This window comes from Ranitomeya imitator, chromosome 3 (assembly GCF_032444005.1).
Source record: "Ranitomeya imitator isolate aRanImi1 chromosome 3, aRanImi1.pri, whole genome shotgun sequence".
Classification (NCBI taxonomy): domain Eukaryota; kingdom Metazoa; phylum Chordata; class Amphibia; order Anura; family Dendrobatidae; genus Ranitomeya; species Ranitomeya imitator.
This window is the reverse complement of record NC_091284.1, coordinates 27,569,626-27,641,714: the sequence shown is the minus strand read 5'-3', so window position 1 is coordinate 27,641,714 and position 72,089 is coordinate 27,569,626. Positions and strand designations below refer to the sequence as shown.

The 72,089-nt window shown below is 42.8% G+C and overlaps 1 protein-coding gene across 2 annotated transcripts; it reads right to left on the bottom strand.

The window, feature by feature from the left end:
• Nucleotides 1–13,282: 13,282 nt before the first annotated feature.
• On the bottom strand, nt 13,283–68,131 carry CD86 (CD86 molecule). 2 transcript variants are annotated; one of them, XM_069760629.1, is made up of 8 exons: nt 68,105–68,131; nt 67,886–67,993; nt 48,958–49,018; nt 30,459–30,818; nt 26,037–26,351; nt 22,139–22,282; nt 19,103–19,163; nt 13,283–14,448 (listed from the first exon to the last, which is right to left on the bottom strand). In XM_069760629.1, exons 2-8 carry the CDS (start codon nt 67,895–67,897, stop codon nt 14,403–14,405), a joined length of 999 nt encoding a protein of 332 aa, XP_069616730.1. In that variant the 5' UTR covers nt 67,898–67,993; nt 68,105–68,131; the 3' UTR covers nt 13,283–14,402. The 2 variants fall into 2 exon arrangements, with proteins under 2 accessions (XP_069616730.1, XP_069616728.1); XM_069760627.1 differs by having other exon boundaries at nt 67,886–68,107.
• Between the last annotated feature and the right edge of the window lie 3,958 nt (nt 68,132–72,089).

Here is a 72,089-nt window from a genome sequence, read left to right as displayed (position 1 = left end):
ACGTCCGTGGTCAGCCATTTTGCCATCCAGTTCCGGACTCTAGCTTCAGAGTTAGAGTGGCCAGACAAAGTTCTTATTCCGGTGTTCTGGAGGGGACTGGCAGACCATGTGAAGGACGCCTTGGCCACTAGGGAGATACCGGCCACACTGGAGGAACTTATTTCTGTGTCTACCCGCATCGACCTCCGTTTTCACGAGCGGAGGTTGGAGCGGACCCAGTGTAGGCAGAGGTTTCGGCTGGCTCCAACTTTCGCCAGACCTCTGGAAACCCCTGTCTTGGCGTCAGATTCCCATGAGGCCATGGAGGTTTCTCGAGCGGGACCTAAATCTCTAGCCGCTCGAGTACCCGTGGTTTGTAATAACTGTCAACAACATGGACATTACACCAATAAATGTCCGCGGCGGTCGGGAAACGATCGCGTCTTGTAACCATTGGGGGAGGTTCACTAGACACAGCAGCATTCTCCTCCAAACTGTCCTTTAAAGGGACAATCCTGTTAGGCTCCTCCACTCTAACAGTCGAGCTTTGTGTGGATTCAGGAGCAGAGGGAAACTTCATGTCCTCTGCTTTTGCTACACGTCATGCTATACCACTAGTCATGCTCGCCAAACCAATAACGGTTAGAGTTGTGAATGGGGCGACACTCCCACTGCAAATCACACACCAGACAGTTCCGTTCTCGCTGTCCATATCTCCTTCCCACCAGGAGATTATTTCCCTTCTTGTCCTTCCTGAGGGAATGGATGAGATTTTGCTGGGAATACCCTGGCTCCGTTTCCACTCCCCACATATTGAGTGGTCCTCAGGGAGAATATTGGGTTGGAGTAAGTCTTGTTTGGGCAGGTGTGTGAGTGAGTGTGTACAGGTCTCTACTACCGAGGTACCCGCAGATCTTTCATCACTTCCCAGGTATTATTGGTGTTATGCAGACGTGTTCTCTAAAAAGGCTGCTGAGACTCTACCGCCCCATCGCCCTTACGACTGTCCTATCGACCTCTTGCCTGGAGCCGAACCTCCTTGGGGAAGGGTATATCCCCTCTCTCTCCCTGAGACGGAGGCTATGTCTCAATACATTCAGGAGAATTTGGCAAGAGGGTTTATAAGGAAGTCAGTGTCTCCGGCAGGGGCGGGATTCTTCTTCGTGCAAAAGAAGAACGGGGAGTTACGTCCTTGCATTGATTACAGGGGTCTCAATGCTATCACTATTAAGAACAAATACCCGTTGCCCCTGATATCGGAGCTCTTTGACAGATTAAGGGGAGCTAAAATATTCAACAAATTAGATCTGCGGGGTGCCTACAATCTGATTCGCATCCGTGAGGGGGACGAATGGAAAACGGCTTTCTATACCAGGGATGGGCACTATGAGTACCTGGTGATGCCTTTCGGGCTCTGTAATGCCCCAGCCGTTTTTCAGGACTTTGTCAACGATATCTTCCGGGATATGCTTTCTACCTCGGTCGTAGTCTATCTGGATGATATTCTCATCTTCTCTCCAGATATTGACTCCCACCGGAGAGATGTTGGCAGAGTCTTCGAACTCTTACTGGCGAATTCCTTATATGCAAAGTTGGAGAAGTGTGTGTTTGAGCAGGAGTCCTTGCCTTTCCTGGGCTATATCATCTCGGCCCAGGGATTGGCTATGGATCCTGCCAAACTACAAGCAGTGATGGACTGGCAGGAACCCCATTCTCTTAAAGCGGTGCAGCGCTTTATGGGGTTCATAAATTACTATCGCCAGTTCATTCCCCACTTCTCAACTTTGGTAGCTCCCTTGGTATCCCTCACCAAGAAGGGAGTGAATCCCAAATCGTGGTCCGAAGGGGTCTCCAAGGCCTTCACTTCTATAACGTCCCATTTTGCTAGCGCTCCCCTCTTACATCGTCCCGATGTGGGTAAGCCATTCCTTTTGGAGGTGGATGCCTCATCCGTTGGTGCTGGAGCAGTCCTCTATCAAAAGGATGCTCAGGGTCGGAAGCACCCATGCTTCTTTTTCTCAAAGACCTTCACACCAGCGGAGAGAAATTACTCCATCGGGGATAGGGAGTTGCTGGCAATGAAGTTGGCCTTTTCGGAGTGGAGACATCTCTTGGAGGGTGCTCGGTTCCCATTCCAAGTTTTCACGGATCACAAGAATTTGGTCTATTTACAAACAGCCCAGCGGCTGAATTCTCGTCAGGCCAGATGGTCCTTGTTTTTCTCCCGGTTCCACTTTACCCTACATTATCTCGCCGGGGAGAAGAACATTCGTGCTGACGCTCTCTCTCGCTCCTTCATGTCAGCTGAGGAGGAGGAGGACGAGCCTCGGCTCATTGTCCCTTCGGAGAGTCTGAGAACTGTAGCTCCGGTTTCGCTAGAGTCTGTGCACCCGGGCAAGACTTTTGTTCCCATCAATTTGCGTCCGGAGGTTCTCTCTTGGGCTCATTCGTCCAGAGTGGGTGGACACTTTGGGGCAAAAAGGACATCTGAGTTACTGGCGAGAATGTACTGGTGGCCACATATGGTTCGTGACGTCGGAGACTACGTTCAGGCATGTGTCTCTTGTGCCAAGAATAAGTCTTCCCAACAACGGCCAGCTGGTTTGTTATACCCTCTGCCGGTGGCAGACAGGCCCTGGGAGATGGTCGGGATGGATTTTGTTGTGGGTCTGCCCAAGTCTCGTGGCTGTACCATTATTTGGGTAATCACCGACCATTTTTCTAAAATGGTGCATTTGGTGCCGCTTCCCCGGTTACCTTCTGCACGGGCCTTGGCAGCGTTGTTTGTCAAACACATCTTTCGTCTTCACGGTATGCCAGACAAAATTGTCAGTGACCGAGGTCCCCAGTTTGCGTCTCGGTTCTGGAGAGAGCTTTGTCGTCTTCTCATTATCGAGTTGAATCTCTCTTCGGCTTATCATCCCGAGACGAATGGGTTGGTAGAGAGAGCCAACCAGACCTTGGTGACATATCTGCGACATTTTGTTTCTGCTAAGCAGGATGACTGGGCATCTTTGCTACCGTGGGCGGAGTTTGCTCTTAACAATGCTGTCACTGATTCCACTGGACAGACTCCATTCCTCCTTAACTATGGTCAGCATCCGCGGGTACCTGTGCCCATGCCCGTGTCTTCCGCCGATTCCAGGGTGGCAGACTGGGCTGTGGAGGCACGGGACATTTGGGATCGCACTCAGGATGCCATTCAGGCTTCCAAGGAGAGAATGAGGTCCTCCGCCGACGCACATCGGCGCCCCGATCCAACCTTTGCTCCTGGCGACTTAGTGTGGCTCTCTGCCCGTAACATCAGGCTGCGAGTTGAGTCTACCAAGTTTGCACCTCGCTACTTAGGTCCTTTTAAGGTCCTCGAACAGGTTAATCCTGTGGTTTACCGTCTGGCCCTTCCTCCACGCCTAGGTATCACCGACACCTTTCATGTGTCCCTCCTTAAGCCCGTCTACATGTCCCGGTTTTCTGAGTCATCTACTGGGACGTCGGGTTCGTCTACGGACGATTACGAGGTGAACGCTATCTTGGGGTACAAGGTGGTTCGTGGCAAAACATTTTATTTGGTGGACTGGAGGGGTTACGGTCCTGAGGATAGATCCTGGGAGCCTGCTGAGCACATTCGGGCTCCGCAGCTCATTGCTGCCTTCGAACGTAGCGAGGCCCAAGGAGGGGAGGGCCCTAGGAGGGGGGGTAATGTTAGGGGTTGAGTTCCCGCTTCTGCACAGGGGGAATCTCGAGCCACCTCCGCTGCGGTCTCCCATTCTTGTCCAGCCGCAGTGGAGTCTGCTCAGCAAAGACGTCGGTCCCAGCGTCTTGCTCACTCTCACTCTGTTCTGAGAGTTATTGCTGCTTCTCCAGTCTCTGCCATTAAAGTCAGTGCTGGTCAGCAGCGAGCGGACTTCTCTGGGACTAAGTCCTTGTCTGCACGTACTGAGCATGCCCAGGGTAAGATCTCCCGTTGGAGATCGAGGGTCATGTGCTCAGGCTCTGCAGCACATTCCATTGGTCCTCTTGGCAGGTCTTGGAAGGGCAAAAGTGCTGTGGCCACTTCCTCTGCTGCAACTATATAAACTGCGCATGACCGCACGGCCATGCGCTAGTATTGTCTTACAATTGTTAATGTGTGTATGTTGTGAGTGCAAGTCGTCCTTGGATACCCCTACCCTATTGAATGTCTGTTCGCGGAAGGTGTATGGTTGCTATCTAGCGCCCGACTTATCCTACAGCACTAATCACACATTACAGCGTCCAGTTGCTGTGACCGCCAGTACGGCGCCATGCACTTCCTCTGTGCTTTCCTTACCCAAGCCTGGGTGGTTAGTGGCGTTCGTCAGTGCGGCACCGCATGCACTCTTGTGCCTTAATACTGTTATTCAGTTTCCTTACACACCCAGTTGTGGTGTTGTGCCAGCAAGGGTCTAATCGGACTTCAATCCTAGTTGGGGTTGAGTTCGCTGACTACTTGCTCGCGCTTTAGGTGCGGTACCGCGGTCCTGTGACTTAACAGGATTTCTTCTTTCACGCTGGGTGAGGTTAACCCACGCGTGTATACTTTAGTGTACCGCCATATAGTCTGCAATTGCTAGCAGCAGGTTTTCACCTGCACGGTGGACCCCGGACTGCGAACGCATCTATATCATCTGTCTTGGTGCGTTCCGCCAGTCCTAACACCGGCGATCGCAAAAAAAAAAAAAGTAAAGTGTAATTCTCTGTCCTCTGATGTGATCGCACATCAGAGGACAGAGAAATAGGGGGATTCGGGGACCCTGCCATACTCACCTGTGTCCCTGGATCCTCTTGCTGCTCCTCCTGGCCGCCGGCAGAAGAAAATGGTGGGCGCATGCGCAGAGCGCCCGCCATCTGTCTCCATCTGCCGGCCGGCAGGAGAAGAGCAGTTGGGGCTAAAATTAGGGTTAGGGTTAGGGGTAGGGTTAGGGGTAGGGTTAGGGCTAGGGTTAGGGTTAGGGGTAGGGTTAGGGGTAGGGGTAGGGTTAGGGGTAGGGTTAGGGTTAGGGGTAGGGGTAGGGGTAGGGTTAGGGGTAGGGCTAGGGGTAGGGTTAGGGTTAGGGGTAGGATTAGGGTTAGGGTTAGGGCTAGGGTTGGGGCTAAATTTAGGGTTAGGGTTGTGGCTAAATTTAGGGTTAGGGTTGGGGCTAAATTTAGGGTTAGGCTTCTTTCACACTTACGTCGGTACGGGGCCGTCGCAATGCGTCGGCCCGACATACCGACGCACGTTGTGAAAATTGTGCACAACGTGGGCAGCAGCTGTAGTTTTTCAACGCATCCGCTGCCCAATCTATGTCCTGGGGAGGAGGGGGCGGAGTTACGGCCACGCATGCGCGGTCAGAAATGGTGGATGCGACGTACAAAAAAACGTTTCATTGAACTTTTTTTGTGCCGACGGTCCGCCAAAACACAACTGATCCAGTGCACGACGGACGCGACGTGTGGCCATCCATCACGATCCGTCGGCAATACAAGTCTATGGGCAAAAAAAGCATCCTGCGGGCACATTTGCAGGATCCGTTTCTTGTCCAAAACGACGGATTGCGACGGATGCCAAACGACGCAAGTGTGAAAGTAGCCTTGGGGCTAGGGTTAGGGTTGGGGCTAAAGTTAGGGCTAGGGTTGGGGCTAAAGTTAGGGTTAGAGCTGGGATTAGGGTTAGGGTTTGGATTAGGGTTGGTATTAGGGTTAGGGTTGGCATTAGGGTTACGCTTGGGATTAGGGTTAAGGTTAGGGTTGTGATTAGGGGTGTATTGGGATTAGGGTTAGGTTTGAGGTTAGGGTTGAGATTAGGATTAGGGGTGTGTTGGATTTAGGGTTTTGATTAGGGTCATGGTTAGGGTTGTTTTGGGGTAAGGGTTGTGATTATGGTTAGGGTTAGTGATTAGGATTATGGATCAGGTTGGGATTAGGGTTAGGGGTGTGTTGGGGTTAGGGTTGGAGCTAGAATTGGGGGGTTTCCACTGTTTAGGTACATCAGGGGGTCTCCAAACACGACAGCCAATTTTGAGCTCAAAGTCAAATGGTGCTCCCTCCCTTCTGAGCTCTGCCGTGCGCCCAAACAGTGGGTTACCCCCACATATGGGGCATCAGCGTACTCGGGATAAATTGGACAACAACTTCTGTGGTCCAATTTCTCTTGTTACCCTTGTGAAAATAAAAACTTGGGGGCTACAATATCTTTTTTGTGAAAAAAAATATATATTTTTTATTTTCACGACTCTGCATTCTAAACTTCTGTGAAGCACTTGGGCATTCAAAGTTCTCACCACACATCTAGATAAGTTCCTTGGGGGGTCTAGTTTCCAAAATGGGGTCACTTGTGGAGGGTTTCTACTGGTTAGGTACATCAGGGGCTCTGCAAACGCAACATAATACCCGCAGACCATTCTATCAAAGTCTGCATTCCAAAACGGCGCTCCTTCCTTCCGAGCTCTGCCGTGCGTCCAAACAGTGGTTTACCCCCAAATATGGGGTACCAGCATACTCAGGACAAATTGGACAACAACTTTTGGGGTCCAATTTCTCTTGTTACCCTTGTGAAAATAAAAACTTGGGGGCTAAAAAATCTTTTTTGTGGAAAAAAAAATATTTTTTATTTTCACGGCTCTGCATTATAAACTTCTGTGAAGCACTTGGGCATTCAAGGTTCTCACCACACATCTAGATAAGTTCCATGGGGGGGTCTAGTTTCCAAAATGGGGTCACTTGTGGGGGTTTCCACTGTTTAGTCACATCAGGGGCTCTCCAAACATGGCGTCCAATCTCAATTCCAGCCAATTCTACATTGAAAAAGTAAAACGGCACTCCTTCTCTTCCAAGCTCTGCGGTGCGCCCTAACAGTGGTTTACCCCCACATATTGGGTATCAGCGTACTCAGGAGAAATTGCACAACAACTTTTGTTGTCTAATTTCTCCTGTTACCCTTGTGAAAATAAGAATTTGTGGGCGAAAAGATCATTTTTGTGTAAACAAAAGCGATTTTTTATTTTCACGGCTCTACGTTATAAACTTCTGTGAAGCACTTGGGGGTTCAAAGTGCTCACCACACATCTAGATAAGTTCCTTAAGGGGTCTAGTTTCCAAAATGGTGTCACTTGTGGGGGTTTCCACTGTTTAGGCACATCAGGGGCTCTCTAAACGTGACATGGCGTCCGATCTCAATTCCAGCCAATTCTGCATTGAAAAAGTCAAACGGCGCTCCTTCACTTCTAAGTTCTGCGGTGCGCCCAAAAAGTGGTTTACCCCCACATATGGGGTATTGGCGTATTCAGGAGAAATTGCATAACAAAATTTATGGTTACATTTCTGTTTTTACACTTGTGAAACTAAAAAAAATGGTTCTGAATTAAGATGTTTGCAAAAAAAAGTTAAATGTTCATTTTTTCCTTCCACATTGTTTCAGTTCCTGTGAAGCACGTAAAGGGTTAATAAACTTCTTGAATGTGGTTTTGAGCACCATGAGGGGTGTAGTTTTTAGAATGGTGTCACACTTCGTTATTTTCTATCATATAGACCCCTCAAAATGACTTCAAATGTGATGTGGTCCCTAAAAAAAAATGGTGTTGTAAAAATGAGAAATTGCTGGTCAAATTTTAACCCTTATAACTCCCTAACAAAAAAAAAATTTGTTTCCAAAATTGTGCTGATGTAAAGTAGACATGTGGGAAATGTTATTTATTAACTATTTTTTGTGACATATCTCTCTGATTTAAGGGCATAAAAATACAAAGTTTGAAAATTGCAAAATTTTAAAAATTTTCGCCATATTTCCGTTTTTTTCATAAATAATCGCAAGTAATATCGAAGAAATGTTACCACTAACATGAAGTACAATATGTCACGAAAAAACAGTCTCAGAATCAGCGGGATCCATTGAAGCGTTCCATAGTTATAACCTCATAAAGTGACAGTGGTCAGAATTGCAAAAATTGGCCTGGTCATTAAGTACCAAATTGGCTCTGTCACTAAGGGGTTAAACTTCTTGACGACACTGCGCACGATAGACACAGGAACATTGAGGTCTTTGGAGATGGACTTGTAGCCTTGAGATTGCTCATACTTCCTCACAATTTGGTTTCTCAAGTCCTCAGACAGTTCTTTGGTCTTCTTTCTTTTCTCCATGCTCAATGTGGTGCACACAAGGACACAGGACAGAGGTTGGACTGGCCCACCAGAGAACCAGAGAATCCTCCGGTGGGCCCTGGCTTCTCCTTCAGAAGAATTCATAGTGCAAGCCTTGCAGTTGCTATGGGGCTCTTCAGTAGGGGAGAAATGTGGGCCCTCAGAATCAAATCCTCCGCTGGGCCCAATGTTCTACAGTCTGACCCTGGACACAGGACAGAGGTTGAGTCAACTTTAATCCAGGTCAACTGGCGGCAAGTGTGATTTAGTTATTGCCAACACCTGTTAGGGGCCACAGGTAAGTTACAGGTGCTGTTATTTACACAAATTAGAGAAGCATCACATGATTTTTCCAACAGTGTCAATACTTTTGTCAACCCCCTTTTTTATGTTTGGTGTGGAATTATATCCAATTTGGCTTTAGGACAATTCTTTTTGTGTTTTTTCATTTAAGACAAATTAAATGAAGATAATAATACCAAATAATTTGTGTTTGCAATCATTTTCAGGAAGAAAATTAGTATTATCTGACAGAATTGGAGGGGTGTCAATACTTTTGGCCATGACTGTATATTATTCATTTTTTGGGGATAATAATTACTTTGTTTCCTTGCACCCTAAAATGATAAATCAACTTTGCACTAGCACAATGCTTGAATGAATTTTGTTTATATATATGCATATTTAAGGTGTGAATTTAATACATGAATATATATACGGTATATATATATATATATATATATATATATATATATATATACATGTTTTACGTTTTATTTCAAGCACTATATATATATATATATATATATATATATATATATATATATATATCACTTATGACTGTCATTGCACTTTATTTATCATGGAATATTATCATTATATATGTTTTTAAATTTACTCTTTGGCAGCCATTAATTGTAACTGATTAGGGAAATTTATAATATTATCTAATATATATTGCATTTTATTTTCTTATATATAATCTATTTTTACAAATTGATTTGACATACACTGCCTCCCATATACAGGTTCAATTAATTGTGTTTCTTTTATATCTAATTTTTATATTTTTAATAAAAATTCCTGATTTTATCATGTGCGGTGTATTGTGTAATTCGCTTTTTATATATTACTAAAGTAATATAATTGATTTAGTGTCTGTTTAGTGAATATTCTTTTGGGTTTATACTTATAATTAATATCAATTAATTGTTTATTTATCAGATATTTTATTTTTTTCTATATAGGATTTTGTTTAATTTATGTTATCTACGCATCAGTTTAAAGAAAAACAGGACAAAACTAAATTGCATATATAATTTTTATTGCAAAAAAATGGAGTAAAACAAGAACTTTATTAAATGAATATACAATATACATCAAAAGCTAAAACAAAACAGATTGTCAACAGTTACGCTGAAGCTTTGCATCTTCCAAACTGACTTCCATCCATGTACAATAACCTTGATGCGCCTGTTAGGATGGGACTACACTGGCATTTTATCAAACAATCCATCCTGACTAAATAGAAAGCTCATTGAAGTTGATGTACATTCTGTGGGCTGTATGATATAGGGCATGAGAACTGATTAGATCGATATATAGTTTTGAGGGTAAATATTCGTTAGAAACACTCTTTCATTCCTTAAACTGTTGGATTTAGGATGGCTAATAGCTGGAGTCCAGTGGGAATGTTTATACAGATTGCTACCAATCATTAGTCCCAATGGACTACTCAGCTCATAAGAAGTAGGGATTAGTGGTGAGTGAACGTGCTCGAATAAGGTGTTCTGCGACCATGGTCAGGTACAAACTGAGTGTCTTTAGCACAATCAAAAAATATGGTCGAGTCCCCGTGGTTGTTCGACAGCCTCAACGCATTCAGGGATTGTCTAGCAAACAGGCAATCCATGTGTCATGATCCAGACCGGGTTTTGAATCCTGTCTTCTCTTTTCCCAGTCTAATCACATCAGGGGTTAACTTTTTTCAGCCTCAGTCTGGTCTCAGGTTTGCTATTTATCTCCGCTGCATCCTGCAGGCGGTGTCAGTTATAGCTTCTGCCTACAGCGTGAGTAGCTGACTCTGGTTATATCCTGATTTGTCCTGCTGCGATTCCTGACTGTTCCTGTGTCTGTTCATTCCCCTTCCCCCATTATGAATCAGTGTTTTCCCTTCGTGTTTGGACTCTCTGGTACTTGACTCGGCTTTGTCTCTGACCTGACTCTGTCTTTTGCTCCTGGTACTTCTGCTTAAATCTGGTATTGACCCTCTGGCGTGTCTCTGACTCTGACTTGATTTTCCCCTTTGTACTATGTTACTCTCCTGGTTTTGACACGGCTTGTTTGACTACCTTGTTGCCACCCGGTGGTAGCAGCGCTGCAGGTCTGTTCTGGCAAGTGTTGCAGTCTTCCCTCCACTCTACTGCCATCTAGTGAAACGTGCATCTACCTGCATAGCTGCAATGTGACACTATGTATGTGTTGCCAATGTTGAACAACCACAAGAAATGCAGTCGCTAGGACTCAAACATATTTTTCGAGCATGCCGAGAACACTCGGTTAACACCCGAGCATGGCGGATAACACCTTATCCAAGCATGTAGGCTCATCACCAGTAGGGATTCAAATTAATTAATGATTGATACTAAATCCTTTCTTGGAAACCCATATATATAATCTTCTCAGCTCCTCCAGCTCTCTAACATACCGCAGATCTGTCTACATTCTTAATGTGTCGGGTTCCCATTAAATAAAATAAATAATTGTTTTTAGATTTCATTTTTTTCTGCAAAATGCATAAATAGTTAATAAAAAAGAAGAAAGTCTTATTCAATATGTTTTAAATAAACTTTTGTCAAAGGTTTTGTTTTCCATAAATACAAACAAAAGTGAAACACTGAGCAAAAACAATAATAGTAAAAAAACAAAACAAAAAAAAGACAAATAAAATACAGGTTCCATTGTCCAAATTTGAACATTTGGATGTAATTAACAGGTTTACAATGCTACAACTTGTCATTTACAACGGGAACTAAAACATTGATGGCGTTTTATTAAGACTGAATCTTGGAACCCCTTAAGATTACCGGAACAATTGGCATGCTAGTAGAGATTAGCAAATTTGATAATTTTGAAATTGTTGGGAATTGGTGGGAAATTTGTTTGATTTTATCTAAATTATTTACGGTATGTTCCACAATTGCCATGGAAACACAGAAAAAAGTTGTTCGTTATGCTCTGAGGTCTCCTGGCCAGTAATTATGGAATTCTTAGTCTAAGCAGAAAGCGCCCTCCTTTTTAAGCATCGTGCTGCCAGTCCAAAGATTCTTGGGGTCATCTTTTTTTCAACTAGGATGGCCACAGTGCTTCTTCATGTCTGCATCAATAGTCTGACACTTTTCCTAATTCTCTCGAATTTGCCAATCTAAGAGTGGCAGGGAGAATTTCGGACTGTTAATATACGGCGTTCATCTGGCAGTCTGAGAATCACTGCAGCCATCTTGAAAGACAAAAGAAGGTCTCGGAAATTCAGGAATGGTCGTTGGCACAAAATGTTAAAGAAGACCTCCAGGCACTTATGCTATGAACTCACCAACCATTGTTAGATTTTTTATGTAAAATGGAGTCGTTTTGTGCCACCAAAATGTAATTTTTATGGGTCAACATTTTGCGTAAAATGTCGTACAAATTACCTAATTCAATAATATCATGAAAAACTATAAGAAAAATATTATAGCAGAAATGCCTTAAACAGTACAATTTACAATAGTAATAACCTAAAACAGTGAAAGGGCCAACTAGCGTCCCATCTAAGCTATGCACGGGAGCGGCCTCGCAGCTTCTGAGCTCTCTCCCCTCATTCCAAATTCCGTCATTCACACTGATCCGCTATAGAGGGTGCAGATGTAACAGTGTGTACAGTTATATATAAGAGGATTTTTTCAGCCTAAAAACCTAAATAGAATTCTTCTTACAAGCATAATATCCTCGAAGGGGTGGAAAAAAATTTTCTGGTTGTCTATACAAGTATAGCATCATCATGGGTTTTTAGTCAATTTTGAAAAATTACAAGAAAATATATTTGTCGTTTCTTGGTATTTTTTATGTGTTTGTAAGGCTCAGCGTACATTTACACGTCTAACATGTATGTGAGGGTAATGTGTGTATGCATGTTGGTTATATGCTTGTGTTTATGTTTGTACTGTGTATACGTAGAAAATGATTTGGTCACTAACATTCTTCTATCTAAATCTGGAGAGACGAAGCTGCATATTTTTCAAAGCCCAGCAAGTATAATGCCAACAATCCATTATTTAGTATAGGAGCTTTGCTGCGCGCTGGCCGGTTGCCCACCTTTAATTCAATTTTGATTGCTCAACTGTTTCACCGCTCAGCAGCCTGCAAGGCTCAGATAGAACATTAGTGCCAGCAAATTGTGCAACTCTTTACTACTGAGAGAAATAATATAAGTTTAACAACAACCAAAGAGTAGTTGGCTTGAAAATTCACAGTCACAAGTGGTTCATTTGCAAATACAATTTTTTTTTCTAGAATTTTTACATTCAAAGAAGCCCGGCTGGTATATGACACCCTGTACCTGTCAGCAGATTACAGGTAATTACCTTATTGTCAATACATTTTCTTTCTCCTTCTGGACTGATCTTTCCCTCTCAATTCAGGGGTAAAATCTCTATAGAGGAAAGACAGATTTTCCCATTATTGTGATAGGAGATAACAATCGGTGCCTTTAAAAATCTATGGAGAGGGGAGGAGCTAGAGGCAGACGAGCATTCTGCTGCAAGTTCTCCTGAAAAGAATGTTACGGTTCGCTATAGAGCTTTTAGTTCCAACTGTCATCTCCTATCTCAGTGATGGGAAATCTGTCTTCACCAAAGACAGATTTTAGCCGTGAATTGAACATTTTTAGAATCAAAGATCAGTCCAGGAAGAGAAAGAAATTAAGTTCTCTGATAAGATATATGATAAAGTTTCTTATTTTCACAAGAACTATAGATTTTTGGAGTAAAGATTAAAACTTTGGTTACTCTTTACAGTTTTTGCTAAAATGGAACTTGGATTTCAACAAAGGCTTATCTTGCATCATAACATCATCCCCTATGCAAATATACTGTATATATATATATATATATATATATATATATATATATATATATATATATATATATATGTACAGTACAGACCAAAAGTTTGGACACACCTTCTCATTTAAAGATTTTTCTGTATTTTCATGACTATGAAAATTGTACATTCACACTGAAGAGAATGCCAAGAGCGTGCAAAGCAGTCATCAAGGCAAAAGGTGGCTACTTTGAAGAACCTCGAATATAAGACATAATTTCAGTTGTTTCACACTTTTTTGTTAAGTATATAATTCCACATGTGTTAATTCATAGTGTTGATGCCTTCAGCATGCACAATTTTCATAGTCATGAAAATACAGAAACATCTTTAAATGAGAACTTTTGGTTTGTACTGTATATATATATATATATATATATATATATATATATATATATATATATACACAAAATCAATGAAAAATAGAGATTCCAAGAAAAACAGTATACAAAAAAATAAAGTGCTTAATTTTCCTACTGAAGCATAAAGAGAAAAAAAATCAACTGTTGCAACTGATACCATTTCCTGGGTTTGTTCATTTTCTCTTGTTCATAGCTATATATAAATATATAATAATAAAAAAATAAGTAAAAAATCACTATAAAAACAACCCAAAAGTATATAAAAAAAAAGTCCTGCCGCCCATAAATCCAAGCTTATGCCAGTTTATAAATGTAAGAACAGCTTATCTAAAAATATACAGTGCACTTATTAGTCCATCATTAGGTCCGGAAAGATGAGGGCCATACATTCAAAAAACAAAAATAACAGCAAAAAGACAATCCAATTCTAAGCTGTGTATTTTTATATGTGAAATCCTTCATTTTCCTGTTGTCGGATGCCGATATACCGGGTGATTCAATAGGCTAGCTTTTCTTCAACTCCACCGTACGTTTATCTAATGATAATAACATTGGAAATCTCTAAAACGAAAAAAGTTCACTCTTTTTTATTAAAGAATAAAAATATCAAATCTTGTTTTTTTTTTCTTAGGTAGCTCAGTCTTCATGAAAAAAAAAACATTCCAGGGAATTTTTGGAAGAATGACACAGTGTCACGGACGTATATAAAGTCAGCTTCATATCCCCTTTGTGATGTCAGTAATATATTGGTGAAATGATCCAGGGAAAAATAAATCTGTTGTTTTGTTAAGAAGTCTCTTCTCTCTTTTGGATGAATGATGCGGCCTCCTCTCTAAGAGAAAAATAGAAATAGTATATTAGATAATGAAGTAAAACTATAGAAAATATCAAATTTAGAAAAAAAAATCACGCCTCTCATTTTCCCATCACATCTTTCATTTTCCCCCTCATATCTCTCATTTTCCCCCTCACTCCTCTCATTCCCCCTAACACTTGTCATTTCGACCTCACATCTGTCATTTTCCGATCACTCCACTATTTTCCCTCACTCCTCTCATTTTGCACTCACACCTTTTCATTTTCACCTCACACCTCTCATTTTCACCTCAGTATATACATGTTTGTCATCTCCCTTATATATAGTATACACCTGTATGTCATCTCCTGTATATACCTGTATGTCATCTCCCCTGTATATAGTATATACCTGCTGTGTGTTGTCTCCCCTGTATATAGTATATACCTGTATGTCATCTCCTATATATAGTATATACCTGTATGTCATCTCCTCCTGTATATAGTATATACCTGTGTGTCATCTCCCCTGTATATAGTATATATCTGTGTGTCATCTCCTCCTGTATATAGTATATACCTGTATGTCATCTCCTCCTATATATAGCATATACCTGTATGTCATCTCCTCCTGTATATAGTATATACCTGTAGGTCATCTGCTCCTGTATATAGTATATACCTGTGTGTCATCTCCTCTTGTATATAGTATATACCTGTATGTCATCTCCTCCTGTATATAGTATGTACCTGTATGTCATCTCCTCCTCTATATAGTATATACCTGTGTGTCATCTCTCCTGTATATAGTATATACCTGTGTGTTATCTCCCCTGTACATAGTATATATCTGTATGTCATCTCCTCCTGTATTAGACCTTGTTCACACGTTATTTGGTCAGTATTTTTACCTCAGTATTTGTAAGCTAAATTGGCAGCCTGATAAATCCCCAGCCAACAGGAAGCCCTCCCCCCCGGCAGTATATATTAGCTCACACATACACATAATAGACAGGTCATGTGACTGACAGCTGCCGTATTTCCTATATTGGACATTTCTTGCTCTTGTAGTTTGTCTGCTTATTAATCAGATTTTTATTTTTGAAGGCTAATACCAGACTTGTGTGTGTTTTAGGGCGAGTTTCGTGTGTCAAGTTGTGTGTGTTGAGTTGCGTGTGGCGACATGCATGTAGCGACTTTTGTGAGATGAGTTTTGTGTGGCGACATGCGTGTAGCAACTTTTTGTGTGTCGAGTTGCATGTGACAGGTTAGTGTAGCAAGTTGTGTGCAGCAAGTTTTGTGCATGGCGAGTTTTGCTCGTGGCGAGTTTTATGTGTGGTGCCTTTTGAGTATGTGCCAGTTTTGTGTGAGGCAACTTTTGCATGTGTTGCAACTTTTGTGCATGTGGCAATTTTTTCGTGGGTGCAAGTTTTGCGTGAGCTTAGTTTTGCATGTGGCAAGTTTTGCATGTGGCGAGTTTTGCGCTTGGTGAGTTTTGAGCGGCGACTTTTGTGTTTCGACTTTTATGTGGCGAGGTTGGTGTATGTGTGGTGAAATGTCTGCTGAGGGTGGTATATGTGTTCAAGCACGTGGTAGTGTGTGGCGCATTTTGTGGGTGTGTTCATATCCCCATGTGTGGTGAGTATCCCATGTCGGAGCCCCACCATAGCAACTGTACGGTATATACTCTTTGGCGCCATCGCTCTCACTCTTTAAGTCCCCCTTGTTCACATCTGGCAGCTGTCAATTTGCCTCCAACACTTTTCCTTTCACTTTTTCCCCATTATGTAGATAGGGGCAAAATTGTTTGGTGAATTGGAAAGCGTGGGGTTAAAATTTCACCTCACAACATAGCCTATGACGCTCTCGGGGTCCAGACGTGTGACTGTGCAAAATTTTGTGGCTGTAGCTGGGATGGTTCAGATGCCAATCCCGGACATACATACATACATACATACACACACACATACATACACACACACATTCAGGTTTATATATTAGATTGTAAGAAAATAAAAAATGTTATATTATTCAGGGGATCAGTGGGAATACAACAATTGCAAAAAACTGCCCACTTTTGATCTGGTGAAAGGTCCTATTGTACATTCTGAACCTTGTATGAGACCTCACAAATAAATTGTTGACAGCCCTCTTTGAATAGCAACAGAAAAGTGTGAGTAATCCCATTTTACTGCAGGATAACCAAAGGTAACCCAAACTGTATGCAAATTAGCTCCTGATTAACTCAAATTTTATCTAAATTAGCCCCTGAGTAAAGGTACCGTCTCACAGTGGCACTTTGGTCGCTACGACGGCACGATCCGTGACGCTCCAGCATCGCACCATTATCGCACCAGTGTCGTAGACTGCTGTCACACTTCGCAATGCACGACGCTGGAGCGATAACTTCACGACGTATTTGCAATGTAGAAGCTGTTGGTTACTATGCGCACATCGTATACAATATCGTGCACACCTTTGTTACACCATGCGATCATTCCGCCACAGCGGGACACTAGACGACGAAAGAAAGTTTCAAACGATCTGCTACGACGTACGATTCTCAGCGGGGTCCCTGATCGCAGGAGCGTGTCACACACTGCGAGATCGTAAGTATATCGATGGAATGTCACGATTCGTGCCGTCGTAGCGATCAAAATGCCACTGTGTGACGGTACCCTAAAGTAGACAACAGGCTTTTGACCCTTGGCTGTAGTCAACCGATAGATCAACAGGAAAGCCAACAGAAATTTGAATGGTCACTTAGTAGATTTTGATTGCTCTTTGATTCAAGTGATTTTGATAATAATATTAGAGAATTTCTAGTACCTTTTAAGTCACCTAAGGTTATCATCAACTTTGTCAAGTGGGAGGAGATAAGACTATTTAAGCATTACGTGGGCTCAATAAATCTTAGCGCAAGGAGATGGTGAAACATTCCAAAACATCTAATAATATATAATTGCCTAGAATACTACTTCCTGCAATTTGTGCCAACTTCCTGTCCGGAGCTAATGTCCGGAGCTAATGTCCGGAGATAATGTCCGGAGCTAATGTCCGGAGATAAGTGACGTCAACAGTGTCCAGTGTCTGATTGGTTGCCGCCTGCTGCGAGCGACCAATCAGAAACGTGCCGTACTGTGACACACTCCGCCCGCCATTTTGGTGTGATTTTTGAATTTTTACCTCACAGCAAGTTTCTACTGCGTGGAGGCGGGCCCAGTGACGTTGCTCTTCAAGCTCCTGCCGAATTTCGTCAAAAAAATGATAATACCATTTACCAAAACTATATATATTTAGTTGTGAAGTGGTTCAGTGACATTTTCACACCAATTTTGAACTTTTGTTTGGTGTTTTCTCCATATACTGCCTATTATTCACTGACTGTTATACTGAGAGACTGCCGTTTATTAACCTCTTCTTTGCCACATTGGGTATATTGCTCTATTATTTGCCACATAAGGACATTGTCCATTATTGCCCAGCAATTTCTCTGCAATATAAACTGCCTATTTATTAATATCTGCATTCCTGCAAAGAACTATTGCCTATTATTAACTGGCTATTTTCCTACTACCTGACATTGTTCTTAAGCAAAGAACCGTTGTTGTGGCATTTGCCACAACACGCAAAGTTGTCGTCTGATGTCTTTCATCCCTCCCCTCATAAGCATGTTCATGGATCCTGTGTAACTGTACCTTAAATAACAAGAATTGTCAAGAGCTGGTGAGTGCAGCCATTTTTTGTTCTTTCTTACTATTATTTATTAATTGTATTATTTTTACATTTGAATAAATAAAGTATATATGGATTCTAGACTCCCGATTCTTTAGAATCGGGCTGCCATCTAGTATAACATAAGTATATAGGGAAAATTAGTTGTGGTTCACAGGGGGCACAAGAGGTACCTATGACCAATAAGACCTATTAGTATAAATTTCTGATTTTTCATTGGTGTATACTCCTCTACGTATACATTCCCTCTCTTGAGTTGATTTTTGAATCTCGATGACCTCACAAGACTTCATCCAAGAAAAGTGAGCCATACTGATCTTGGCCATGGTAGAACACAAGGAAATTTAGACTTTTACGGGACAGACATTGAAGTAGACTCACTACACTGAAGAAGATGTGTGACCAATAACCTTTTCAGATTACAGGACCAAAACAAAAACACAAAAAGAATCAGAGATACAAGTGCAAGATAGTGTCCGGTCATATAGACCAGAGGTCCCCAACTCCAGTCCTCAAGGCCCACCAACAGGTCATGTTTTCAGGATTTCCTTAGTATTGCCCAGGTAATAATTGCATCACCTGTGCAATGCAAAGGAAATCCTGAAAACATGACCTGTTGGTGGGCCTTGAGGACTGGAGTTGGGGACCTCTGATATAGACCAGTGATAAAGTCACCAAGACTATAAGTAAAATCTCCAATAGTTCTGATCTTGGAGGTCTTCACAAACCAGCAAATTCTATGTTCTTTCACTCTACCAATTTTTATTCCCAAAGTATTTCTATCTTTTTGTTTCTGTGTTTTACATTCTTTTAGATTTTGATTCCGAAAGCCAAGTTCGAGTTTGTGCCCTAAACACTATATTCAGAATTACTGTAAGTCAAACTAAATTTGGCTAGTGTGGCTATGGTTGGATTGCGTGGGCAAGCAGATATTACATTCCTGAAGGAATACTTACTGCTGAGTGACATCGTTGTTTGGGACTGTTGTGGTTGGATTTTGCCCATTCTGTAATGGTACTGAAAAAAACAACAATGCACAATTACTTTCTCTTTGCTTAAATGAATAGATCATTTGTCTGTACATGAAATAAAGGTATTCGGACAAGGTCTGAATGGTTATATACAGGTTGAGGGACTCCAGTTCTTTTTCAGATTGTGCTACATTATGTAGTACAAAAATGATTTCCCTAAATAAGTCCATACAGTCCAAACCCCCTTCCGCACCCTTTTTGTATCTTTTCTTTGCCCCTTCAATGGCCCTTCCATGAAACAAACCTTCTGGAACAACTGCTTTCTGGGATTTTTTTGTGAGACTTGACAAATCTTTCAGAGTCCTGGAGGTCTCCCATTTTTTGGAGACTGTCCAGAAGAGTCCTCAGAAGAAATGAGAAGTACTTGATAAAGACCTGGTACAGGCCGAAATGTTGTGCTTTTATGGCGAAATAAAGCTTATTTTCAATTTCTTCACCTGGATTTCTTTTGACTACTGCTATTTTCCAAGTGGGTTCCCTGGATTGAGCGCGGGCGTCCACACTTAGTGAGTGCTGTCAGCCTTTTCCTTATGTGTCTATCCAGAAAAGTCGGTGTCCCCTTTTTTGGAGACCATCGCGAAGAGTTGGTAAGTCAATACGTCCGCTTTATAAAAGAGTTTTCTCATTTTCAGAGATAGCAGTCGTTGCCTAGCCCGACTAAAACTTATCTGCCACACAAGAATGGGGCATGAAAACATACAGAAACCAAAGCAAATTCATCAGATCACAGGTTAAAGTTTAGACAGCAAGCTGTTGGGTGCGTTGCAAAGACAAGGGTTGTGAGCTAGTTCCCAAGTCGTAGATGAAGTAGAAAATAAATGGCTCCAAAATCCACAAACAGGAAATAAATATTTGTTAAAACTACATTTTAAATACATAAAATAGAAAAAAAGTTAAAAATAAAACACTTTCCTATGCGTGTCAAGCCTATATAGGGTCCTATATGGGCTTGAAATGCGTAGGCCAAGTATTTAATTTTCCTATTTCAGAGCGAAGTAATTGAAGTTTAGTTTTAACAAATATTTTTTCCCTGTTTGCAGATGTTGGAACTACTTGAACCTACATAAAATGGGGGCTGTGATATAAATTTTGGGTCCAAGAACTTTAAGAAATTAATGTATTAAAACAGTGAATAAAAGTATTGATAAAAACAAAAAAAAAACCAACAAGAGTAAACAGGTATGCAGGAAGAATCTCAGAATGAACTGACGTAGGTCTGTCTGGAATTTCCCGTACTTCCGTCATGTGTGAAACACTTTGCAGCCCGTACAGAGCCAAATGTAATTATTAAAAAAGGAACCAGTGTTCTCTCTGCTTCTTAAAGGGAATCTGTCACCAGTTTTTTTGCTATTTAATCTGATAGTCGTACAATATAGGGCAATAGAGCCTATTTCCAGGAATGTGTCATTAATTAGTCTGTGTGTTGTAGTGTCAATACAATTAATATTTTATCACTAGGAAATTATCACTGCAGGACTAGGTGTCATGTGCAGGGTAGTCCAGCTAATTTGTATAACCCCGCCCCCACCACTGATTGGCAACTTGCTTACAGTGCACACAAGAAGCTACCAATCAGTGGTGTGGGCGGGGTTATACACAGCTCAGCATTCTGAGCTCTTCTACATCTACAGCAGATAAAACAGGGATTCTATCAAAACTACACCAAGCAGCTCAGTACGTGATACATCACTGGTATCAGGGTGTCTTACCCTATATTATGCTGCTCTCAGATTCCACAGCAAAAAAAACTGGGGACAGATTCCCTTTAAAACTGAAACCCAATGCAAGGGCCTCACTATATCCCCCTAGAAGACTTATTTTGACAAGTCCCTCCATAATCTTAGGCTGATTTCACACTTCTGTGGATGGACAACATTGTCCAATTATCACTAGCCTTTAAAATGACACAGGTCATCTGCGGGTCCTTTAATGCTCGGGGGCTGAATGTTCCACAAAAACTATCTCAAATTTTATATGATATGCATAAAAAGAGGATTCATATTTTAATGCTCCAAAAATCTCATTTTAAGACAGGTCATCTCCCCTGACTAGAAGCGACGTCTGAAATGTTTGGATGCTAACGCAACTGTCTGATGAAGTCAGTAACCACACCCAGGCAATGACTGACAGCCGAGTCTAATGCTGAGCAGCTGTCAGTCAGGATTGTCAGAATTCGAACCCAGCACCTCCTGTGGACCAGACGGCAGCTCTTTCTTCTGAGCTATTCAGCTTTCTGGACAGTTCTGTGCTAACCCAAATACTTGTACCTATGTTGTTGCTGATGTCTCCACCCTGAGTTTCCTGTTGGTCACCACCCTGGGTTCCTGATTGCACACCCTATATAAACCTGCCCTTGCTCTCCTTTCCTTGTGTGATTATTGAGCTACCAGCCTCCAGTCAAGCTTCCTTCCACCTGCTGCTTCTTCATGCTACACTGCTGCTCCTGATATCGACCTCTGGCTTTCCTGACTGTGATTCCTGCTAATTCCTTCAAACGACATTGCTGTTCCTGTGAACCGACTTCTTGGCTATCCCTGACAATGATTCCTGCTTATTCCTCCAAACTACATTGCTGTTCCTGTGTACCGACTTCTTGGCTATCCCTGACTACACCACCTGCCGGTGCTGCCCTTAGTGGTTACAATATCATTACCACAAACCAGGTCAGTCCATAACAGCGGTGAGTAAAACTGCGCCGGTGCGCCCCCATGACTGAGTCCGGAACTCTTCAGCGGAGAATAAAGTTAATTTAGTCTCAGCAGCGTGAGTCCAAGTGCTGGCGCTGGGCAGGTTCACAACGCTATTATCCTGCAGATTAACTCCACATCTGCAGGTTAATAGCGTCTTTTCGCGTGACATGTTCCCTTTAACAACAATAAAATAGAGTACATTACATTGAATTGATTAGTTAAATATTGTAATTTTTCATTGTGCTTAATATTTGTGGTCAGGTTTACTCACTTGATCTGCTGGTTTTTTTGGACTTCTTATGAAAACAATATATCACTGTGGCAAGGATGAAGAAGACGATCAGGATAATGCATGGGACAATATATATTAAATTATTATTTTCCTCTCTTGGGATGGTGACTTCAGGCTTTAATTCTGTAATAAAAAACATCACTATGGTATATTCTAAAGAAAACATGAGTCCCCAGAATACAATTTCAGCAGGTTTCTACCTGCGTATGTGTGGCGCCCCAGGGTCCTGGTCGTCACAGTAGCATTGCTTTCCTCACGGGGAGAGTGATGTCACGTTTGGAAGCGATGAAAGACAACTGTCACCAGGTGATCACAATGCACACAACATGTTCACACTCCAGGCCACAAGGGAGCTTTTGATCCTATTTGATAGGTCACTCCCCTATATATATATATATATATATATTGTGGTTTGGCGGGAAAGAGAGATTAGTTACTGCCAGGAAGCAGACTGGAGCAGTCTGAGGCAGGGGAAGGTATAACGGAGCTGTGTAGCCACAGTGCTACAGCTCCTAGGAAAGGAGATTATACAGAAGGCAGAACATCGTTCAGTGAGCGTGAAGGAGAGCGAAGCAAAGGAGAGTGATATCAGGGGAGAACAGCTACAAGCAGGCTGCCTCCCTCTGAGGCGCAGTTATCCGGTAGCCGGAATTCCAAGGTTGTAAGGATCTCCACATCTTACAGCAGAGACTAGCAGGACAGTTGAACTGCAAGTTACCTGTCTGCCTTAATACCCAGGAGGCACGGTGACTCCTTTGGAGCCCGGGGCGTGCTAGAGTATATACTATAAACAGGCTTAAGTCACCAGTCATACGGGTTATGTCCTATCCTATATGGGGGACAGAGAGGACATCTGTGAGGACCTTATGTGAAGCCATAGACAGTAAGGGACTACAACACCACCGCGCATAGGAAGGTTTTTACCTCCACCTGGAAAGGGGACTCTGGATTCGCTTCCAAGCCGGCCGGACCCTATCTACCCTGTGATCTGGTGCCCTGGACTGTGGCTGCCTGAAGTCTTCAGTAAACCAGGTAAGGAGACTGCAAACCTGTGTCCTCGTTCTTTACTGCACCTCTCACCATTTACTATCTATACACTGGGAGCCCTGTGGGAAGGTATACCATCTAGCTTCCATAACATCACCCCAGAGGACCCCTTAAAGCAGCGTCGGTCCACACTGACCGAATACCACAGGTGGCGTCATGAACAAAAGACTTTATCCCTTTAAAGACCTTTCAATTTAACGTTGATGCCCAAGGCCACGGACCTGGTCGCAGCCATCATGACATCCCCTTTGCGTCCGGACCCGGTACCGAGTATCCCACTGCCCTGTGGGCGCATCATATGCTTGTTGACCCTACCATATGGCTGTTGCCTGCACCATGAGCATATGCCTGTGAACACGTGCAGTGGGAAATATGCAGTGTCTTCATGTGTAGAAAGATGTGCTCCCATTTGCTTCCAGCATAGTTTATTAGTCAAAATTTTTGGGATTTGCTTAACCCAATAAATTTGAATAGTTTGCAATTACCTAAAATAGCTGCCACCATTTCACACAATACAGAAGACTGCATCAGTCAAAGAAGGTTCATAAGACCTTGGACAGGATTTTTCATAATGCCATGCAGCTATCACATCATGTAGTTGTAAGGAGGTGGCAGGAACCCTCTGTTGTTCCCTCTCTCTTGTATGTCAAGCATGTGTGCCCCATGCAGCGTCCTGATGGTTTGGCTCTAAGTTAATGTATTAACATTGTGTATCACTGTTTTATCAATGTGTCTGTATGTCTGATGTTGTACTATTGTGAGTGTACTGTATTATACAACATGTATGTAATTAGTTCAGGGTTAGAACAGGTTAACAACAAGGGGCTGGGTTAGCAGCCTGGAAGAAGCAGCAATTTCATGTCTTTGGAGCAGAGCCCAGGCAGGTTTGCCCGTGGCAAGACGTGCTCCTCTGATGGGAGAATGATATACCCCCGGAGGGGATAAAGTGCTGCCAAAGGACTGCTGGGCAGCTGGAACGGGCACTAGGACTGTGCAAGTGCCCACTAAAGGACTGTTTGCTCCCCAGAACCGAATGGGGGCTGTTGAGACAGAATATCTGGATAGGGAGTGCAGGAACCATTATCTCATATTTTTTCCTTTTTTTTCTTGTTATTAAAGTTCTGCCACTGTTAGAACCGAAGTGTGTCGCGTGGTGCATCCAGAGGACGCCGTTCCTGTGTGGAGAGCATCCATTTGCTGAAGGTAATGGTCTATGCTGCAGGGCTGGGACTTTATTTGTATTTTTCATGTGCAAGGGGCCGAGGTGCATATCGACTATTGCTTTAATGGACTCGGTCATGACTATCACCCGTGCCACTTTGTTACACTGTATATCACAGTCAATCAGGAGGGACAAGCAGAAGCAGGAAATGTAACGGCCATTTTATGGTGAATCTGGACAGTAATAGGGTGTCACAGCTTAGCCACAGATATAGGGAGAGAAAGTCAGGAAGTACCGACGAAACTGTAGAGGTAGTGTATGATAGCACAGCAATGAAGAAGATTAGAGTGTGAGGAAAAAATGTTATAAACTTATAAATTGTTTTCAGGAGCATTAGACGTTATAGATTACTTTTAATTCAACATCAATTAAATTTCCTGAAAAAAAATGTGGCAAATCTGGTGAATTTAAACTTCAAAAGATTACGTTATCTCTACTCTGATCTAATCCTGGAGATACCAGGGCTGCTGATGTAAGAAGAAGCAGCTTACACTGCTGTCCACCCTGTATTCCTTATCTTACACTGGAGATAACACGGATTCTGAGATAACAAGAAGCCACACACACTGCTGTCAATACTGTCTATCTGATCTAATACTGGAGATATCAGAGGTGCTGGGGTAATAAGAGGCTGCTCATACTGCTGTCTGCCCTGTTTATCTGATCTAATACTGTAAACACCAGGATTCTGATGTAAAAAGAGGCGGCTTACACTGCTGTCCATCCTGTCAATCTGATCTAATACTGGAGATATCAGAGGTGCTGAGGTAAGAAGAGGCTGCTCACACTGCTGTCTGCCCTGTCTATCTGATCTAATACTGGAGATACCAGGGGTGCTGGGGTAGGAAGAGGCTGCTCACACTGCTGTCCTCCCTGCCTATCTGATCTAATACTGGAGATACCAGTGGTGCTGAGATAAGAAGACTGCTCACACTGCTGTCCACCATGTATATCTGATCTAATATTGGAGATATCAGAGGTGCTGAGGTAAGAAGAGGCTGCTCACACTGCTGTCTGCCCTGTTTATCTGATCTAATCCTGGAGATACCAGGGGTGCTGGGGTAAGAAGAGACTGCTGACACTGTTGTCCTCTCTGCCTATCTGATCTAATCCTGGAGATACCAGGGGTGCTGGTGTAAAAAGAGACTGCTGACCCTGCTGTCCTCCCTGCCTATCTGATCTAATCCTGGAAATACCAGGGGTGCTGGGGTAAGAAGAGGCTGCTCACTCTGCTCTCCACCCTGCCTATCTGATCTAATACTGGAGATACCAGGGATGCGGAAGTAAGAGGACTTCACATTGCTGTCAATCCTGTCTATCTGATTAATACCCTAGATACCATAAATGCTGTGGTAAGAAGAGTCTGCTCAGACTATTGTCCATACTTTGATTAATTGGGCCCAAAGACTACCAGTGATAGATCTACTTAATTGATCAATACCTATTAAAATTCACCCGATGAATACTTTTTCTAGCTGAAATCATCTATTGTCATTAACCCTAATGTGTATGGGGATCTTAATCCGGTTTAAGGAGATAATTTTGGACTTTCATGCAATGCATAGACATAATTGAAAATTAGAAATATTGAAAAATTAATATAATAACCTATTTGCAGAACTTCAGAGGAGAAGTTGTGATGCGCCATTACTGTACAGCTGATGTTGATGCTGCTCTTCACTGTCAGTGTGAAATTGCTTGAGATGTTAAATGTTTCAGCGGTTTCCTTTATTGCACATGATGGGCTCAACTGCACCGTACAGATTATAGGGTAATATTGTGTTCCATTGTAGTCAGCAACCATCCATAATATTCCACGAGGTTGTGGAGAACCATCTCCAGACGAGCAGTGAAAGTTCACTACGGATTCCACATCGAGTTCTTGAAAGCTTCCGTTACTGATCTCAGGGACGCTGTAGTTAGCTGAAAAAGGGAAAGAGCTCAGAACATATAAAAGGGAAAAACACAAGTAAAAATATGCAGCAAAAAGTCACCAAAACTTATCTACAGTGGTTACGGAAAGTATTCAGACCCCTTTCAATTTTTCACTCTTTGTGTCATTGCAGCCATTTGGTGAATTCAAAAAAGTTCATTTTTTTCTCATTAATGTGCACTCTGCACCCCATCTTGACTGAAAAAAACAGAAATGTAGTAGTTTTTGCAAATTTATTATAAAAGAAAAACTGAAATATCACATGATCATGAGTCTTCAGACCCTTTGCTCAGTATTGAGTAGAAGCACCTTTTGAGCTAGTACAGCAATGAGTCTTCTTGGGAATGATGCAACAAGTTTTTCACCCCTGGATTTGGGGATCCTCGGCCATTCTTCCTTGTAGATCCTCTCCAGTTCCATCAGGTTGGATGGTGAACGTTGGTGGACGCCATTTTCAGGTCTCTCCAAAGATACTCAATTGGGATTAGATCATGGCTCTGGCTGGGCCAGTCAAAAATGGTCACAGAGTTGTTCTGAAGCCGCTCCTTTGTTATTTTAGCTGTGTGCTTAGGATCATTGTCTTGTTGGAAGTTGAACCTTCGGCCAAGTCTGAGGTCCAGAGCACTCTGGAAGAGGTTTTCATCCAGGATATCTCTGTACTTGGCCGCATTCCTGTTTCCTTCAATGACAACCAGTTGTCCTGTCTCTGCAGTTGAAAAATGCCCCCATAGCATGATGTTGCCACCACCATGTTTCACTGTTGGGATTGTATTGGGCAGGTGATGAGCAGAGCCTGGTTTTCTCCACACATTCCACTTAGAATTATCACCAAAAAGGTCTATCTTTGTCTCATCAGACCAGGGAATCTTACTTCTCATAGTCTGGGAGTCCTTCGTGTGTGTTTTAGCAAACTCTATGCAGGCTTTCATATGTCTTGCACTGAGGAGATAATATATAAAGGCACGGATGATTGACCTCGTGGAGACCAAAACATCCAACACCGCGGAGACACCATCACGTGTTTCTCAACGCAGTGATCCAGAACACTGCCCCCAAATATGCAAATGCAAGTAGAGGAGCTGCGGAGACACCATCACGTGTTTCTCAACGCAGGCAGTGAATAGCCAGGCCTTTCACCGGGAAGGAACAACCAAGGGAAGGGCAGCATCCAATAAAGGAAAACCGCCTATGTCAAGCATGGTATCCATCCACAGACAGCTGTTTCGGGGTTTTTGCCCCTCATCAGTGTGGAGTAGGAAACTGGCTATCAGGAGCAGTGCCTAGTAGAAAGTCTATAAAGGCACGGATGATTGACCTCGTGGAGACCAAAACATCCAACACCGCGGAGACACCATCACGTGTTTCTCAACGCAGTGATCCAGAACACTGCCCCCAAATATGCAAATGCAAATAGAGGAGCTGCGGAGACACCATCACGTGTTTCTCAATGCAGGCAGTGAATAGCCAGGCCTTTCACCGGGAAGGAACAACCAAGGGAAGGGCAGCATCTGAGGAGATTCTTCCGTCGGGCCACTCTGCCATAAAGGCCCAACTGGTGGAGGGCTGCAGTGATATTTGACTTTGTGGAACTTTCTCCCATCTCCCTACTGCATCTCTGGAGCTCAGCCACAGTGATCTTGGGGTTCTTCTTTACCTCTCTCGCCAAGGCTCTTCTCCCATGATTGCTCAGTTTGGCTGGACAGCCAGGTCTAGTAAGACTTCTGGTGGTCCAAACTTCTTCCATTTAAGGACTATGGAGGCCATTGTGCTCATAGGAAGCTTGAGCACTGCAGAAATTCTGTTGTAACCTTGGCCAGATCTGTGCCTTGCCACAATTCTGTCTCTGAGCTCCTTGGCCAGTTCCTTTGACCTCATGATTCTCATTTGGTCTCACATGCACTGTGAGCTGTGAGGTCTTATCTAGACAAGTGTGTGCCTTTCCAAATCAAGTCTTATCAAGTCTTATCAGCTTAATTAAACAGAGCTGGACTCCAATGAAAGAGTAGAACCATCTCAAAGAGGAACACAAGGAAATGGACAGCATGTGACTTAAATATGAGTGTCTGAGCAAAGGGTCTGAATACTTATGACCTTGTGATATTTCAGCTTTTCTTTTTTATTACATTTGAAAAAAATTCTACATTTCAGTTTTTTTCAGTCAAGATGGGGTGCAGAGTGTACATTAATGAGAAAAAAATTAACTTTTTTGAATTTACCAAATGGCTGCAATGGCACAAAGAGTGAAAAATGTACAGAGGTCTGAATACTAGGGGGGAGTGATTTTACGTTCGGAGACAATAAAGGAGATCTCACTACCAGGTAACACCAACACACAACACATTTCATACTCCAGTCCACCAGGGGGAGCTATGCTCCTATTTATTAGGACACTCTTCACAATTAGGTAAGACTGGTGGCCTGGATAGGAAGTGAGTGAGTTGCTGGCTGAGCTTCGGCTCAGGTAGTTGGTCCCTGACAGGGGTGGGATCCTGTCAGAGGCCTAGACAGAAGCACATGGAGCTACGCTTGCCCGACGTCTGGCAGCTTCCAGAAAGAGACACGAACAGAGAACTGTATTGTAGAAAGTGAGAAGAAGTCATAGCAAAAGGAGAGGAAACCAGAAGGAGTTCTGCCCGACACAGGCTGCCTCCTTCTGAGGCGCAGGATCCCGGTAGCCGGAACACCGAGGGAGCAACAGTTCTTTATGCCTTGCTCCAGAGAACGTCAGGACAGCTAATTCCACATTACCTGCCCTCCCTATACCGAGGAGGCAAGGTGGCACCCACGAGAAGCTAGGGCGGGATAGAGTTCCTGTAAAAAGCCTCATGCCATCGGTCATACGGGTTTGTCCTATCCATCTGGGGGACAGAGAGAGACACAACATCTAGAACATCTACAACAGTTGTGAGGACCTTATGAGAGGCTCAGCAGTAAGGTACTACAACACCCAGGTGCTAGAGGAAGACTACTGATTTCCACCTGGATAAGGGGACTCTGGATTTGCCTCCAAACAGGCCGGACTCTGCCTGCCCTGTGATCTGGTGCTCTGGACTGTGGATGCTGAAGCCTTCAGTGAAAGGTAAAGAGACTGCAACCTTGCGTCCTCGTTCTTCACTGCGCCTCACACCATCCACCGTCTACACTCTGGGAAGCCCTGGGGACACACTTCACCTGTGGGGAGGTATACCATCTAGCTGCCATAACATCACCCCAGTGGACCCCTAAGCAGCATCGGTCACCCTGACCGAATACCACAGGTGGCGTCACGAACATTTCCCCTTTAAAGACCTTTCCCTTATTTCAACGGACCTCCCAAAGGGCCACGAACCGGGTCAGCCACCGTGACATCCCCCTTGAGAACCGAATGACCCGGTCTTGAGTACCCCTAGCCCTTGGGGGCGCTCCATTTACAACCTGACAGATCTTCTATATACTACACCACATGGGACGCATCCTCTATATACTACACCACACGGGACGCATCCTCTATATACTACACCACACGGGACACATCCTCTATATACTACACCACATGGGACACATCCTCTATATACTACACCACACGGGACACATCCTCTATATACTACACCACACAGGACACATCCTCTATATACTGCACCACACGGGACACATCCTCTATATACTACACCACACGGGACACATCCTCTATATACTACACCACACGGGACACATCCTCTATATACTACACCACACGGGACACATCCTCTATATACTGCACCACACGGGACACATCCTCTATATACTACACCACACAGGACATATCCTCTATATCAGGGGTGTCAAACTGCATTCCTCGAGGGCCTCAGACCATGCGTGTTTTCAAGATTTCCTTTGCATTACACAAGGTGCTGGAATCATTCTGTGCAGGTGACTCAATTATCACCTGTGCAATACAAGGAAATCCTGAAAACATGACCTGTTTGCGGCCCTCGAGGAATGCAGTTTGACACCCCTGCTCTATATACTACACCACACAGGACATATCCTCTATATACTACACCACACAGGACAGTTGCTAGTTATACCTTAAGATGTAAGTTCCTTTAGCTTATTTTTTGTCCATTTTTATTTCTTACCTTGTACTTTATGCTCATATCCTTTTTCATGGACCATTTTCATTCCACTGACTCCATTTATATTACGAACTCGACAGTAGTAAATACCTTTATCTTCCATCGTGATATTATACATGCATAGGTCTCCATTTTGCATGAACTTCATGTTTCGGTTTTTGTAACTCTCTGTGACATGATCGTATTTCCTTTTTCCCCTGTATAACTCAGCCACTGTAACGGGGTCTGAGTCTTTTCTTAGTTGTTTTTCCCAGCTATATATGAGTTCTGAAGATGAAATATTCTGGTTATTTTTAAAGTCGCATTTGAATTCGGCCATCCCAGTCACATAGGCGTTCATTTCATCAATTGAGGTTACTTTATCTATAAGGACAAGACAGCACAAATTATAGTAACCTGTAATAAACTTATATATTTACATTTGTACAGCATCTGGAATAATTATTGAACACATCACCAATCTTCTAATTAAATATATTTCTAAAGGTGCTATTGACATGAAATTCTCACCAGATAACAACCTATCCAATCCACATAGGCAAAAAAATCTTTCATCGATTCCCATAAATTAAGTTATATTTAATAATGAGAATTGATACAGGGCAAAGTATTGAACACATGAAGAAAATGAGGTGCAAAAAGCTATAGAAAGTCCAGTCACCAGCTGGAATCTATCAGTTATTAGAAAGCAATCTTGTCATTAAGAGAAAAATATTATCAGCTGGTTCAACTGATGGACTAAAAAGGTTTATCATTACTAATGTGCCACACAAGAAACATCTCATGATGGCTAAAACCAGTGAGCTGTCTCAAGACCTTTGCAACCTTATTACTGACGGCATTAGTTACAGAAGAACTTCTAAACTACTGAAGGTTGTAGTGAGCACTGTTGGGGCCATAATTGGAAAGGACCACTTGTGCTTGTGAAGAGCTACAGAAAGACCTGAAATCAGCAGTGACAATTGTTTCAAAGAAAACTATAAGTAATGCACTCAACCTCCATGGTCTGTATGCATGCTCACCACGAAACCTCCATGTCCGGCATGCATGCTCACCACACAAAACATGTTCAAGTGTTTTTAAAGTTTTCTCAACAACATTTAAAGAAGCCTGTGAAATACTGGGACAGTATAGTCTGGTCAGATGAGACCAAAATTGAACTCTTTAGATTCCATAATACACAACATGTATGGATGTCAAAAGGCACTGCATATCACCCCCAAATCACTATACAAACAGTGAAGTTTGGAGATAAGAACATCAAGGTGTGGTGCTGTTTTCAGCACATGGCACTGGCAAATGTCATATTTAAGGAAGGATGAACGTACAAATATACCGAGACATTCTTGATAAATATCTGCTGCCATCTGCCAGGATGATGAAGATAAAACGAAGGTGGACATTTTAGCAAGACAAAAATCCCAAACACACAGCCAAGGAAACTCAATTGGCTTTAAAGAAAAAAAATAAATGCTGGAATAGCCCAACCAGTCACTAGACCTGAAGCCAATTGAAATTTTTTGTAAGGAACTAAACCTCAGAGTTCATAGGAGCCAACAGGACCTTCAGAATGTTAAGTGTGTTTGTGTGGAAGAATGGGACAAAATCGCACTTGAGCAATTCATGTGAGCAGTTTCTTTAGGCGTCTTGAAGCTTCATCACCAACAGAGGCATTTGCAGGGTTGGACTGGTCCACCGGTGAACCGGAGGATTCTATGGTGGGCCCAGGCACTGACATCTGCTGGCATACAGGGCCAGCAGCAGCGTAGGGTCCCCGCATGTAATAGCAGCACACCACGCAGCTGCTATGGGTATGAGTCATGCTAGCCCGCCCGGTGCCAGCAAAGCAGCAGCAGCGGGTGACAGGAGCCAGCTGCTGTGGCTAAAGACTGCGCCCATTGCTAAAAAGATGAATATTCACTGCTCTCCACGCCCATGGGACTGGAGAGCAGTGAATATTAATTTCACTTTAATAACGAGCAGCAAGACCAGCATCAGCACCCGGGCAAGTGCCATGGCCCTGATAACATCTCACATCTCAGCACTGAGATCTCATCTCCCAAAATCTTGGTGCCGAAATCTCCATCTGCGCATGCACCACCCCTGGCCGACAGCCATTTTCCCAGAGTCCAGTCCACCGCATATGAAACCAAGTAACTTCAGGGGTTCTGGGCTTTCACAAGATGTCAGCAAATCCCCCACAGCACCGAACACCCACAGCATTGAACACCCGCAGGACCGAACACCCACAGCGGAGCGCCACACCGCACATCCGAACACCCCCTCATCCCAGCCTGCGGCCTGCAGCAACGCTCCAGTCTTGCCTCCTCCAGTGTCTACCCTGGGACCCTGCTTCACCGCAGCCACCTCCCCCAGTAAGCAATAAGACACCAGGATTATAAGAAGCACCACCATTTTATTAAAAATAACTTTTTTTTTTCCTATTTTTCTCCTCACAATTTGGGGTGCGTCTTATAATCCGGTGCGTCTTATAAAGCGAAAAATACGGTACATGTTTTCTGATATTGGAAGGTTTATTGTGGTATACCTTGATGACATTTAAATTTTTCACCTGATCTGGATTCACGCTACAAGCACGCTGAATAGATTTGGAGCAGCTGTATATAATACGTGATGTTAGTGTTACCTCTAAGATCAAGATGCTGGAGTCCGTGGTGTAGAATTCTTCCCTGAAAATAGTAGCAGCCAGAGAAAAGAAAAATTCTTTTCTGGAGTGCGGTCCCGGCCGGTGACACACGCTCCCTGAGCCTGCTACCCGCCGGCGTGCAAGCGTGTAAGAGCTCGTGATTCAAGTCCATGGTAATGGAGTAGACCAGCAGGAACTCGTGTGACGTAGGTAGTCACGTGAACGGCAAAGGTAAGAGGCGTAGTCAGGACTGATTTCCTACGTGTTTCGGAGAACACGGTCTCCTTCGTCAGGGATGGTCCTCACAGGCTGATTGTACATCTGGCCAGACCTACAATCAGCCTGTGAGGACCATCCCTGACAAAGGAGGCCGTGTTCTCCGAAACTCGTAGGAAATTGATCATCATCAGCATCTTGATCTTAGAGGTAACACTAACATCACGTATTATATACAGCTGCTCCAAATCTATTCAGCGTGGGGGACTCTATGCATCAATCGTTCTAACTCCATATGCTTTGGAGCTAATCAACTTGACCATGTGGTTCATGGATTTTATAATAAATTTATTTTCTTCTACAAGGTATTTTTTGCACAAACTATGCAGTATATTAAAATATTTTGTTTGCTAAATTGAAAAAATGTACTTTTCTGTTCAGGAAATAACGTTCTTTGGGTTCATTGTATCAGCTGTAGGGTGTAAGATGTATCCTGGGAAAGTACAGGCTATTATTGATTGGGTTTAACCTCGTGACCTGATAGCTTGACAATGATTTTTAGGATTCGCTAATTACTATAGAAAATTTCTTTGGGGTTTTTCTCAGATTGTTAAACCCTTAAATGACCTCACATGTAAGGGGGCGGATCTTAAGGTTTGGTCACTGGATGCTGTAGACTCCTTTGATAAATTAAAGGTGTGCTTCAAGTCCACTCCCGTTTTGATTTAACCAGATCTTCAGAAACCATTCATCGTAGAGGTGGATACCTCAGAGGTTGGGGTAGGGGCTGTTTTGTGTCAAGATTCCAAAACACTGACTAACTTAAGACTATGTGCATTGTTCTCTAGGAAATGTTCGAAATTATGATGTTGGAAACTGAGAACTGCTCGTTATCAGGTTAGCTTTTGAAGAATGGAGATATTTTTTTCGATGGAGCTTGTTATGAATAGGTAATTCAGAACCACTATGGACCTTGAAGTTCAGAGCACACAAAGTGATCTGACAATAACCAAAAATGTAAGACGAGCTCTGAGACGTGGAAACTCTGCAGACCGCAATCCCTAAACCTATCAAACCACACTAGAGGTAGCCGTGGATTGCGCCTAACATTCCCTATGCAACTCGGCACAGCCTGAGAAACTAGCTAGCCCTGAAGATAGAAAAATAAGCCTACCTTGCCTCAGAGAAATTCCCCAAAGGAAAAGGCAGCCCCCCCACATATAATGACTGTGAGTAAAGATGAAAATACAAACATAGAGATGAAATAGATTTAGCAAAGTGAGGCCCGACTTACTGAATAGACCGAGGATAGGAAAGATAGCTTTGCGGTCAACACAAAAACCTACAAACAACCACGCAGAGGGGCAAAAAGACCCTCCGCACCGACTAACGGTGCGGAGGTGTTCCCTCTGCGTCTCAGAGCTACCAGCAAGCCAGAAAAACCAATAAAGCAGGCTGGACAGAAAATATAGCAACAAAAGGTAACACAAGCAGACTTAGCTTATGCTGAGCAGACAGGCCACAGGAACGATCCAGGAGGAAGCAAGACCAACACTAGAACATTGACTGGAGGCCAGGAACAAAGAACCAGGTGGAGTTAAGTAGAGCAGCACCTAACGACTTAACCTCATCACCTGAGGAAGGAAACTCAGAAGCCGCAGTACCACTCACATCCACCAACGGAAGCCCATAGACAGAATCAGCCGAAGTACCACTTGTGACCACAGGAGGGAGCTTGACCACAGAATTCACAACAGGAGCTATTCATCCCGTTACTATGGTGACAGATCATAAAAATTTAACTTATATTGAATCTGCTACAAGTTTAACCCCTAGACAGGCCAGATAGTCCTTATTTTTTTCTACATTCACTTTTTCCATCACGTTCAGACCAGGGTCTAAGAATGTTAGGGCTGTGTCACGAGTGTGTCACGTCCTCCTGGGAGATCTGGGGTTAGAAAATCAATATGTATTTTGAATTACAGGACATCAACTTAGCCTGTGTGCTTCGTGTCCCATATTAAGTGGATTTCATTTCCTTTGGTGCTGTTGAGGTTAACGACCCTTTCTATGCTGCTCCTTCTCTAAGCTGCTCCTGATCTGGTCATTTCCTCTCTCTTTAAAAACTGGCTTTCTCTTCCTCTCCAGTGAAAGTTCTACTTCCTGTTTCCCTGGAGTTGCTATGCTGAGTTGGAGATCGTTTGTTGCTGCTGGAGATTGTTGCGTGCTGTTTTTGGGTGTATACTTTTATCACTGTCCTATTCCTATTTGGTTTGTACATTCCTCCCCTACCCTATATACCTCTCTGCCTTTGGTGAGTGTTTTTGTATGCAAGTGGATATTCTGTTATCCCTGTTTGTCTTATGTGTTGATGCATTTCTGTCCCAGGCCTCCTGGGGTAGGGGGTGGGGAGACCTTAAGATGTAACAGGAGCACAGTAAGGCAGGAGGCCCAAACCTCCTCACCTTCACAGGTACATTTAGGAACAGGAATAGTTAGGGCCCCAGCCCGAGGGAGAGTGAAAGGCCCATTTACCTATCTCAAATACAGTCAGCTCGTGACATTTTCACTGGCCCCACATTTTTGGATCTTGATTTGGATCCTGTCACTGACCTTGTGAGACAGCTGCAGGGTCTGTCACTTTTCAACAGACAGATGAGTGGCTCTCCAGAATGGGTTTTCTAGGGGTCGGCCTAAGTTTGTCGCATTTCGTAAAGCCTGTAAGCTCTATTTCGGGCTTTGCCCATGGTCATCTGGGAGTGAGGTATAGTGGGTGAGGATTGTTGTCTCCCTCCTTCAAGGACAGCCTCAATCCTGAGCCTTTTCACTCCCATCCGACTCATTGTCACTTCAGTTGGTGGATGGAATTTTCATGGTTCTTGGCCTCATTTATGATGAACCGTACCAGGAATATATAAACTACATAAGATCCAGCAGGGAGGCCGACAGAGTAATTTTGTTGAGTTCTGTAGATGGACCACTGACACCCAGTGGAATGGTCCTGCCATGGCTTTTGCCATACGTATAGATAGATGTCTCAGGAATTGACCTGTAGTGACCTCACCCCCTGTGGTACTTCCTAAAACTGAAGTTCTCCCTGTGTGCTCTTAAGAACCTATGCAGATAGGACGGCCTTCCCCTCATTTTGGGTCTCTTGAGGCTCGCCGCAAAATGGGGGGATGCTTTTTGTGGCAAAAAGGGTCATTTAATTGGAGTTGGTCCATCTGCACCTAAACACTAGGGATGAGCAAGTATTAAAATGCTCGGGTGCCCCTTTCTCAAACCAAGCAATTCCTAATACTCGCATGCTCGTTTTGAGTAGCAAATATAATAGGAGTCAATGGGAAAGTCAAGTTTTTATCGGCAGGCCCTACAGAAAGTTATGGGGGGGCAGAAAAAAATGTTCAAATGCATTGGGAAAAGTGCTGAATGGAAGGAGAACAGCATGGGGGAAGACCCTTGAAAGCATCTCTGTCTCCCAGATCTCTGCCGAGAACAATGGGGTCCCACTTTTACTCCACTTTAAGGACTTACAATAAAACATTCCAAACCGATGAGAAATGTTATGAAACATTTTTTCCTGTGTAATGACTTTTTTATAAGGCAAAATATATAAAGGAGTTTACAATATATATAATTTAAGTAAACCAAAAAGATTTTTTTCATTGACAAATAGGACATTTCAGTGTAATTTTTCAAGAAAGCAAGAACTGCCAAAATAAAAGACTCATAAATACCCTGTATTAGGCATAATGGCGGGCCTCATACACGTTCTGTTCAAATTGCCATGTAGTGGTCTCCTAGACTCGTAAAGGCTATGCACTTTTGAGGGTTAAGGAAATGTCCTCCAGACCACATGATAGTCTATGGATTAGCAATATAATACTGATAAGGGTATGTGCACACTTTGAGTCATAATGCTGCACCATTTCTGCATCTCTTGGCACATTTTTTATGCTTTTTTTGGTGTGTTCTCTCCCTGAGTTTTTGATTGATTTGAGTGAAGTGAATGGTGAAAAACGCAGGGCTAAAATGTACAAAGAATTGACATGCTGCAGGTTATTTTCAACAGCAAATCTGCAAATCAAAAATGATCAACGTGTGCATGACACATCAGGTTTCTCATTTACTTTGCTGGCATTGGGTTTTGCTTTAGATTTAGTTACAAATCACAAAAGAAAACACACCAAATATGCAACTTGTGCACACAGCTTAAATTTTTTAACATGTTTTTTGAGGGTTATATGACACCGATAAATTTTTAACAACTTTTTGAGGCTTTTATAGAAACAAAATGTTGTACTGTTATGATCAGGCGGCCTTGGAGCAGAATGAAAAACCCTTCGCTGGAGTAGTGGTAACTATACAGACCGCAAACCCTGATCTTATCACAGACACTAGAAGTAGCCGTGGGGTGTGCCTAACCAGACCTAGACACCTCGACACAGCCGGAGGACTAAATATCCCTAAAGATGGAAAATAGGAAAACTGACTTGCCTTAGAGTAGACCCCCAAAGGATAGGCAGCCCCCCACAAATAATGACTGTGAGTAGGAGAGGAAAAGACACACGCAGGCAGAAAACAGGATTAGCAAAGGAGGCCACTTCTACCTAGATAGGAAAGTACAGTACAGGATACTAAGTGGTCAGCACAAAAAACTACAAAATATCCACAGCAGAAAACTACAAAAACTCCACCACCTAACTAAAGATGTGGAGAGTATATCTGCGACTCCAGCGAATCCAACCAGACTGAGAAAACAACAGGACAGTCTAAGTTGGAACAAAATAGAAACTATGAACAGCACAGAAAATAGACACACAGCCTGTGAGCCTAAGAAAATAAAGCAGACACTTATCTTTTGCTGAAATGGCAGCAAGCAGGAGAGGCCAGGCAGAGAACCAATACTTCCAATAGAACATTGACAACTGGCAAGGACTAAAGAGTCCTGCAAAGCTAAATACCCCAGTCAGAATTGCAATTAGCAGAAACACCTGTCCAGGACTGCCGCCCAGGCACAACTGCACTACCATCAACAACCACCGGAGGGAGCCCAAGAGCAGAATTCCCAACAGGGTCCTGTCTGGCTCCCATTTCCTTTCCCCCTGCAACACTCGATGTAGCCTCGGCAGTTCCGAACCCGGTGTCACATAGGTACCCACAGCCTGGTCTCCTTCCTTACAACTTCATCATCCACCACCTTGTCTTCCACAACCGCACCCTGATCCTCCTGCAGGAGCATGCAGGTTGATAGGCCACAATCAAAAAATAATATTGTAAAGAGCTCCACAGAGTGTCCTAGTGTGGGATCACTAGTCTTCCAGGACTCAATATGGCGGGAGGAAGGAGGATCAGGGTGAGGATTAAGTGATCAAGACTTTAGGCTGGTTAGACTGGACTGTGTGTATATCTGTGTGGTTTTACAGACCACAGAAATGTTCAAAGACCATCTAACACTGTATATCTAAGAAATGGAAGCATGCAACATTTTAAAAAGCTTTTAAGCAGTTTTACAGCTCACATATGCAAATTGCCTCTTCAGAGAGAAAGAGGACTTGAACTCCATAGCGCCAGAGCCAGCCTCCTTACCTTTGACATGCCAGAGCTGGTATTTCACGCTCCACAATGAGTAACGTTACCCCTTAGACCTCTGTCCAGAGCCTCTCGTCTAGCCAAATCAGTTCTCATACTTTGCACTGACGATGGACAATAGCCCGAAACACCGTGTTTGTAAATTGAGATTCTGATTTGGCTTTTATCCTAAGTCATATTGCAAGGCTCGTTAAAGAGTTGGTTGTGACTTGTAGGATCGCTGCTTTGAACAGGTAGCACTATAGAGTTCAAGTTCTCTTTTTCTCTGAAAAAGCAATTTGCATATTAAATTTCCCATATGAGCATTGCATGGCGAATAAGCCTCTTTACCTTGACATGCCAGAGCTGGTATGTCACTTTTCACAAGAAGAAACATTACCCCTTAGACTTACAGATCACAGAAATTTACTCCACACAATGAAATAGTGTATGGATGACAAGTGTAGGCCAAGAAACTGTTTCAATGATTTTTGGGTGTGTTGTATAACACAAACAAGAACCTCAAAGCATGTAATACTAGATGGATCAAAATATATTGAATTTTTTCAGCCCCCACAAAAAATGCAGCTATATATTTGGCAAAAGACTGCACAAGCCTAATCCCTATATACAGTCAGGATTCTGTCACTGTCCCTGCTCCTGCGACTTTCTTTCTTTCTAGGCTAAATGCAAATTGTATGTGACAAACAATTATCACTTAGAAGGGCTATTAGTATGATGGCTGTTATGACTTGGTGGTTAGGACAATAATGGACCTGATGGTTAAGAGCACACAAAATGACCTGATAGTTATCAGTAATATAGGACGAGCTCTGAGACGTGGGAACTCTGCTGACCGCAATTCCTAAACCTATCACACACACTAGAAGCAGCCGTGGATTGCTCCTAACGCTCCCTATGCAACTCGGCACAGCCTAAGAAACTAGCTAGCCCTGAAGATAGAAATAAAAGCCTACCTTGCCTCAGAGAAATTCCCCAAAGGAAAAGGCAGCCCCCCACATATAATGACTGTGAGTAAAGATGAAAATTACAAACACAGAGATGTAATAGATTTAGCAAACTGAGGCCCGACTTACTGAACAGACTGAGGATAGGAAAGGTCACTTTGCGGTCAGCACAAAAATACTACAAAAGACCACGCAGAGGACGCAAAAAGACCCTCCACACCGACTCACGGTGCGCAGGTGCTCCCTCTGCGTCCCAGAGCTTCCAGCAAGCAAGAAACAATCAAAAATAGCAAGCTGGAGAGAAAAATAGCAAAATAAACAAACACAAGCAAAAACTTAGCTTATGCAGGGAAGACAGGTCACAAGAACGATCCAGGAGTGAACAAGAACAATACTGAAACATTAACTGGTGGCATGGAGCAAAGATCTAGGTGGAGTTAAATAGAGCAGCAGCTAACGAAATAACCTCGTCACCTGTGGAAGGAACCTCAGAAGCCGCAGCCCCACTCACATCCACCAGAGGAAGCCCATTGACAGAACCAGCCGAAGTTCCATTCATGACCACAGGAGGGCGCTCGACAACAGAATTCACAACAGTACCCCCCACCCTTGAGGAGGGGTCACCGAACCCTCACCAGAGCCCCCAGGCCGACCAGGACGAGCCAAATGAAAGGCACGAACCAGATCGGCAGCATGAACATCGGAGGCAAAAACCCAGGAATTATCTTCCTGACCATAACCCTTCCACTTGACCAGGTACTGGAGTTTCCGTCTCGAAACACGAGAATCCAAAATCTTTTCCACCACATACTCCACTGATATCCTTTGCCTGATATTGCCATCTCCGTGTGCGGTTCCACCATTACTCCAAAGCAACATGCCCGCTGCCTTGGGGTCATCCTTGATTCTGACCTTTCATTCACCCCCTACATCCGATCACTGGCTCGCTCTTCTTACCTGCATCTCAAAAACATTTCTAGAATTCGCCCTTTTCTTAATTTCGACTCTGCAAAAACTCTGACTGTTTCACTTATTCATTCTCGTCTGGACTATTGTAACTCTCTACTAATCGGTCTCCCTCTTGCAAAACTCTCCCCGCTCCAATCTGTCCTGAATGCTGCAGCCAGGATCATATTCCTCACCAACCGTTACACCGATGCCTCTACCCTGTGCCAGTCATTACACTGGCTACCCATCCACTCCAGAATCCAGTACAAAACTACTACCCTCATCCACAAAGCACTCCATGGCTCAGCACCACCCTACATCTCCTCCCTGGTATCAGTCTACCACCCTACCCGTGCCCTCCGCTCCGCTAATGACCTCAGGTTAGCATCCTCAATAATCAGAACCTCCCACTCCCGTCTCCAAGACTTTACACGTGCTGTGCCGATTCTGTGGAATGCACTACCTAGGTTAATACGATTAATCCCCAATCCCCACAGTTTTAAGCGTGCCCTAAAAACTCATTTGTTCAGACTGGCCTACCGCCTCAATGCATTAACCTAACGATCCCTGTGTGGCCTATTTATAATAAAAAATAAATAAATAAAAAAAAAAAGGTTCCTCGCATCATGTTCTCATACACTTTATGCAGTATTAGCCCTCTGTGTCTGTACTGCTACATACTTAGGCAGGTAACTGGTTCATGCAGCTTTACATGAACACCTGAGCCTTACACTATAGCTGGTCCGAATAACTAAAGCAATTGTTACCATCCTCCTCTCGTGTCTCCCCTTTTCCCCATAGTTTGTAAGCTTGCGAGCAGGGCCCTCACTCCTCCTGGTATCTGTTTTGAACTGTATTTCTGTTATGCTGTAATGTTTATTGTCTGTACAAGTCCCCTCTATAATTTGTAAAGCGCTGCGGAATATGTTGGCGCTATATAAATAAAATTATTATTATTATTATTTATTACTCCAACTCCCCCTCAACCAACACCGGAGCAGGAGGATCAACGGATGGAACCACAGGCGCCACGTATCTCCGCAACAATGACCTATGGAATACTTTATGGATGGCAAAAGAAGCTGGGAGGGCCAAACGAAATGACACAGGATTGAGAACCTCAGAAATCTTATACGGACCAATGAAACGAGGCTTAAACTTAGGAGAGGATACCTTCATAGGAACATAACGAGACGACAACCAAACCAAATCCCCAACACGAAGTCGGGGACCCACACAGCACCGGCGGTTAGCGAAACGTTGAGCCTTCTGGGACAATGTCAAATTATCCACCACATGAGTCCAAATCTGCTGCAACCTGTCCACCACCGTATCCACACCAGGACAGTCCGAAGGCTCAACCTGCCCTGAAGAGAAACGTGGATGGAAACCAGAATTGCAGAAAAACGGCGAAACCAAAGTAGCCGAGCTGGCCCGATTATTAAGGGCGAACTCAGCCAAAGGCAAAAAGGACACCCAATCATCCTGATCAGCAGAAACAAAGCATCTCAGATATGTTTCCAAGGTCTGATTAGTTCGTTCGGTTTGGCCATTTGTCTGAGGATGGAAAGCCGAGGAAAAAGACAAATCAATGCCCATCCTGGCACAAAAGGCACACCAAAACCTCGAAACAAACTGGGAACCTCTGTCAGAAACGATATTCTCTGGAATGCCATGTAAACGAACCACATGCTGGAAAAACAATGGCACCAAATCAGAGGAGGAAGGCAATTTAGACAAGGGTACCAAATGGACCATCTTAGAGAAGTGATCACAAACCACCCAAATGACCGACATCTTTTGAGAAACAGGGAGATCCGAAATAAAATCCATAGAGATATGCGTCCAGGACCTCTTCGGGACCGGCAAGGGCAAAAGCAACCCACTGGCACGAGAACAGCAGGGCTTAGCCCGAGCATAAGTCCCACAGGACTGCACAAAAGAACGCACATCCCGTGACAAGGAAGGCCACCAAAAGGATCTGGCCACCAAATCTCTGGTACCAAAGATTCCAGGATGACCAGCCAGCACCGAACAATGAACCTCAGAGATAACTCTACTAGTCCATTTATCAGGGACAAACAGTTTCTCCGCTGGGCAACGGTCAGGTCTATCAGCCTGAAATTTTTGCAACACCCGCCGCAAATCAGGGGAGATGGCCACCAGTACTGTTATGACTTGGTGGTTAGGACAATAATGGACCTGATGGTTAAGAGCACACAAAATGACCTGATAGTTATCAGTAATATAGGACGAGCTTTGAGACGTGGGAACTCTGCTGACCGCAATTCCTAAACCTATCACACACACTAGAAGCAGCCGTGGATTGCCCCTAACGCTCCCTATGCAACTCGGCACAGCCTAAGAAACTAGCTAGCCCTGAAGATAGAAATAAAAGCCTACCTTGCCTCAGAGAAATTTCCCAAAGGAAAAGGCAGCCCCCCACATATAATGACTGTGAGTAAAGATGAAAATTACAAACACAGAGATGAAATAGATTTAGCAAAGTGAGGCCCGACTTACTGAACAGACTGAGGATAGGAAAGGTCACTTTGCGGTCAGCACAAAAATACTCCAAAAGACCACGCAGAGGACGCAAAAAGACCCTCCGCACCGACTCACGGTGCGGAGGTGCTCCCTCTGCGTCCCAGAGCTTCCAGCAAGCAAGAAACAATCAAAAATAGCAAGCTGGACAGAAAAATAGCAAAATAAACAAACACAAGCAAAAACTTAGCTTATGCAGGGAAGACAGGTCACAAGAACGATCCAGGAGTGAACAAGACCAATACTGAAACATTGACTGGTGGCATGGAGCAAAGATCTAGGTGGAGTTAAATAGAGCAGCAGCTAACGAAATAACCTCGTCACCTGTGGAAGGAACCTCAGAAGCCGCAGCCCCACTCACATCCACCAGAGGAAGCCCATTGACAGAACCAGCCGAAGTTCCATTCATGACCACAGGAGGGAGCTTGACAACAGAATTCACAACAGATGGCTTAGCTTCAGCACAGGTATCAACATTACAGGCCTCTGATTTGTTATACTATGCACACACAGGCCTGGACAATCACTCTCTCCCTTTAACCCCTTAAGCCCCGAGGGTGGTTTGCATGTTAATGACCGGGCCAATTTTTACAATTCTGACCACTGTCCCTTTATGAGGTTATAACTCTGGAACGCTTCAACGGATCTTGGCAATTCTGACACTGTTTTCTCGTGACATATTGTACTTCATGACAGTGGTAAAATTTCTTCGATATAACTTGCATTTATATGTGAAAAAAATGGAAATTTGGCAAAATTTTGGAAATTTCGCAATTTTCCAACTTTGAATTTTCATGCCCTTAAAATCACAGAGATATGTCACACAAAATACTTAATAAGTAACATTTCCCACATGTCTACTTTACATCCGCACAATTTTGGAAGCAAAATTTTTTTTGTTAGGGAGTTATAAGGGTTAAAAGTTGACCAGCAATTTCTCATTTTTACAACACCATTTTTTTTTAGGGACCACATCACATTTGAAGTCATTTTGAGGGGTCTATATGATAGAAAATAACTAAGTGTGACACCATTCTAAAAACTGCACCCCTCAAGGTGCTAAAAACCACATTCAAGAAGTTTATTAACCCTTCAGGTGTTTCACAGGAATTTTTGGAATGTTTAAAAAAATGAACATTTAACTTTTTTCACAACAAATTTACTTCAGCTCCAATTTGTTTTATTTTACCAAGGGTAACAGGAGAAAATGGACCCCAAAAGTTGTTGTACAATTTGTCCTGAGTACGGAGATACCCCACATGTGGAGGTAAACCACTGTTTGGGTGCATGGCAGAGCTCGGAAGGGAAGGAGCGCCGTTTTCAATGCAAAATTGACTGGAATTGAGATGGGATGCCATGTTGCGTTTGGAGAGCCACTGATGTGCCTAAACATTGAAACCCCCCACAAGTGACACCATTTCGGAAAGTAGACCCCCTAAGGAACTTATCTAGATGTGTAGTGAGCACTTTTATCCACCAAGTGCTTCACAGAAGTTTATAATGCAGAGCCGTAAAAATAAAAAATCATATTTTTTCACAAAAATGACCTTTTTGCCCCAATTTTTTATTTTACCAAGGGTAAAAGAAGAAATTTGACCCTATAAGTTGTTGTGCAATTTGTCCTGAGTACGCCAATACCCCATATGTGGGGGTAAACCACTGTTTGGGCGCATGGCAGAGCTCGGAAGTGAAGGAGCACCATTTGACTTTTCAATGCAAAATTGACAGGAATTGAGATGGGACACCATGTCGCGTTTGGAGAGCCACTGATGTGCCTAAACATTGAAACCCCCCACAAGTGACACCATTTTGGAAAGTAGACCTCCTAAGGAACTTATCTAGATGTGTTGTGAGAGCTTTGAACCCCCTGTTAGGTGTCGAGTTCCCGCTTCTGCACAAGGGGAATCTCGAGCCATCTCCGCTGCGGTCTCCCATTCTTCTCCAGCCGCAGTGGAGTCTGCTCAGCGGAGACGTCGGTCTCAGCGTCTTGCTCAATCTCACTCTGTACAAAGAGTTACTGCTGCTTTTCCTGCTTCTGCCATTGAAGTCAGTGTTGGGCAGCGGCGAGCAGATGCTTTTGGGGCTAAGTCCTGCTTTTCTCTTTCTGAGCATGCCCAGGGCAAGATCTCCCATTGGAGATCGAGGGTCACATGCTCAGGTACTGCAGCACATCCCATTGGTCCTCCAGGAAGGTCCTGAAAGGGCAAAACTTTGGTAGCAGCTTCCCATTGGTCCTTTATTGGAAGGTCCTGAACTTGCTGCAACTATATAAGCTGCGCATGACCGCACGGCCATGCGCTAGTATAGACTTGATAATGTGTGTGTGTTGATGGATGTATGTCGATGGATGAAAGCTCCTAAATCATTCCCATTCCTAGTGTTGTTGACCGGTCGCGAATGAAGGATTGCTATCTAGCGCCCGACTTAGCCATCAGCACGTAAACACACAATACAGCGTCTTATTGCTGTGACCGCCAGTGCGGCGCCGTGTGCTTTCACAGCGCTTTCCTGACCCAAGCCTGGGTGGTTACTGGCGTTCGCCAGTGCGGCACTGCATGCACTCTCATGCTTCTATTGCTGTCACTCTGACACCCCAATAGCGGTGTCGAGCGCATGAGGTCTATGTACTCAAATCCTGTGTCTTGGGATTGAGTTCTGAGACTCCTTGCTTGCGCTCTTGGTGCGGTACCGCGGCCCTGTGACGCAACAGGATTCGCTTCCTTCACACAGGGTGAGGTTAGCCCGTGTGTGTGTATTCACTTTGTACCGCCATAGAGTCCGTCATTACTTGGCAGCAGGTTCCATCTCTGCACGGTGGACCCCGGGCTGCGAACGCACCATACTCTATCTGTCTTATTATTTGGTGCGTTCCGCTAGCCCTAACACCCCCAAGTGTTTCAGTACAGTTTATAACGCAGAGCCGTGAAAATAAAAAATCATTTTTTTTCCATAAAAATTATTTTTTAGCCCTCGGTTTTGTATTTTCCCAAGGGTAACAGGAGAAATTGGACCCCAAAAGTTGTTGTCCAATGTGTCCTGAGTACGCTACTACCCCATATGTTGGGGTAAACCCCTGTTTAAGCGCACGGGAGAGCTCGGAAAGGAAGGAGCACTGTTTTACTTTTTCAACGCAGAATTGGCTGGAATTGAGATCGGACGCCATGTCGTGTTTGGAGAGCCCCCAATTATAACTGAAAACCTAATCCAAACACACCCCTAACCCTAATCCCAATGGTAACCCTAACCACACCTCTAACTCTGACACACCCCTAACCCTAATCCCGTAAATGTAATCCAAACACTAACTCTAACTTTAGCTCCAACCCTAACTGTAGCCCTAACCCTAACCCTAGCCCTAACCCAAGCTCTAACCCTAACCCTAGCCCTAACCCTAATGGGAAAATGGAAATAAATACATTTTTTTAAATTTTATTATTTTTCCCTAACTAAGGGGGTGATAAAGGGGGGTTTGATTTACTATAGCGGGTATTTTAGCGGATTTTTATGATTGGCAGCCGTCACACACTAAAAGACGCTTTTTTTTGCAAAAAATAGTTTTTGCGTCTCCACATTTTGAGACCTATAATTTTTCCATATTTTGGTCCACAGAGTCATGTGAGGTCTTGTTTTTGCGGGATGAGTTGAAGTTTTTATTGGTAGCATTTTCGGGCACGTGACATTTTTTGATCGCTTTTTATTCTATTCATGAATTTCTTTTGGGGGAGGCGTTTATACCGTTCCGCGTTTGGTAAAATTGATAAATCAGTTTTATTCTTCGGGTCAGTACGATTACAGCGACACCTCATTTATATCATTTTTTTATGTTTTGGTGCTTTTATACGATAAAAACTCTTTTATAGAAAAATAATTATTTTTGCATCGCTTTATTCTGAGGACTATAACTTTTTAATTTTTTCGCTGAAGATGCTGTATGGCGGCTCGTTTTTTGAGGGACAAAATGAGGTTTTCAGCGGTACCACTTTTTGTTCGGCGGTATGATAATACTTGTTGCCTTGTTTTTTTGTTTGTTTTTTTACGGTGTTTACTGAAGGGGTTAACTAGTGGGACAGTTTTATAGGTCGGGTCGTTACGGACACGGCAATACTAAATATCTGTGCTTTTATTGTTTTTTTTTTCATTTAGATAAAGAAATGTATTTATGGGAACAATATATATATATATTTTTTTTATTTAGTAATTTTTTTTTTTTTACACATGTGAAAAAAATTTTTTTTTACACTATAACATTGCCCCGGGGGGAACATCATGTTATACTGTAAGATCGCTGATCTGACACTTTGCAATGCACTATGTCAGATCAGCGATCTAACGTGCACTGCTTCAGGCTTATCAGCGCCTGCTCTGAGCAGGCGCTGGTAAGCCACCTCCCTGCAGGACCCGGAAGTAGCCCCGTGGCCATTTTGGGTCCGGATTTTTGGTTTGGAATTCTTTTTGACTTAATACTCAAGACTTTTATTTAAAAAAACTGCATTTTGTGATTACTTGTCTATTATTTAAATTTGTTTGTGATCTGAAACATTTACGTGTTGCAAACATGAAAAATAAATCAGGGAGGGGGCAAACACGTTTTTAAACACATTTGTTTATATACAGTGGGGAATATAAGTATTCGATACACTGACGATTTTGCAAGTTTTCCCACCTACAAAGAATGGAGAGGTCTGTAATTTTTATCGTAGGTACACTTCAACTGTGAGAGACAGAATCTAAAAATAAAACCAGAAAATCACATTGTAGGATTTTAAATAATTAAATTGCATTTTATTTCATGAAATAAGTATTTGATCACCGACCCACCAGCAAGAATTTGACTCTCGAAGACCTGTTAGTGTTTCTGTAAGAAGCCTCCTACTCTGCACTCATTACCTGTATTAATTGCACCTGTTGCAACTCATTACCTGTATAAAAGACACCTGTCCACACACTCAATCACACTCCAACCTCTCCACCATGGCCAAGACCAAAGAGCTGTCTAAGGACACCAGGGACAAAATTGCAGAGCTGCACAATTATGGGATGGGCTACCGGACAATAGGCAAGCAGCTTAGACAACAACTATTGACACAATTATTAGAAAATGGAAGAAACACAAGATGACTGTCAATCTTCCTCGGTCTGGGACTCCATGCGAGATCTCGCCTCGTGGAGTAAGGATGATTCCGAGAAAGGTCAGGAATCAGCCCAGAACTACACGGTAGGACCTGGTCAATAACCTGAAGAGAGCTGGGACCAGCGTCTCAAACATTACCGTTAGTGACACACTACGCCGTCATGGATTAGAATCCTGCAGGGCACACAAGGTTCCCCTGCGCACGCCATCACATGTCCAGGCCCGTTTGAAGTTCACCAATGACCATCTGGATGATCCAGAGGAGGAACGGGAGAAGGTCATGTGGTTATATTTTCTTCTTATGCTTTATAATTCATTATATTTGGTACATAATATGTCCTTAAAGAGGGTACTTTTCACAGCAGCAGTTATAGGAAAATGTCAATTTTGCTTAGTAGCAAAAAATTGCCCAAAATTAATTTTCTGGTGAACCTGTGCACAACCTTCCCGAGACCGCTGATACAGAGCGTTACTTACACGATAAGATGGAAATAGCCAATCCCAAAACTGCGATCCTTTTCATCACCCTTGAATATATCTGAAATGAAAGTCAATATTTTATTATAGTTGATCTAACTGTATACTTTATATCTATGTAAAACTTTAAATATAAGATGATGGAGTTGTATAGCAAAATCGAGATCGGGCCACCCCGTCTGCCGCGTGTTCTGAGATAACATTTTTTGGCGTGAAGTCTTCACAGATTTGGATTTGGAATTGCCAAGAAAGACACCGAATAATACTGGGCTACTCTTTGCTCTTCTCTTCCCCCTTTTCACTGTGTAAATTTCACACATCTGCAGCCGCATCCCCCTCCTCTCCCTCCTCTCCTTAATTCAGTGTCTTCACTGCCTGAGGTTTCTAGACATTTGCAGAGAGCCGGTAAACTGAGACAGGCTGAAGAACAAGAAAAATGGAAGTGAGGAAGAAGCTATGTTCCTCTAATACACATAACATTTAGACTTATAAAATTCATTTTTTTATTAACCTAAAGGAAAGTTCTTAAAAGTGACATCTCCATATGGTCACCAAGAAAACCGATCCACAACATCGTCTGATCTAGCAACCATGTGTAAATAAATAAAAGAGCTACGAGGTTTGTCGCTTGGGATTCTGCAATTCTTAAGAATCGAAATTCTATCAACAGGTAAATGGGAAGATGTTCAGTGGCTACACAGCTCTCGTCGAGGCTGCGATGATCTCACGGGGCTTTCCAAGGTGGGGATGACAATACCACAAGTCCTCGTAATTCAGCTTCCCTTGATCCATGGTATTATTAACCAGTTACCTGAAATATTCCTCTAGTTACTACTCAGCTACATTAACCAAGAAATATCAACTGTCTTGAAGAAATCAACATCGGAGAAGCCTAAAGAGCCCAAGATTCCAGAAATAAGACTACTCAGATTCATTAGAATGATCCACCGTAGATAGCAGTCAGTTATCACTCCCAATCTGCAGACTTAAGTCATCCCATTCCCTACATGTTTGATCACAGTTGGCAAAATTTGTGATTTTTTAAAGTAAAGAAAGATTAGTCATGTTGTATTTCAACATGCCTAATCATTGAGGATCACACATGTTGTAGTTCAACATACCTGATCATTTGTTTCTTCAGGGTACAAACAATCACTAGGGAGATCTTCCAGCAGCCTATTCTCCTTTTCAGGGTTGCTAAATTATTTTTATGATGAACCATTAAATGGGATGCCCTGTGAACACACATTATCACCTAGCCATGGAAGAGGTAATAACTTGGTGATCCAGTGGGGATCTGAATGCTGGGATCTACAGTGATCAGCAAAACACGGAATTTTAGTCCCCATTAGGGAAGTCTTATGCACATTACAGAACATAGCTGCAGGTCCGACACCCGACCGCCGTCCCATTCATTCTCTATGGGGCCACTGGCGGCAGCTCCGTAGGGAATTAATGGAGCCACGGTCAAGCCCGCACCTTTCCAAATAAAAGCATAAAACCCCCCAGTTTTCAGTGGAGACATATCTCAGATTATACGGTCAGTGTAAAGGGATATCGAATATACAAAAAATTATCACCTACTGGATAGGTAATAATTAGTGACGACTCCGAGTGAAGGTGTTATTGGAGCACAACAGAGTGTTTTTGGCAACACATGCAAGGATTGCCTAACAAACAATTGCCTAACTGTGCGCATCTACACCCCCTCCAACCCCCAACTGACTGTCATTTACCACCCCCCCAGTGTCAGCCACCACCCCTTTCTTCGAAGACTGCACCACCTGGCTACTTCTTTTCCCTTCCACTGACATTCCCACTATGATCGTGGGTGACTTCAACATCCCCATTGACACTTCCCACTCAGCTGTCTCTAGGCTTCTATCTCTCACTTCATCCTTTGACATCGCTCAATGGTCTTCCGCTGCCACTCACAAAGATGGTCACACACTGGACCTCATCTGCACTTGCCTCTGTTCCCTATCTACAGTAACATCTCTAACTCACCTCTACCTCTTTCTGACTGCAACCTACTTACATTCTCTTCTCTCTCCTCTCCAGATGCACAATCACCACTCTAAAAACTTTCACACGCTGACAGATATCTCAAGCACATTGATCTACACACACTATCTGAATCCCTTCTCCCTTTTGCAAACATAAGTTCCTTACACAATGCAGAAGCTGCTGCTGCTTTATATAACACCACAACAGCTGAAGCTCTCAGATCGGTAGCCCCCCTTACCCATTCCAAAGCTTGCACAATCAACAGGCAACCCTGGCACACCAGCCTGACTAAAGAACTGAGGCGAGCTTCCAGGGCAGCTGAGCAGAGATGGAAAACCCTTGACTCTGACCTCTCCTTCAAACCACATATCCAAGTCCTTTCCACTTCCTGCTGTCTCCAACTTAAAAATATTTCCAGGATCCGTACATTCCTTAATCAAGAATCTGCAAAAACACTACTGCATTCCCTCATCATCTGCAACCTCCTGCTTTGTGGCCTCCCCTCTAACACTCTCGCACCCCTCCAAAGTATCCTCCTAAATCCTCCAGCCTGGCTAATCCACCTGTACCACCACTATTCCCCGGCCTCTTCTCTCTCCTTGATTGGCTCCCCATTACCAGAGACTCCAGTTCAAAACCCTAACCATGGCATACAAAGCCAGCCACAACCTGTCTCCTTCATACATCTGTGACCTCGTCTCCCGTTCTAGACAGAACAGAAGCATCTCTACTGGTCACAGAAGGTGCAAAAAGTGTCAGAGAACCTCCAAAAGCAGATGAGTGGAAGCATGTGACCAAAAGAAGCAAGAAGACCATGGAGAAATCACCAACCACACAACTGAAGAACCGATATCAAATCTTTGTAGAGGATGAAGATGGCACACCTAAGAATGAAGCAATACCAGCAAGCAAAAAAGAAAAGGGCACACAGCAACAAGTGACAGCAAAAAGTACAGCCAAGAAGCAACGAAGAGTGGTGGTGGTGGGAGACTCACTACTGAGAGGCACCGAAGCAGCCATCTGCAGACCGGACATAACTGCAAGAGAAGTATGCTGCCTTCCAGGTGCGATGATCAAGGATGTGACCGATAGGATACCAAAGCTCTTCAGCTCCAAGGACGTCCACCCATTTCTTCTGATACATGTTGGCACCAATGACACGGCAAGGAAGGACCTACCGACAATCTGCAAGGACTTTGAAGAGTTGGGGAAGAAAGTAAAGGAACTGGATGCACAGGTAGTTTTTTCTTCTATCCTTCCAGTAGACGGGCATGGCACCAGGAGATGGAACAGGATCCTTGATGCAAACAACTGGCTAAGACGATGGTGCAGACAACAAGGATTTGGATTCCTGGACCACGGTGTGAATTACTGGTATGATGGACTCCTCGCCAGAAACGGACTACACCTCAACAAACCTGGGAAACACACATTCGCCAGAAGACTCGCTACACTCATCAGGAGGGCGTTAAACTAGAAGAAGAGGGGACGGGAAGAAAAACATTAGACTCGAACAAAGACGACCCAGGAAAACATACTCAGAAGGGAGGTAAGAACATTTCTAAAACAATCCACAGTGAGGAGATTGGAACAAAACAAAATCCTCTAAACTGCATGCTCGCAAACGCCAGAAGCCTGACAAACAAGATGGAAGAACTAGAAGCAGAAATATCTACAGGTAACTTTGACATAGTGGGAATAACCGAGACATGGTTAGATGAAAGCTATGACTGGGCAGTTAACTTACAGGGTTACAGTCTGTTTAGAAAGGATCGTAAAAATCGGAGAGGAGGAGGGGTTTGTCTCTATGTAAAGTCTTGTCTAAAGTCCACTTTAAGGGAGGATATTAGCGAAGGGAATGAGGATGTCGAGTCCATATGGGTTGAAATTCATGGAGGGAAAAATGGTAACAAAATTCTCATTGGGGTCTGTTACAAACCCCCAAATATAACAGAAAGCATGGAAAGTCTACTTCTAAAGCAGATAGATGAAGCTGCAACCCATAATGAGGTCCTGGTTATGGGGGACTTTAACTACCCGGATATTAACTGGGAAACAGAAACCTGTGAAACCCATAAAGGCAACAGGTTTCTGCTAATAACCAAGAAAAATTATCTTTCACAATTGGTGCAGAATCCAACCAGAGGAGCAGCACTTTTAGACCTAATACTATCTAATAGACCTGACAGAATAACAAATCTGCAGGTGGTTGGGCATTTAGGAAATAGCGACCACAATATTGTGCAGTTTCACCTGTCTTTCACTAGGGGGACTTGTCAGGGAGTCACAAAAACATTGAACTTTAGGAAGGCAAAGTTTGAACAGCTTAGAGATGCCCTTAATCTGGTAGACTGGGACAATATCCTCAGAAATGAGAATACAGATAATAAATGGGAAATGTTTAAGAACATCCTAAATAGGCAGTGTAAGCGGTTTATACCTTGTGGGAATAAAAGGACTAGAAATAGGAAAAACCCAATGTGGCTAAACAAAGAAGTAAGACAGGCAATTAACAGTAAAAAGAAAGCATTTGCACTACTAAAGCAGGATGGCACCATTGAAGCTCTAAAAAACTATAGGGAGAAAAATACTTTATCTAAAAAACTAATTAAAGCTGCCAAAAAGGAAACAGAGAAGCACATTGCTAAGGAGAGTAAAACTAATCCCAAACTGTTCTTCAACTATATCAATAGTAAAAGAATAAAAACTGAAAATGTAGGCCCCTTAAAAAATAGTGAGGAAAGAATGGTTGTAGATGACGAGGAAAAAGCTAACATATTAAACACCTTCTTCTCCACGGTATTCACGGTGGAAAATGAAATGCTAGGTGAAATCCCAAGAAACAATGAAAACCCTATATTAAGGGTCACCAATCTAACCCAAGAAGAGGTGCGAAACCGGCTAAATAAGATTAAAATAGATAAATCTCCGGGTCCGGATGGCATACACCCACGAGTACTAAGAGAACTAAGTAATGTAATAGATAAACCATTATTTCTTATTTTTAGTGACTCTATAGCGACAGGGTCTGTTCCGCAGGACTGGCGCATAGCAAATGTGGTGCCAATATTCAAAAAGGGCTCTAAAAGTGAACCTGGAAATTATAGGCCAGTAAGTCTAACCTCTATTGTTGGTAAAATATTTGAAGGGTTTCTGAGGGATGTTATTCTGGATTATCTCAATGAGAATAACTGTTTAACTCCATATCAGCATGGGTTTATGAGAAATTGCTCCTGTCAAACCAATCTAATCAGTTTTTATGAAGAGGTAAGCTATAGACTGGACCACGGTGAGTCATTGGACGTGGTATATCTCGATTTTTCCAAAGCGTTTGATACCGTGCCGCACAAGAGGTTGGTACACAAAATGAGAATGCTTGGTCTGGGGGAAAATGTGTGTAAATGGGTTAGTAACTGGCTTAGTGATAGAAAGCAGAGGGTGGTTATAAATGGTATAGTCTCTAACTGGGTCGCTGTGACCAGTGGGGTACCGCAGGGGTCAGTATTGGGACCTGTTCTCTTCAACATATTCATTAATGATCTGGTAGAAGGTTTACACAGTAAAATATCGATATTTGCAGATGATACAAAACTATGTAAAGCAGTTAATACAAGAGAAGATAGTATTCTGCTACAGATGGATCTGGATAAGTTGGAAACTTGGGCTGAAAGGTGGCAGATGAGGTTTAACAATGATAAATGTAAGGTTATACACATGGGAAGAGGGAATCAATATCACCATTACACACTGAACGGGAAACCACTGGGTAAATCTGACAGGGAGAAGGACTTGGGGATCCTAGTTAATGATAAACTTACCTGGAGCAGCCAGTGCCAGGCAGCAGCTGCCAAGGCAAACAGGATCATGGGGTGCATTAAAAGAGGTCTGGATACACATGATGAGAGCATTATACTGCCTCTGTACAAATCCCTAGTTAGACCGCACATGGAGTACTGTGTCCAGTTTTGGGCACCGGTGCTCAGGAAGGATATAATGGAACTAGAGAGAGTACAAAGGAGGGCAACAAAATTAATAAAGGGGATGGGAGAACTACAATACCCAGATAGATTAGCGAAATTAGGATTATTTAGTCTAGAAAAAAGACGACTGAGGGGCGATCTAATAACCATGTATAAGTATATAAGGGGACAATACAAATATCTCGCTGAGGATCTGTTTATACCAAGGAAGGTGACGGGCACAAGGGGGCATTCTTTGCGTCTGGAGGAGAGAAGGTTTTTCCACCAACATAGAAGAGGATTCTTTACTGTTAGGGCAGTGAGAATCTGGAATTGCTTGCCTGAGGAGGTGGTGATGGCGAACTCAGTCGAGGGGTTCAAGAGAGGCCTGGATGTCTTCCTGGAGCAGAACAATATTGTATCATACAATTATTAGGTTCTGTAGAAGGACGTAGATCTGGGTATTTATTATGATGGAATATAGGCTGAACTGGATGGACAAATGTCTTTTTTCGGCCTTACTAACTATGTTACTATGTTACTATGTTACTTACCTGCACGCAACCTCCGATCCTCACAAGATCTCCTTCTCTACTCCTCTCTTATCTCCTCTTCCCACAATCACATACAAGACTTCTCCTGTGCTTCCCCCATACTCTGGAACTCTCTACTCCAACACATCAGACTCTCACCTACCTGGGACATCTTCAAAGTGAACCTGAAGACCCACCTCTTCTGACAAGCCTACAACCTGCAGTAACCGCCGATCCACCAAACCACTGCACGACCAGCTCTACCCTCACTGTATCCTCACCCATCCCTTGTAGATTGTGAGCCCTCACTGGTAAGGTCCCCTCTCCTCCTGTACCAGTCGTGACTTGTATTGTTTAAGATTATTGTCCTTGTTTTTATTATGTACACCCCTCCTCACATGTAAAGCGCCATGGAATAAATGGCGCTATAACAATAAATAATAGTAATAATACAAAACTCTATAAAAATATGTTCCAGAATTGTAACTTCGAAGGGAAAGGAAGTATTTACTATAACAGAAGTCAGGAAAAGTGACGGATCCTCTTTTAAGTGGCTGTCCCATTAGGACAAGCTTTACACACCTCAATATTGAAATCGCGGCAGGGAGTTTCCCACTGGGCATTTCCCGAGCTAGACTGGTGAGTTGCTGCAGAGGAATGTTCTTTTAGATACTACAGGGCAATGTATTACCGTATTCATGGATCAGAAAAATTTGAAACTAGGACTGCAAGCATTCACTGCCAGCTACAGGCCATCCGCCATTTCTTTTGACCCTAGTGGCAAATCATGTGCTTTTCGACAAAATCAGTGGTTTGACTTTTGGGGTGTGCTGTCACACACAGTGCACAAGTTACCCCTCCTGAAGGGAACGCCATAGATGACCTGGCAGCAAAGGTTTAGTCCCTAAACAGATCCTTGAGCCTGGCTGAAAATTCTTCATGAGAAGAGAGGAAGTATGAGTCTAAAACCAACAGTGGCCAGTGTGAAATTTGCAAGATTACGAATGTACTTTTTTTTTCATTTCATTCATTTTATTTTTAATAATGATCACTGTGAAAATTAAAAAAACATTTTTTTAAATATATATCTCAAAAAAATGATTTAACCCCTTTATGATGCAGCCAGTTTCCGTTTTTGCGTTTTTTTTGTTTTTTACCTCCGCTTCTTCCCAGAGCCATAACTTTTTTTTTACTTTTCTGTCCACATAGACATATATGGACTTGGTTTTTTTTTTTTGCAAGATGAGTTGTATTTTTAAATGACAACATTCATATAGGAACATAGCGTAGTGGAAAACGGGGGAAAAAAAATCCAAGTGGTGAGAAATTGTGAAAGAAAACACAATTCTGACACTGTTTTTTGGGAATTGTTTTTACGGTGTACATTATATGGTAAAAATTGACAACGTACGGTAATACAATTCTGCTCATCAGTGCGATTCTGGTGATACCAAACATGATCAGTTTTTTTTAATTATTTTAATGATGAAAAATCATAAATTTTAAAAAAAGATTGGAGGTTGAGTCATCATTCTTCGAGACCCGTAACATTTTTATTTTTCCGTAGATTTTTTTGTGGGCGAGGCAAAATTTTTCCTGATACTATCTTTGGATACATGTGACCTTTTGATCATCGCTTGTTACATAATTTTTTGAGGAATTGCAGCAACCCCAAAAAATTTTAATTTTGGCGTTTTTAATTTTGTTTTTCATTTACGTTCTTTACTGATCTGGTTAGTTATTTTTATTTTTTTATATATTTTAATAGATCAAACTTTTCTGATCTTGGCATTATCACATTTGTACACATGTATATTTGTTTTATTTTTTAATATGTTTATTTTTAATGGGAGAAAATTAACTTTTATGGGCTTTCCGTTTCATCATATTATTTAAAACTTTTTTTGCTGTTGTTTATATGATTGTCAGATCATTTGTGTTACATACAGAGATGGTACAGCATCATTGTAGATAGTAAAAAATTACGGTCTCCTTTGACGTCTGCCCACGGGCAAGGATTCAAAGAAACTCCGTAATGACAAGCATGGGGCTTTTCAGCAGAAAGGCATAGCAACCCATCGGTGACCAATGATCATGTCAACCGACCACCGATGGGTGCATGGAATGACGCTCTCCTCTGCCGGCTCGTGTTAAACGTCACTATCAGAGTTTGACAGCGGCATTTAACAAGTTAAATTGCAATTTTTAAAGGCAGGTCCCGGCTGTAACACGCAGCCATCATCTCTTGAGTATGGTTCGGACTTACCCCATGAGCCAGCTCCATACACCAGCTTCCAATTTGCGCCGTACATGTACGGCGCGTGTAGTGAAGGGGTTAGTCATTTTCTGACAATACTTTTCATTTAATCATCTACATACAAAAAATGTAAATGTAACTGTCAGAACTTTAGATTATCGAAAATCCAAATTCGCCAGCTTCAACAAATTTTCCCCAAAAATGTGATTTACAGTGAATAAATTTGCAACGAATCTCGGTACTGCAAAACCTGAAATTCTCGTTAAAATACCCGAATAGCACTCGGAGGTCTCTTAGGACTGTATTGGACCCATTTGAAGTCTTTAATTCAAACATGGCTCTATTAATGTCCAAGTGATCTCAACCCATCTGGCTAAGGGTAAATGAATGGTAATCTCAGTAGCAACCAACAGTGGTATTCAGGTGGCTTGTACGGGTCTAATATTTGACTACTACAAGAAAGAAGTGTACAAAAAAGAGGTAGATTTTACATTTCTGGGTTCTAGAGATTTGTGATTTCTACGGAAAACAAAACTAAAATTATGGCTTTTCTGCCTGTGACACATAAGCCTAGGTTTCAGGATTCTTCTTTATTAGTAAAATTAGGACACAGGGTATTACACTGCCCTCCTGCAATAGCAGTGTGTGAAGATTAAAAAATAATGATGTAACTAAAATGCTTTGCTGCTACTTCAGTATATCACAGATCAATGAGTTCACAGTCACACTGACTATGCAGGTCCTGCACCTCACCTTATCACTGGAATCTTTAGATTAATATTCACAGACTGACTACTACTGCCATTTTAAATGTGCAGCACAATTCAATTTTGGCTTTTTTTCTGTCCCTATGTGGAATGACTTGTGCCCTCTGACCCTCTATGCTGTAAAAGTATGGCGCAGTAAGGCCAGCCTCCTTCCTTTATACTAGCTGTGGTTGTCCCAACGATTGGCAGCACTAAACCATGTTACGAGATAGCAGCCGGACATTTTGGAGAATCCTGCCTAGTTGCGTCTGATATCATTTGCCCGCACTGTGACTCTTCAGCAGTGTGTGAAATGGTGCCAGGAGGTTGCGGGAAAGCAAAACTTATCGAATTCGCGGGGACCTACGAATATCAGGAAAAGCGACTCGAATTCGATTTTCGGCCTAGCAGTCCAATAGTTTCTAATCAGAACCCAAAGGGGAAAACAAACAAAATGAGCAGGGTCCTTAACAGAGTAAATCAATAACACGCAGTGAAACTAGAAAGCAAGGATGGCATTATAGGAAGTTCTGATGAAATATGTACATCCCTATATGACTCATCGCAAAGATTTGTTCATGAAGGAACTACATGTTCTCAGCAAAAGTACAGTAGAAATTCAGCATATTCCAAAACCATAGAACTTTTGCGCTTTTGTGCTTTTTGAAAACTTTTTGCAGCTTCACAATCGAAAGGCAACATACATTATGTTGTGCACATGGTCAATGAGGGCACATACAGTATCTTTACTTTTCGGTTATAATATTGCAACAATAAACATTGAGAGTATGTGCACACGTCAGGATTTCTGGCAGAAATTTTCCTGACAAAAACCTGACATTTCTGCCAGAAATCCGCATGCGTTTTTTTCGCGTTTTTTACGCATTTTTGACGTGTTTTTGGTGCGTTTTTTTCCCAAATGCATAGAATTGCAGGAAAAACGCAGAAAATCCGCAAAAACAATGAACATGCTCAAAAAACGCATCCATGTGCACAAAACATACAGAATGCATTCTAAATGATAGAATGCATAATGTATGCGTTTTTAATGAGTTTTTATAGCGTTTTTAGTGTGAAAAAACGCAAAAAAATGCGAAAAAACCTGAACGTGTGCATATAGCCTAATAGGTATATATTGTATGTGGGGAATGCTTGCCCCCCTCCTATTGAAAAACAGGGGTCCCGCATCTCTTTAAGTGCAAAACCCAGCTGCATTGGGAAGGAGAGCTGTCCTTTTTTGCCTACATATTGAAGAAACATCCATTATTGTGCAATTTGTTATCCTAATCTAAGATAAGGTCATTAGTAAGGGGCTAAAGGTACCTTCACAGTGAACGATATCGCTAGCGATCCGTGATGTTGCAGCGTCCTGGCTTGCGATATCGTTGAGTTTGACAGGCAGCAGCGATCAGGATCCTGCTTTGCCATCGTTGGTCGGAGCAGAAAGTCCAAAACTTTATTCCGTCGCTGGACTCCCGCTGACATCGCTGAATCGGCGTGTGTGACGCCGATTCAGCGATGTGTTCACTGGTAACCAGGGTAAACATCGGGTTACTAAGTGCAGGGCCGCGCTTAGTAACCCGATGTTTACCCTGGTTCCCAGCGTAAACGTAAAAAAAAAAAACACTACATACTTACATTCCGGTGTCTTTCCCCCGGCGCTGTGCTTCTCTGCACTGTGTAAACGCCGGCCGGAAAGCAGAGCGGTGACGTCACCGCTGTGCTCTGCTTTGCGGCCGGCCGGCGCTCACAGTCAGTGCAGAGAAGCACAGCGCCGGGGGACAGACACCGGAATGTAAGTATGTAGTGTTTGTTTTTTTTATGTTTACGCTGGTAACCAGGGTAAACATCGGGTTACTAAGCGCGGCCCTGCGCTTAGTAACCCGATGTTTACCCTGCTTACCAGGGGACTTCGCATAGTTGGTCACTGGAGAGCTGTCTGAGTGACAGCTCTCCAGCGACCACATAGCGACGCTGCAACGATCGGGATCATTGTCTAGATCGCTGCAGCGTCGCTAAATGTGACGGTACCTTAAAGTGTACTGCTGGAAACTAGATAGGCAGGATGACTGCATTGTCAATAGCAATAGAGCAGGGTGCAAACATATATTTTAGCTTTTCCCACTCTGTATGGCACAAGAGTCATCCTTTTGCTGGTAGGGGAGTTTATACTGACAGAATTGCAGGCGGCTTGTATTACTGGAGACTAGATAGGCAGAATTACATAACTATCAATAGCAACAGAGAGCAAAATGTAAATATATATTTTAGTCTGTTCCACTCAGTATGGTATAGCAGTCATCCTTTTGCTGGTAGAGGAATTTATATTGACTGAATTACATGTGACTTGTATTACTGGAGACTAGATAGGCAGAATTACACGACTATCAATAGCAGGAGAGAGCAGAATGTAAACATAAACTTTAGTCTTCCGCACTCTGTATGTTTAGGAGTCATCCTTTTGCTGGTAGGGAAGTTTACATTGACAGAATTGCAGGTGACTTGTATTACTGGAGACTAGATAGGCAGGATTACATAACTATCAATAGCAGTAGAAACCAGAATATAAAGATATATTTTAGTCTTTTCCACTTTGCGTGGTATGGCAGTCATCCTTTTGCTGGTAGGGGAGTTTATATTGACTGAATTATATGTGGCTTGTATTACTGGAGACTAGATAGGCAGAATTACAAAACTATCAATGGCAGCAGAGAGCAAAATGTAAACAATGTAAACATAAACCATAACAGGTGAATTTTATTACTGGAATCTAGATAAGTTGGGTTACAACACTGACAATAGCAGTGGAGAGCAGAGAGTAAAGGTATCCTTTACTCTTACTTACTCTGTGGATAGAAGGAATTATCCTTTTGTCACTTGGGGAATTTATACTGACTGAATAGCAGGTGAATTGCAGTGCCGGAGACTAGATAAGCAGGACTACACCATTGACAATAGCATCAGAGAGCAAAGAGTAAGCACATACTTTATGATTGTTTACGTTGTGAATTGGCGGAATCATAATTTGTCACTAGAAGAGTTTACACTGACTGAACAGCAATTAAATTATACCGCTGAAGACTAGATATGCAGGATTAAACCTCTGACAAAACTTTAGCGAGTAGAGAATAAATATATACTTTATGCTTCGTTATTCTGTGCATTGGAGGAATCATCATTTTGTTACTAGAACAGTTTATGCTGAAGAAATAAAACCAGGTGAATTGTATTACTGGAGACTAGATAGGCAGGTTTTCACCAATGATAGCGGCAGTATAGAGCAGGGATTAAAAAGATATTTTATGATTGCTTACTTTCTGCATTTTAGGAATCACACTTTTGTCAGTTGAGGAGTTTATACTGATTGAATAGCAAGTATACTGTACTACTGGAGACTAGATAGGCAGTTTTACACGAGTGGCAATAGCAATAGAGAGCAGAGGGTTGACGTATACCTTATGCTTACTTACTCTGCATTGAAAGAATCAGACTTTTGTCACTGGATGAGTTTATATTTGACTGAATGGCAAGTATATTGTACTACTGGAGTCTAGATAAGCAGACTATGTCTCATACACATCACTCTATGAACTTTGGGAACAGAAGCCTTAGTTGCAGTTCATTTGACTCAATGCAAAATCTATAACAGGTCACCCCACCTAGAATGTATCCGGTTCACTTTCCATTGGGGGCTTCTTACCCTTTACTCTACACATGGTATGTTTTTGCCTGAACCTTCTGTTCAGAAATTGGTGGTTTCCCTCCAGGGTGTAAGTATAGTGGGTGCAATTGTTGCATTTGGTGCCCTGGAGCCTAAGAGGGCTCAAAAAGTCCCCTTGTCCCATTTGAGAAGCATGATACCATTAAAGAACTTTGATACCTGAGGGTCCTGTTGGAGATTTTCCATTGGGGCACATGAGCTTTGAGTTATGCCCATGGTTGCCTCTTTACCTTTTTAAGTAGGCAATGACTGCTGTACATTTATGGTAGCCAAACACCATCATGAAATGGAGTGACCCATGCACTGTGGGTCCCAACAGTATTTCGGAAACCACAGGACGAATTGCCTCGCTACCAGCAACTCCAAGCTACACCTTCACTCACAGAAAAGAACCTGCACCCATTTCCCAGCATAGTATCTTGAGATACATAAAATTATTGGATCCTATTGGAAGAGAGACCCAAATTTTCACTGTAAAAAATGATCCAACTACCTTAATCCCCTTGTGATAGAGAAGGAGATAACTTATGCGTCCAAATCTGGCCCTGATTGATTGACCCTTTAAATTGACCCATTTTGTGAGAAGTAGAAAACCTCAAACTTTTTTAATAGAAAAAAATACCCTTTGATAAATCATTTCCCTTTACCAGACCTTCTCGTAGATGAAACATCTATAATGGGCATTGGCGTCATTACTGCCAATATCAACCCGATGGCTCAAGATCTCAAATTCCTAGAGGAACTTTCCTCTTTTAAAAAAAAATGGGCACTCCATAGAAATTTCACAAATTTTGGCAAAAGTTGAAAAAAATTAACTTAGACAATATTTAGGGCCACTTGCCAATCTAACCTCCTGTAGAAGTCAAAAGCTTCTTCAGGGGTTCCGATTCCGAAGCAGATACCAGCATAGCCGTAGAGTTCTCCAAGGTAAAGCCACTTCAGGAAATCACTGTAGTGGAACCAGATGTTTTGTGAGGAAACCTCTAAAGTCAACATCCAGGTAGGAGGTATCAACGATTATTCACTGCCGGAAGGACTGGAGAAAACTGGAGAAAACTGACACCATGTTGTCTCCATGCTTCCCTATACTTAGAAGCAGGAGGATTCAGGAGACCATCCTGCTGCTATTAACAAAATCACCATTTTATTCTCAATTCATTAAAAACAAACATAAAATCAAAATTTTATTTCCAGGAAAGCGCTGCCGAGGAAAACCACAAAGGAAGAGCACATCTAAGACGACATCCACTATATACTCACTTTCATCATATTATAATGATGCAAGTATATGAAATATGCACATAATGTATCCCCTTCACAACATGCACCGTACATGTACTGGGTATGTCGAGTCTCCCCCTTTGATGTGGGCTCCAGCGGTGAGCCTACATTTTTCCCGGCACGTCAGCTGTTTTGAACAGCTGATATGTGCCCTTAACAGCCATGGGTGGAATCGTGATCCACCCGTGGCTGTTAACCTGTTAAAAGTCGTTGTCAATCTCTGATAGCTGCATTTAATGTGATCGCGTCTGAAGCGTGTCAGTAATCCCGCCCATCGGTGCTCATGTCACATGACCACGGGTGGCCGATGGGTTGGCATGACAACCCGCGGTCTGCAGCAGACCTCTGTGTTTTTCATTGCTATGAGCACCGCCAAGCGGTCGGACCTCATAGCAAGTGAGCATTTCTGCTACATACAGGCGATCTGATCATCGCCTGTATGTAGCAGAGCTGATCGGGTTATGGCAGCTTCTAGTCTCCCATAGAAGCAAGTGAAAAGTAAAAAAAAATGTTTTTAAAAAAGTTTTAAAAAATTAATAAAGTTGAAATCACCTCCCATTCAAAATAAAAGTTTTTTTTTAAATGCACATATTTGGTATTGCCGTGTTCAGAATCGCCCGATCTAGCAAGATATAAAAGAAAATAATCCGATTGGTAAACGGCGTAGAGAAAAAAAAAGTCAAAACCCCAGAATTACGTTTTTTTGGTCGCCGCAACATTGCATTAAAATGCAATAACGGGCAATCAAAGGTTGTATCTGCACCAAAATGGCCACAAAAAATGGAGGCGCTACAGGTCTCTGAAAATAGAGCCATTTAAAAAAAAAGACAAAAACAAATTTTGGATTTTTTTCACTATTTAAATAAAAAAGAACCTAGACATGTTTGGTGTCTACGAACTTGTAATGACCTGGAGAATCATAATGTCAGTTTTAGCCTTTGGGGAGCAGGGAAAAAGACAAAAAAAAACAGTTGTGGCATTGCAGTACACGATATGGTAAAACAAATGATGTCCTTCAAAAGTACAACTTGTCCCGCAAAAAAACAAGCCCTCACATGGCCACTGAAAAATAAAAAAGTAATGTCTCTGGGAAGAAGGGGGGCAAAAAATAAAAACTCAAAAAAATGAAAAAGGGCAGCGGCGTGAAGGGGTTAATATAGCGACATTCTGAATAAGATGTCAAACAACATTGTACCTTATAAGATCTAAGAGCCAGAAAGACCCGATAACAGTGCAACATTTCTCTATTAGTCCATTCAAAATTGGGGATTGCTTTACCCCAGCAGACAACAACAACAAGCAAATAATGGGTAAAGCAAAGCTAAAACATAACTCACAGTGACGGTGCCTGGTATACCAACCTAATGGTCACCACTAGTGTTGAGCGATACCGTCCGATACTTGAAAGTATCGGTATCGGATAGTATCGGCCGATACCCGAAAAATATCGGATATCGCCGATACCGATATCCGATACCAATACAAGTCAATGGGACATCAAGTATCGGAAGGTATTCTCATGGTTCCCAGGGTCTGAAGGAGAGGAAACTCTCCTTCAGGCCCTGGGATCCATAGGGATGTGTAAAATAAAGAATTAAAATAAAAAATATTGATATATTTACCTCTCCGGCGGCCCCTGAACTCAGCGCGGGTAACCGGCAGGCTTCGTTGTTCAAAATCAGCGCTTTTAGGACCTGAGAATCACGTCCCGGCTTCTGATTGGTCGCGGGCCGCCCATGTGACCGCCACGCGACCAATCACAAGCCGCGACGTCACCGCAAGCTATTAACGCGCTCATTTTTAAAAATGAGCGCGTTAATGACTTTCAAAGACGTAGCGGCTTGTGATTGGTCGCGTGGCCGCGACCAATCACAAGCCGCTACGTCTTTGAAAGCCATTAACGCGCTCATTTTTAAAAATGAGCGCGTTAATAGCTTGCGGTGACGTCGCGGCTTGTGATTGGTCGCGTGGCCGCGACCAATCACAAGCCGCTACGTCTTTGAAAGCCATTAACGCGCTCATTTTTAAAAATGAGCGCGTTAATAGCTTGCGGTGACGTCGCGGCTTGTGATTGGTCGCGTGGCGGTCACATGGGCGGCCCGCGACCAATCAGAAGCCGGGACATGATTCTCAGGTCCTAAACGCGCTGATTTTGAACAACGAAGCCTGCCGGTTACCCGCGCTGAGTCCAGGGGCCGCCGGAGAGGTAAATATATCAATATTTTTTATTTTAATTCTTTATTTTACACATCTCTATGTATCCGATACCGATACCCGATACCACAAAAGTATCGGATCTCGGTATCGGAATTCCGATACCGCAAGTATCGGCCGATACCCGATACTTGCGGTATCGGAATGCTCAACACTAGTCACCACTTTGTATCATATTTACATAGGAGGGCAACTTGTTTTTGCACAATAGAAAGATAAAAGCTTCTTTGAATGTATATTAATAGTAAATAGATCATAGATAGATAGATAGATAGTTAGATAGATAGATAATAGAAAGATAGATAGATAGATAGATAAAAGATAATAGATAGATTGATAATAGATAGATATGGGACAGATAGATAATAGATAGATAATAGATGATAGATAGATAATAGATACATAAGAGAGATAATAGATAGATGGTAGATAAAAGATAGATAATAAATAGATAATAGATAGATAAATAATAGATAGATAATAGATGGATAATAGATAGATAGATAGATAGATAGATAGATAGATAGATAGATAGATAGATAGATAGATAGATGGATAGATAATAGATAGATAATAGATAATAGATAGATGATAGATAGATGATAGATAGATGATAGATAATAGATAGATAATATATAATAGATAGATGATAGATAGATAATAGATAGATAATATATAATAGATAGATAATAGATAGATAATAGATAATAGATAGATAATAGATAATAGATAGATGATAGATAGATGATAGATGATAGATAATAGATAGATAGATAATAGATAGATAATAGATAGATAGATCATAGATAATAGATAGATGATAGATAGATAGATAATAGATAGATAGATAGATAGATAGATAGATAGATAGATAGATAGATAGATAATAGATAATAGATAGATAATAGATAGAGGCAATGTTGGCAGTGTCAGGTTTAGTGCCCGTCAGAGAACGCTCCCCCTGTATTTTCTATGTAGCAGTGATGTCGTTTGTATCTGATATATCCAGTTTTTGCTTATTTCTTAGCGCTTATCTTTGGTTTATAGATACATAGATCTTAGTTGAAAAAAAAAAGTAGTATGTGCCACATAAAGATGGTATTTCCCAAGAAGATGAGTTATTCCAATAGAGCTGAATGCATTTCTGTGGACGTCTTAGGTCTGCAGCCCCTTTAGTTATTGTCGCTACCGTCCACATACCCCTATATCTCCCATCTGTTTATGTCATCCGTCTCTGCATGCAGCAAAGCTGGAGTTGTCGTCTGGCACAAGCCATAGTGATTTGGGGACACCAGTCACTGTTCATGAACTTATTGTGAGGCAGGAAAGTCAAGCGGTCCTGGGTCAGTGCAAAGAGGGCTCATAATAGACAAAGGAGAAAGACAAGAGCATTGTCAGGTGACAGTCCGAGGTCAGAGAATCAGGAATGTAGCGGATCAAGACAAAGGGGAAAGTCAAACAGAAGGTCAAAAAGGTAAATCCAAGGTCAGCTGCGGAGATCAGAATACAAGTCAGAACACAGAGCAAACACACTCTACAGTACATGAGCAAAGCTACAATTGGCAATGGTCTGACAATTGTCAGAGAGTTAAATACCCCAGTAATCTCCAAGAATTGATGACACCTTGCGTAGATTCCACAGACCCAGCCGGATAGGACGGCTCAGCTATCAACCACAGACTGGGCGGTAGAGCTGTCACTCACAATCCTGACAACTCAGCAAACCCTTAATCCACAGGGCGGCAGAGGTGTCATTCACAGGGTCCCTAGGACACCGTGAGTGGAGGAATGAAGACAGATATCACCTTGTGGTTACAATTACAGGCAGATCCCTTGAGGCGCTGCCACAACCTGTTCGCGGTGCTAGAACCTGCGGGGAACCCCAGATTTTGCTGATCGCTTTCTCTGCAGCGGCCACTACTGGGAAAATGGGGTATTACACGCAGTCATTCAAATCAATCAGTACACCACACAGGCGGCCCAGGACGTCCACAGTGAAAGTGTCTTTTTGAAGCGCTTCTCTGCTTTGGGCTATGGCCCAAAAAAGGAGATCCTGTATGGAGGACCCCTCTTTAGTACATCTATGTGCCCCAGAAGGTTGTATTATCCCTTTAAATTTCGATACTATGTATAACACTTTTGCAATTGTGTCACAAGGACAATAATTTCAGCTCTGCTACATCTATATAATAAGAGAACTAAAAACTTACAGAGAAATGCATTTTCTGTACTTCTGGAATCTCTGGAACTTTAGTCACACCGTCAGGACATGCTGGGAATTGTAGTTCCAGCAACGCTTGCGAAAGCTCAGAGCACTGCTGTAAGGTTTTAAAAAAAAATAAAAATAAGCTCAGCAGAATCCAAGTCGCAGCATTGCTATTCACAGGCAGACAGGTAAAACCTGAAGATCGAGAGCAGTAATAACTAACCTGCCTGTCCAAAGCTCAGATCGAACTGATTGTCTGGAAGTCGAGGCGTTGATGAAATCTCTGCTAAAAAAAAAGTTCTGAACACGTGACGCCTTCTGTCATATAGGAGTTCCTGTTACGCAGAATTTCCCCTTTTGATTCCATCCACAATAAAAGTCACATTCTTGGAGGTATAGACATGTGGGAAAGTAAACTACCTCCAAATGTATCATACGTGCATCCATTCTTAAAGTGACAATAACTAAACAAAAGAAACATCAAGAAACAAACAAAAATGTATCAAAATGTGGAGGTTCTGCTCAGTTTCTTCTAAAAAAAAAAACTCTGCAAAAAGATTCCATGTGCACATAATCATGGTCCAATCACAATTCTGAAATGTACTCTTCAGGGAAATAAATTCTTCCAACACTCTTCAAAACTACTTAAGGAAACACTTCAGGAAAATGAACAAAAAAAAAACATCCAAAAACTGCTCTGAAAAGAATTGGTTCTTGAAACGGTTTCCACTTGAAAAACAAAAAATTTAGAATTCCTCAAATAACAATGCTTAAAAATGTATGATGATGTACATACTCTATACTCACACCAACTTGTTTGAGGAATTCAAAAAATAGGATTTTTTTTTTTAAATAGAAACCACATCAGGAAACTCTCTTTTTTGGGGAAGATTCTGGAAGTGTTTTTCCTTTCCTGAAGTGATTTTCAGCAGGTTATTTTTTCTTGCAGTGATTGTTGTAGCCTCTTAATTTGACAGTACCTAGACTGCCATGGATTGCATTAGGACCATCTTCAAAGAAGTGTTTTATGACTTTTTTCATCCCCAGCAGATATTTGGGCTAATATTGTGGTGCAGGCACCAGGCCACATTTCTAAATCCAAATTGCTTGGGCTACTATTGTGGTGCAGGCAGCAGGCCACATTTCCTAATCAAAATTGTTTGGGCTAATATTGTGGTGAAGGCACCATGCCACATGTTCTAATCAAAATCGTTTTGGCTATTATTGTTGTGCAGGCAGGAGGCCACATTTCCTAATCAAAATTGTTTGGGCTAATGTTGTGGTCCAGGCACCAGGCCACATTTCCTAATCAAAATTGTTGGGCTAATATTGTGGTGCAGGCAGGAGGCCACATAGTTACATAGTTATTAAGGTTGAAGGAAGACTTTAAGTCCATCTAGTTCAATCCATAGCCTAACCTAACTTGCCCTAACATGTTGATACAGAGGAAGGCAAAAAAAAACCATGTGGCAAAGAGTAAGCTCCACCTTGCCCTAATCAAAATCGTTTGGGCTAATTGTTATGATGCGGTGGTCTAGGAGCAACATGGAACGAGCTCTGAAGGAAGTGGTAACTGTACTGACCGCAGTCCCTAAGCTCAACACAACACTAGAAGCAGCCGTCGAATGCTCCTAACTCTCCCTATGCATCTCGTCACAGCCTAAGAGCTAACTACCCCTAAAGACAGAAGCAGGAAAACTATCTTGCCTCAGAGAAAATCCCCAAAGGATAGATTAGACCCCCACAAATAATGACTGTGAGTGGAGAGGGAAAAGACATACACAGAATGAAACCAGGATGAGCATAGGAGGCCAGTCTAGCTTGATAGATAGGACAGGATGGAATACTGTGCGGTAGGTATAAAACACTACAAAAATCCATGCAGAGTTTACTAAAATTCTCCACACCTGACTAAAGGTGTGGAGGGTAAATCTGCTTCCCAGAGCTTCCAGCAAGACAGACTTAATTCATACTGATAAGCTGGACAAACATAGAAAGCACTGAACGGATAAGTCCACAATCTGTGAACAGAACAGAGCAAGTAAGAACTTAGCTTTGCTGAACTGGTCAGGAAAACAGGGAAATCCAAAGAGATGTGAATCCAACCAGAAACCACTTACAAGTGGCACTAGCTGAAGGAACAGCCAGACCTAAATAGCCGAGCAGAAGAGAAGATAAGTGGAGGCAGCTGATGACAGCTAACTCCAAGGAGCAGCCAAACCACTTGAAACCACAAGAGGGAGCTCAAGAGCAGAACTCACAAAAGTGCCACTTACAACCACCGGAGGGAGCCCAAGAGCGGAATTCACAACAGCACCCCCCCCCTTGAGGAGGGGTCACCGAACCCTCACCAGAGCCCCCAGGCCGATCAGGATGAGCCAAATGAAAAGCACGAACCAAATCGGCGCCATGGACATTGGAGGCAACAACCCAAGAATTATCCTCCTGGCCATAACCCCTCCACTTGACAAGATACTGAAGCCTCCACCTCGAAAAACGAGAATCCAAAATCTTCTCAACCTCATATTCCAACTCTACCTCAACCAACACCGGGGCAGGAGGGTCAACCGAGGGAACAACGGGCACCACATATCTCCGCAACAAAGATCTATGGAAAACATTATGAATGGCAAAAGAGGCTGGAAGAGCCAAACGAAACGACACCGGATTAATAATTTCAGAAATTTTATAAGGACCAATAAACCAAGGCTTAAACTTAGGGGACGAAACCTTCATAGGAACATGACGAGAAGACAACCAAACCAAATCCCCCACACGAAGCCGGGGACCAACACACCGACGGCGGTTAGCAAAACGTTGAGCCCTTTCCTGAGACAACGTCAAATTGTCCACCACATGAGTCCAAATCTGCTGCAGCCTGTCCACCACAGAATCAACACCAGGACAATCAGAAGGCTCAACCTGCCCAGAAAAAAAGCGAGGATGAAAACCAAAATTACAAAAGAAAGGAGAAACCAAAGTAGCCGAACTAGCCCGATTATTAAGGGCAAACTCGGCCAAAGGCAAGAAAGACACCCAATCATCCTGATCAGCAGACACAAAGCATCTCAAATAGGTCTCCAAGGTCTGATTAGTTTGCTCAGTTTGGCCATTAGTCTGAGGATGAAACGCCGAAGAAAAAGACAAATCAATGCCCATCCTAGCACAAAAGGACCGCCAAAATCTATAGACAAACTGAGAACCTCTGTCAGACACAATATTCTCCGGAATGCCATGCAAACGAACCACATGCTGAAAAAACAATGGAACCAGATCTGAGGAGGAAGGCAACTTAGGCAAAGGTACCAGATGGACCATTTTAGAGAACCGGTCACAAACAACCCAGATAACAGACATCTTCTGGGAAACAGGAAGATCCGAAATAAAATCCATGGAAATATGCGTCCAGGGCCTCTCAGGGACCGGCAAAGGAAAAAGCAACCCACTAGCGCGGGAACAGCAAGGCTTGGCTCGGGCGCAAGTCCCACAGGATTGCACAAAAGCACGGACATCGCGCGACAAGGACGGCCACCAAAAGGACCTAGCAACCAAATCTCGGGTACCAAAAATCCCAGGATGACCAGCCAACACTGAACAATGAACCTCAGAAATTACCTTAACATTCTTAGATCCCGGAAGATACGAGACCACAAAATCAAAACGGGAGAAAAACAGGGACCATCGAGCCTGTCTAGGATTAAGCCGCTTGGCCGACTCGAGGTAAATCAGATTCTTATGATTGGTCAGGACCACAATGCGGTGCTTAGCTCCCTCAAGCCAATGTCGCCATTCCTCAAACGCCCACTTCATAGCCAACAACTCCCGATTGCCGACATCATAATTGCGTTCCGCAGGCGAAAACTTTCTGGAAAAAAAAGCACACGGTTTCATCAAAGAACCATCAGACTCCCTCTGAGACAAAACGGCCCCTGCCCCAATCTCAGAAGCGTCGACCTCAACCTGAAAAGGAAGAGAAACATTCGGCTGACGCAACACAGGGGCAGAAGTAAATCGGCGTTTAAGCTCCTGAAAGGCCTCAACAGCCGCAGAGGACCAATTCGTCACATCCGCGCCTTTCTTCGTCAAATCAGTAAGGGGCTTAACCACACTGGAAAAGTTGGCAATGAAACGGCGATAGAAATTAGCAAAGCCCAAAAATTTTTGAAGGCCCTTCACAGATGTAGGTTGAATCCAGTCATGAATAGCTT

Coding starts and splice junctions, on each gene's coding strand:
- CD86 (XM_069760629.1), bottom strand. Junction 30,819..48,957: donor GGCTATTTCCATCTTATCGT/GTAAGTAACGCT, acceptor TTGTCCTTATAG/ATAAAGTAACCTCAATTGAT. Junction 19,164..22,138: donor CAAAAAAACCAGCAGATCAA/GTGAGTAAACCT, acceptor TGTTTTTTTCAG/TACCATTACAGAATGGGCAA.